Source organism: Microcaecilia unicolor, chromosome 2 (genome assembly GCF_901765095.1).
Source record: "Microcaecilia unicolor chromosome 2, aMicUni1.1, whole genome shotgun sequence".
NCBI classification, from domain to species: Eukaryota; Metazoa; Chordata; class Amphibia; order Gymnophiona; family Siphonopidae; genus Microcaecilia; species Microcaecilia unicolor.
Window position 1 is genome coordinate 61,213,005 of NC_044032.1, and position 72,089 is coordinate 61,285,093.

The 72,089-nt window shown below is 42.4% G+C and overlaps 1 protein-coding gene across 1 annotated transcript; it reads right to left on the reverse strand.

Annotated features, from left to right (window-relative positions):
• Window positions 1-12,708: 12,708 nt before the first annotated feature.
• Window positions 12,709-53,238, reverse strand: ST8SIA3 (ST8 alpha-N-acetyl-neuraminide alpha-2,8-sialyltransferase 3). Its single transcript, XM_030192079.1, has 5 exons — window positions 53,200-53,238; window positions 52,459-52,624; window positions 17,434-17,556; window positions 14,902-15,459; window positions 12,709-13,493 (listed from the first exon to the last, which is right to left on the reverse strand). The coding sequence occupies exons 2-5, from the start codon at window positions 52,620-52,622 to the stop codon at window positions 13,211-13,213; spliced, it is 1,128 nt and encodes a 375-aa protein (XP_030047939.1). The 5' UTR covers window positions 52,623-52,624; window positions 53,200-53,238; the 3' UTR covers window positions 12,709-13,210.
• Between the last annotated feature and the right edge of the window lie 18,851 nt (window positions 53,239-72,089).

The window sequence follows — 72,089 nt, forward strand, 5'->3', positions numbered from 1 at the left end:
GCCATGTCTCTGTGATTGCAACAACATCTAAGTCTGCCTCCAACATCAGGGCTTGAAGGTCATGAACTTTATTGCTTAGACTGCGAGCATTTGTGTTCATCGCTTTCCATCTACATTTCAGTGGAATTTTTATCTTCTGTTTAGTTTCTTGTTTAGTCTCACTTCCTGCTGTGTTGGTAAGAAGTGATTTGCTAAGATTGTTGTTTTCATTGCTTTCTTTTCTACTGTCTCATCTTGTCTTTAGCTTTAGCTGGGGGTGACCACTTGGTGAACTGCCTCCATATGCCACCCCCGCCTTCTAGTTTAAATGCCTAGAAACATATTGTCTGAATTTCTCCCCAAGGAATTTTTTCCTGCCACAGTGAGATGCAGCCCATCGTTACAATATAGTCTTTTGTTTTTCCATGTATTGCCCCATCCTCCTATGTACCTAAATTCTTCTTGGTGACACCAGGCTTTGAGCCAGCTATTGTAATTTTCAGTACTTTGCAATCTTTTCTCTCCCTTTCCATAGGTAGGTAGTACTTCAGAGAAAGCTATTGTTTGTATCAAAGGTTTTAACCCCTCTTCCAGCTCCTGAAAAGCTCTCTGCGCGGCAAGTGGGGCAGTGGCGTAGCCAAGGGTGGGCTTGGGTGGGCCCAGCCCCACCCACTTTGGGCTCAGGCCCACCCAGTAGCAGCACACCTATGATGTGGCTGACAGAGATCCCCAAGCCCCACCAGCCGAAAATTCCCAACAACTGTACCTCCTGCATACCTTGTAAATAGCAGATCTTTGTCTGCAGCAAGCAGCAACTGATACATACTGCTCGCACTGGCCCCACAGCCTTCCCTCTGACGTATTCCCACCTATGCGGAAACAGGAAGTTGCATCAGAGGGAAAGCTGTGGGGTCAACATGAGCGGTGTGTATTAGTTGCTGCTTGCTGCCGGTGAAAATCTGCTATTTATGCGAGGGAGGGGGGATGTTTGAGAGACCATATGGCATGCAAGCGAGAGAGGGAGAGACCAAATCACTTGTGGGACAAGGCGGAGTTCTTCTGCCCACCCATCTTGGGCCCAGGCCCACCCAAAGTTGGGTGTCTGGCTACGCCCCTGAAGTGGGGTATTACTGGACAAGTCCTTTTTCTCTGTCCTTTTTCTCTTGAAATAAGAGAGAAATGAAGGGTTCGCTCAGCTGGAAAATCAGCAGAAATTAAAGATATTGTGTTTTTAATTTTTCAAAATTGCCAGCTGTAGCTCTTCTTATTGCTTTCAAAAGATATCTTCCTGAAATTTTTAAAATACCAGAACAATTGTACCCATCAGTGTCTAGAATATATTACTTGCTACCTTATATGAAGTAAACTTCTGAATAATTAATAGCAGAGGGGTCCAAGGTACCTTTTGATAATTTGAATTTAACTCAGATGATAGAAGATGAAACTTTGGATTTCCAGGCAGCCACCTTGATTGTGGATTTTGTTCTGCAACCAGATCAAGATTGGATTTTGAAGAAGTTTTTTCACCATAGGCAAGAACTATTTCTGAATCATAAAGTTAGATTATTTCCAGATATCTCTAGAGAAATTCACCATAGGCATTAATCTTTTTTGAACCTTCATCCACATGCTTTGCAGTTAGGGGGGTAGATTATTTTCTTTGAACCTTCTCATCTTGTGATCTTCTTGGATTCTAAGCAGCTCACCCCCCCCCCCCCCCCCCCCCATTGTTGGCACCAATAACATCTACCCCATAATGTATATATTGAATTCTTGCTATTTTTTCTAGTTAAGATTATTTCATTGAATTGTGCCTTGCTTTATTTTTCTCCCTTTTTTCCTGAATTGTATAACACAAGGATTAAAATAGATTTCTTAGTTATATTAATTTCCTTCTTATTTTATGTAGTCCTCACCATGTGATATTGTTTCTTTTCTGGTCAAGAGTTTTCTTGTAAATCTTTTTACTTGCTTAAAAAAATAAAATAAAATAAATTAAGAATAGAATTCATAAGAGTTAGGCTACAAACTATACCCATTACACATTAACCCCCCATATGTAGTAAGCCACACTAGGAGCTGCCATGTGGCAATGTTAACACAGGCCATTCAGAATGAATGGGATGTGTTGGCATTAGCACACAGCAGCCACTAGTGCAGCTTAGTAAACAGGGGGAGGGGGGGGGGGGGGGTAAATTGATTCCATATTTAACATGTAGTTTTTTCCAAAAACTTTCTGAATCGTCTAACCTATTTTTTCATTTCTATATGAAGTTTGCCTATTGTCACTCAGGAATAATCATTTAATTCTGAGGAGAGAACCTTAAACCTACTGTCTGCAATCTAGCATTTTAAGAAGTTCTAACGGAGAAGAGAGGCTGCATCGCATGACTAGTTTTAATACAAGGCTCCAAAGGGCCCTTTTTCAACGGTGTGTAAGGGTCTATGCCAGGGGCATAGCCAGACAGCAGAGTTTGGGTGGGCCTAGGCAAGAAGTGGGTGGGCACCAAATGTTCTCTCCCCCACCCCCACACCAAAAAAATATCTCAGCCAGTGGGAAAATGCTTCTCTCCAGTCTCCACCTTGGTAGTCTGCAGCAGGCATGCGGTGAAAACTGAGCATGCGAAGGTGCCAGTATTGTGGAGAGCAGCATTTTCATTACCATGTGCTACTGTTGGATGGGCCTGAGCCCTAAGTGGGTGGGCCCCGGCCCACCCAGGCCCACCTGTGGCTACGCCACTGTCTATGCGCATGCAGCGTACATCAAATCGGAATAACCACCTGGCTAGCATGTGCGCCTGGTGGTAATTCCGAGTTTGGCATGCACCAAAAACCTACGGTAGAAAATTATTTTCTATCGCGGGGGCATTCCCGGTGGTAATCGGCAGTTGGCACGTACTGGTTACCAGGCAGGTAACATGTGAGCCCTTACCGCTGAGTCAATGGATGGAATTAAGGACTCAGGCCATAAATAGACGCGTGCTGGTTTTAATTTTGCCGCACATCCATTTCCTGGCCAAAAAAACCCCTTTTCGCCAGATGCGGTGGAGAAATGGTCCAACACGCGTCCAAAATATGCACCCACATTACCGCAGGCCAGTTTTTGGTGTGACTTTGTAAAAGGGCCCCCAAATCTGGTATAAGCAAGAAACCTTTTAAAATGTGAGTGGTTGGTCAATAGATGGAAAAACATGAGGCTATACTGTAATGATGGTCTACATCTTTCTGTGGCAGGAAGAAGGATCCTATGTGAAAGAATTCAAGCAATATGTGAATATTCATTTAAACTAGAGGAAGAGGGTAGCAGAGGGAAGAAAGGTACAGGATGTCACTCCTGGCAAAAGCATTACAGTATAAAAAAAGTAAAACGGGATATCTTAACTCTCTCATCAACAAAAAAGGGAAGAGGGGACCAGAATAAAAACTATTTAAAAGTCCAAGCAAGTCATCCAGAAAGTGCTCAAAGGTTATGAGCACAAAAGCTCTAGGCAACAATATTCCTCACCTGGAAGCTCTGATAGTGGAAATGGACATTGTGGCTATTATAAGATCATAGTTCAATGAGTCTAATGAATGGGATATCTGCATACCTGGCTATAATCTAATTGGGTGGAATAGGGAAAGCAGAAAATGAGCATAAGTGGCTGTCTATATAAAAAGCAGTATTAAAGTGTCTGAAATGCATGGGATGTGGGGAAAATAGGAGGTACTCTGGATCATCTTTGTTCAAGTAAATGGTGGCAGAACCTACTAGGGGAGCCTCAATACTGGATCTAGTATTCATGAATGGAGAACGTGTGTCTAATTTCTGGGTGCATGCCCACCTGAGTGGCAGTGATAATAAGATGTGTTGCAGTATTTTACTGTTAACTAGGTTATTAGTAACTAGGTCTCATTTATTTCAAAAAATGGGATCTATGCTAAAATAGCATGCAGTAGTAGTATAGTAGCATGTCTTAAGGGCAGACCATATGGATAACTACCCCTCTAAAGGTTGTATTTCACAAATCCTTAAAGATGGGTGAAGTTCCATTGGATTAGAGAAGGGCTGATGTGCCTCTTTATAAAAGCAGTAGGTAACAGAGAAGAAGTGAAGAATTACAGGAAAGCCTTACCTTGATAGTGGAAAAATTATGGAGACAATGCTAAAGGAAAGGATAGTGAAATTTCTAGAATCAAATGGGTTAAAAGATCTGAGACAATCTGATTATACCAAAGGAAGATCGTGCCAAGCAAATCTGATTGATTTTGCTGACTAGGAGGGGCATAATCGAAAGGGACACCCAAGTTTTGCTGAGGACATCCTCGCAAAACATCCCGATGGAGGGGCGGGGAAACCTGTATTATCGAAACAAGATGGGCGTCCATCTTTCATTTTGATAATATGGTTGGGGATACCCAAATCTTGAAATTTAGGTCGTCCTTAGAGATGGTCATCTCTAGACTTGGACGTTTCTGATTTTTGGCGATAATGGAAACCAAGGACGCCCATCTCAGAAACAACCAAATGCAAACCCTTTGGTCATGGGAGGACCCAGCATTCCTAGTGCACTGGTCCCCCTGACATGCCAGGACACCAGCCGGGCACTGTAGGGGACACTGCAGTGGACTTCATAAATTGCTCCCAGGTACATAGCTCCCTTACCTTGTGTGCTGAGCCCCCCAACCCCTCCCCAAAACCCACTACCCACAACTGTACAAAACTACCATAGCCCTTACAGGTGAATGGGGGCACGTAGATGTGAGTACAGTGGGTTTCTGGTGGGTGTTGGAGGGCTCACATTTACCACCACAAGTGTAACAGATAGGGGGGATGGGCTTGGGTCCGCCTGCCTGAAGTGCACTGCACCTACTAAAACTGCTCAAGGGATCTGTTGTGATGGACCTGAGTATGACATTTGAGGCTGGCACAAAATATTTTTAAAGATGTTTTTTGAGGATGGGAGGGGGTTAGTGACCACTGGGGGAGTAAGGGGAGGTTATCCCCAATTCTCTCCGGTGGTCATCTGGTCAGTTGGGGCACCTTTATGTGCCTTGGTCATAAGAAAAACAGGACCAAGTAAAGTTGTCCAAGTGCTCGTCAGGGACACCCTTTTTTTCCATTATGGGTCGAGGACATCCATGTGTTAGGCATGCCCAAGTCCCGCCTTCGTTATGCCTCCAAGACGCCCCCGTGAACTTTGGTCATCCCTGTGACAGAAAGCAGTTGGGGACGTCCAAAATCGGCTTTCGATTATACCGATTTGGGCGACCCTGTGAGAAGGATGACCATCTTCTGATTTGTGTCGAAAGATGGGCGTCCTTCTCTTTCGAAAATGAGCCTGTAGGTGACCAGAGAACTAGATCCAGGCTATTGACAGGATGTGGTCTACTTATATTTTAGGAAAGCCTTTGACACAGTTTCTCATAGGAGGCTTATAAGTAAACTGAGTGCCCTGGGAATGGCTCCCAAGATGATGATCAGGATCAGAAATTGGATAACTGACAGATACAGAGTGATTGTACATGGAGTTCACCTAGAAAAGGGAAAAGGTGTGTGGTGATGTGCCTTAGAGATCGGTCCTGTGACCAGTTCTGTTCAATATCTTTGTGAGCAATATTGCTGAAGGGTAGGAGGAAAATTTGCCCTTTCACAAATGACACAAAGATTTGTAACCAAGTAGACATTCCAGAGGGAGCAGACAACATGAGAAATGATCAACAAAAATTAGAACCATAGGCGAAGAGGATCCAAGATAGCTACAGTTGCATGTTGGTGAATGCCATGAACTTCTTACCTCTTGGAAACATCTTCCTTTTTTGAAATGGGGAAGTAAAAGGGTGCCCAGTCAGCTAAGATTTCTAAGCCTGCTGGCCTGATTGACACTTTTGTTGTTCAGAGGAGTGCTGAATTTTCTGGAAGAGAAGAGTTCACTTGGAGTGACAGCCATGGGATGGAGCGTGTTTTGCCCCCCTAGGTCCAAAACACCTAAGTCCAGATAGTAGGCTGCCCACTCTATGACCTAGAGTGGCAAGTTCTATGACTCAAGGGTTGCAGCCTCTGGTGCTTGAGAAAGCGGAAGAGGCTGTTCAGCTGAAGTTTGAGCAGTAGTGAGGATTCGCTGTTGCAGAGTCTGCTGTAGTAGAGCAGTCTAAAGCAGAGAGTTTGAATTCCCCCTGAGCCACTTCTGGTGAAGATTTAGCTTTGGAAGTAGGGGCAAATGATGTAGCCTATAACTTTCCATTTTCTCTCCTTAATTAACTGACAAATATGAATTTAGATGCTCTATGACACTCAGTCTCTGATTTGACTAAAACTCTGTTGCCAGTGGTTAAGGATATAGCACTGAGGGTCAGAGTTTTAGAAGAAAGTTCTGCCATACAGGAACTAAAGATGATACAAGTTGAATCTCTGATCTCAAAAGTAGAAAGTTATGAACAATTAGTTGGACAGATTCAATTTACTTAAATGTCTCTGCAATAAGGTCTAAATTGGAAGTGATGGAAAGCATAATTAGAACTGTGAACTTAGGGTTCTTAAATTTTCCATGGGATATAGAAATGACACCAAGCACAATGTTTAAGAAATACTGTTCTGAAGTTTACAAATATAATTCAAAACAAATATTGCTATTATTTGGGTTTATTATCTGCCTTTGAAGAAGCACCAGCCTGGACCTGAATGTGGTACAATTACTGTGGATTCATTGGAAGGCAGTGCAGGTTTTTTTTTTTTTTTGCAACATTGGTGGTGACTTTGACAACTAATACTGACAGAGACTGGTTATTTCACCAATATTTTTACCATAGAAGAAAATATTTTTAGGAGTGAAAATTTCCTAATGTATTGAAATTCAAAAAAGGAGATGGCAATTTTTTGGCTGCTTCATCCTGTGGTAGTTCAGCTGGGAGCTACTTTTTTTTCTCAAATTTCCTTGCAAGTGTATTATTCAGTTCCAGTCTAGTAAATACATTTTTGGGAACCTATTCATTTGACTGTGTTTTTGGCTTTTAGAAGAATCTTGGAAGTACTTATCTCTTAAGGTGTATAGAAGTGGTCTTAGTGATATGCATAAGGATATAAGCATTGCTGAATTGGTCAAACTGAAGGTCCATCAAGCCCAGTATCTTGTTTCCAACAGTAGCTAATCCAGGTCACAAGTACCTGGCAAGATCCCAAAGGACAGAAAACAGTAGCAAGATTAGTACTTTCATTGTGTGCATCATAATCCTTGAATTTTTGGAAAGCATAAACAAGTGATTCATGTCTACCCGTTCCACTCCACTCATTATTTTATAGACCTCTATCTTATCTCCTCTGAGCCACCTCTTCTCCAAGCTGAAGAGCCCTAGCCTCTTTAGCCTTTCATCATAGGGAAGTCATCCATCCACTTGATCATGTTCATTGCCAATCTCTGTACCTTTTCTAATTCTGCTATATCTTTTTTGAAATGTGGCTTTCAGCTGGCTGCTTTAACCATTCTTGCACATGGATTGTCTGTGTGGCTATTTTATAATATGGATATTCCTCTGCTGTCACACAGACATCTATGTCCCTCATTTTGCCCCGTGCATAATTTGGATGTTTCAGTTTGTACAATGGACGTTCATGCTGGATGCTTCCAGCACATGGATGACCATTTCACATATATTTTACAACAGGCTGTATCTTTTTCTAAAATACAGGTAAGATGGACATCCTGACATACTGTTTGAAATGTCCATATTCTGAGCTGGACAGCCTTTCTAAAATGTCCCTCTACATTACTGTGTTTAATTTAGAAATTATTTTACAGGCTTTGCATACTGAAGAAGTGTTGAGTGACACAGGTACTACTTTTTTCTAGTATGTGTAACTGTATTGACATATTCATTTCTAATGCATAAGTTGCATTATACTCTCTTGACATTGCTATCAAATGCTCGTGGCATTATAATGAGTTAGTATTATGTACATTGTGGGTTGTGATTTAATAAATAGAGTTCCAAAAAGTGTTAGAACAGTGTCTGTAACATTTCTAAATGATTTGAAGCTTTCAAGGTACTTCAACCACTCGTTTATTTGCATTTCTTGGGGCCAAAGGACAAAAATGTCCAGAAACATGAATATAGCTGTTTCTGAGCTGGGTCAAAACCAATGTGCTCACATCCTGACTGAAATATATCTTTTAGCTGTTCAGTTCCTTACATTTTAAAAGTTTTATTTTATATAGGGTGTCTAGGTTGGAAATGTAAAGAGTAACTTTATAACAGAGAACCTGGTATAAGAGGACAAGTAGGCATCTACTTAGACACTATTATATAAATATATGTGGGCACCTAATATAGGAACATAGTAGATGATGGCAGATAAAACCTGCCCAACAGTCATACTCATTATTATCAATTCATGATTAAACTAACAATGAGTGTAGTATAAACACTTGATCCTGACTTTCTTTGCCATTTCTGGGACATAGAGCACAGAAGTCTGCCCAGCACTATCCTTACATTCCCAAATACTGGAGTTGCAATCTAAGCCCACTCCAGCTTATCCCAATCTGTCTTGTCATATATGGGTCACAGACCATAGAAGCCCACCCAGCACTGTCCTCATGTTCCAACTACTGGAGTTGACATCAAAGCTCTGTCCAGCCTATCCTAGAATTGTCTTGCCGTATACGCGACACAGACCATAGAGGTCTGCATGGCACTAGCCTTAGCTTTTACTGCTGGAGTCACCTTCCAAGCATCTCTCGACACATCAACACACATACAGTCATTTAAGTTTTGTATTTTACACCGTCCATTTTCTGATTAGGGATCCTCTGTGTTCATCCCATGCCTTTTTGAGTTCTGTCACCATTTTTGCCTCCACTATCTCCCTCAGGAGGGCATTCCAAACATCGATTACCCTCTCTGTGAAAAAGAATTTCCTGACATTATTTCTACGTCTACCAGTGTAAGTGGCAAAAATTGCACCTAACTTTCAGCCATGGACAGTTACACCTGCTCTTGAGCAGGTGTAAATGTGATTATTCACAAATGCGTGCATATTAGTGTATCTTATAATCTATGGGTGTACTTGCAAACTATGCCCACGCTCCACCCAAACTCCATCCCTGTACATACCTACTAGCAAAGTATGTCCCAACATGTCATAGTATGTGCTTTTACACTGGGTGGTATTTTATAAGACATATGACCAAATACACATGAAAATGGCTTTTTGAAATTACTCAGGGAAAGTCCAAGTTGAGATTTTCACAATTTCAGGGCTATTTTTCAAAAGACCTGCTAAATGTGGAGTCTTTTGTAAAATACATACAGGCCCACAGGAAATGCGCGTGTATTTTCCTACATGTGCAATGGGAGCAAGTATTTTGTGAAAGTATATGTTCACAAAAAGAACAGAATCACTCAACACTTTGTACATGTAAGCGCTGATTTTCACCACTTGCATGTGTAAGTATCAGAACTGAAAATCCTAACAACCAAATAAAGGAGTCAATCTCCTAAAGACAATTTTTTTTTTTTTTAGATTTTAAAGGTCATTTAAAATGCCAGAGCGCTAAGCCCAATTGCCCTTTAAATCACTTCTCTAAAGCCCTGGCAGAAACAAGCATTTTGCATGGAGGAAGTGCAAAAGCAAACAAGGAAATGTAAAAATATATCTCTATTCCTGTACAAGATACATGTACAATTTTTGGACCACCCAAAGAACACCCAGAACACACTCCCTCTCAATCTGTGCAGCCTGTGGCAATTGCACAGATGAACAGCAACATGTGTATGCCATCTGTATTAATGTTGCTGTTTTCATCTGTAATTGCCACACCAAGCTTCCAAAACGACCTCCTGAACAAAATGCATTATGCTACAGTATGGAAGGGCTGGGTTTAGGAATGGCGCTGAGTTCAGTAATGTTATAAAGGTGATACTATACCAGGGTTTCTCCAAACAGTCCTGGAAGCATGTCTAAAGAGTCTGGTTTTCATTATATCCACAAGGTGATGAATGAGATATATTTGCATACACTAGATACCTTATCTATCTCATGCATATTCATTATGAGTATTCTGAAAACCAGACTGGTTAGGTGTGTCTCCAGTAGTGGGTTAGGAAAACTGTCAGGTGAAGTTTTTTTTAATCCTTTTTTCATATTTCCTGCTTCTTGCAGAGGAACAATTCTACAACATTGGAGAGAAAAAAACTCAGGGGGTCTTTTACAAAAATGTGCTAGCATTTTTAGTGCACTCTAAAAATTAGCATGCGCTAACCATATAGAGGGGCATAATCGAACGGCGCCGGCCATCTACATGGGCGGCCATCTATATGGCCGGCGCCACAAACAGTGGTCCTGAACCGTATTATCGGAAAAGATGGCTGGCCATCTTTCATTTCGATGATAATATGGTTGAGGCCAGCCAAATTTCAGAGATGGCTGGGTTTGAGATGGCCGGCATCGGTTTTCGCCGATAATGGAAACTGAGGCCGGCCATCTCAAACCCGGCCAAATCCAAGGCATTTGGTCATGGGAGGGGCCACATTTGTATTGCACTGGTCCCCCTGACATGCCAGGACACCAACCGGGCACCCTAGGGGGCACTGCAGTGGACTTCAAAAATTGCTCCCAGGTACATAACTCCCTTACCTTGGTTGCTGAGCCCCCCAAATCCCCCCCCAAAACCCACTCCCCACAACTGTACACCACTACCATAGCCCTTAGGGCTGAAGGAGGCACCTACATGTGGATACCAAGGGCGTAGCCAGACCTCGCCAGGAGGGGGGGCCAGAGCCCGAGGTGGGGGGGCACTGTTTAGCCACCCCCCTCGAGCCGCCGCCGCCATCACATCGGACCCCCCCCGCCGGCCTGCCCATGATCCCCTTCAACCCCCCTCCCACCACCAACTCTCCCCCGCCGTCGCTGCCTCCCCGTCGCCGCAAATGATACCTTTTTTGAAGAGAGACTTCCTTCCGTGCTCGAGTAGCGCCTTTCTTCAACGAAGTTCGGGCGATCAGCTGTTTCAACGCCGGCAACGTCGCCGGCGTTGAAACAGCTGATCGCCCGAACTTCGTTGAAGAAAGGCGCTACTCGAGCGCGGAAGGAAGTCTCTCTTCAAAAAAGGTATCATTTGCGGCGACGGGGCGGGCAGCGATGGCGGGGGAGAGTTGGTGGCGGGAGGGGGGTTGAAGGGGATCGTGGGGCAGGGGGCCAGGGCCAAATCTATGGGGGCCCGGGCCCCCTCAGGCCCCACGTAGCTACACCACTGGTGGATACAGTGGGTTTGGGGGGGGGGGGTTGGAGGGCTCAACACTTAACACCACAAGTGTAACAGGTAGGGAGGGATGGACCTGGGTCTGCCTGGCTGAAGTGCACTGCACCCACTAAAACTGCTCCAGGGACCTGCATACTACTGTCATGGAGCTGGGCATGACATTTTGAGGCTGGCAAAAAAATGTTTTTAATGTTTTTTTTAGGGTGGGAGGGGGTTGGTGACCACTGGGGGAGTACAGGGAGGTCATTCCCGATTCCCTCCGGTGGTCATCTGGTCAGTTTGGACACTTTTGTGAAGCTTGGTCCTGAAAATAAATGGACCAAGTAAAGTCGGCCAAATGCTCGTCAGGGCCAGCTTTCTTTTTTCCATTATTGGCTGAGGGCGGCCATGTGTTAACAACGCCCCCGTCCTGCCTTTGGTATGCCTCTGACACGCCCCCTTGAAGTTTGGCCGGCTCCGCGACGGACTGCAGTTGAGGCTGGCCAAAATCGGCTTTCGATTATGCCAATTTCGCCGGACTTGAGAGATGGCCGTCCGTCTCCCGATTTGTGTCGGAAGATGGCCGGCCTTCTCTTTCGAAAATAAGCAGGATAGATGCCCATAATATTCCTATGGGCATTTACAGGGTTAGCAAGCACTAATTTTTTAGGGCCTCTTTAACCAAGCTGTGGCAAAAGGTGGCCTGTGCTGGCATCTGTGCATGTTTTTGATGTGAGCCGAGGCCCCCTTTTACTGCAGCGGGTAAAAGATAGGTATTTCTTTTCTTCAGAAAATGGCCATGCAGCAAGTGAAACACTTGTCACATGTCCATTTCCAGGGAAGGGAGCCCTTACTGTCACCCACTGAGGAGGTGGCAAGGGCTCCCACGCTAACCCAGCGGTAAACAAGCAGAATGCGGCACTTCCCGATTAAAACCAGGTACACACTGGATATGACGGTGTGCTGGGGGTGGAAACTGCTGCTGGGCTGCTGCGGTAGCCTGGCGGTACTTCCTTTCTAGCGAGCAGTAAGCCTGTGTTGGGCTTGCCACTGCTTTGTAAAAGGGTCCCAAAGAATTTGCTAATTGTTAGTGCACACTAAAAATGCTAGCGCACCTTTGTAAAAGGGACCCTCAGTAAAGTTTAACATGTAAAATCATGTGAACCTGGTATCTGAGAGTATCATAGGAAATACATTTATAAAAGTGGCATGACTTGTACCTCAGTGTGGCTAAAAATCCTGTCTAGAAGTACTGAAAGCTCCCTTGTTCTGTGTCCTGGCAAAGACAGGTCAGGGTGAGGAACAACTAAAGAATCATCTACTCAGGAGGACTAAGACTTGTTTGCCACAGAAATAGAAGCCAAATAAATTGGTGCTTTGCTAGACATATTAATTTAAAACATCAATGAAAACAAAACAATTCATATAACATATGCAGAAGCTAAGCCATTCACAATACTTTAAAAGACATTGTTGTTCTAGAACAACAGATAAGGTATGAAAATGTGCAAATCAGGCTTACTGAATGTGCTGCTCTTGAGGCCCTTGCATATAATGGTAATGGCATTGCTTTGCAGCTTTTTTTTATATTAACCCTGGGGATGTAGATAAAGGTCAACAGTAGCATTACTACAAGTTGGGTACCAAGCAAAAATGTTCTTTCCACCATTGGTCTCATTGCTAACCAATACAAAACATTAAAATATGATTTTTTGAGATTCATTTAGTGCTAAACCCTCTAAGAAAATACTGTGCTTCAAAATTCATACTTGGTAGCAAATCTACAGATAAATTTCTGTCAAACATTTTTAAATATCTTTACAGGTTTTTCTTCAGAGTGAACAATGATAGTGAGAGAGAAATACTCCTGCCCAGCCATTTCTTTCTAAGAACCTCGCCAACAGTGATGCAGGCCATAAAAATACTTATACTGTCATAGGCCAAAAACGATATATTCAACTTTGAGAACTGCTGGGCACTTTTAACAATCATTTGGCACTTTAAGGTTTTTGTTTTTATGCACAGGGGGATAATGCCAACTTGGTTAGTCCTTCACCATGCATTTTATAGAGCAGTTTAAATTCTGCGGGGAGCTGATGAGATTCCTGCCACTTGGTAGTGAACTTTGTTCCTTTTTTGTCATAATAGTGATAGGGAAGGTCTTTCCCTGTGTTGGGATCCCATCCGAATGGCCAAAATCCATACAAGTGTATCTCTTCACATATCGCAGAAGCAATGGTGTACATGAGAATACCTGTGCTGAGTCGTTTGGGAGAGAGATGTTTCTTTTTCCAGTACCTGAAAAATAAAATCAGACATACCAATGTTGATGCAGGCAAAGGACATTGCTACTAAACACTAGAATGGAGGAGTGGCCTAGTGGTTAGAGTGGTGGACTTTGGTCCTGGGGAACTGGGTTTGATTCCCACTGCAGGCACAGGCAGCTCCTTGTGACTCTGGGCAAGTCATTTAACCCTCCATTGCCCCAGGTACAAATAAGTACCTGTATATAATATGCAAGCCGCATTGAACCTGCTATGAGTGGGAAAGTGCGGGGTACAAATGTAACAAAAAAAATGTTGCTATTCCATTAGCAACATTCCATATAGAAGCCTGCCCAGCTATGCAGGCTTCTGTTTCTGTGAGTCTGATGTCCTGCACATACGTGCAGGACGTCAGACTCACAGAAACAGAAGCCTGCGCATTGCTGATCTGCACTTCTACATGGAATGTTGCTACTATTGGAGATTCTACACAGAATGTTGCTAGTGGAGGAGTGGCCTAGTGGTTAGAGTGGTGGACTTTGGTCCTGGGGAACTGGGTTTGTTTCCTACTGCAGGCACAGGCAGCTTCTTGTGACTGTGGGCAAGTCACTTAACCCTCCATTGCCCCAGATACAAATAAGTACCTGTATATAATATGTAAGCCACATTGAGCCTGCCATGAGTGGGAAAGTGCGGGGTACAAATGTAATTAAAATAAACACTACACAAAAAATGGCAAAAATTCCCCACAAATAATATTGCAAAAACTGCAACCCCCAAAGTGGAAAACAATCCACTAAAAAATATCTTAATCACAATGAATAATAACAAGCCGCTTGGCAGGAGGAAAAGACCTCAGAAATCTATGGCCCAACATAACTACTTTTAGCGACAAGTCAATCACAGGTCAGAAAAACCTCCTTGTCACCAGCTCTACAAATTTTAATCTTGCTGGATAATCTAAAATCTTCATTTGAAATCATTGAAACAGTTTAGTATATTGATTGTTCAAAAAATAATTGTTTTTGCTGCTTTCACTTGAAGTTTACTTAACTCATGAATGGAGTGTTGAAGTGTTTAAAAAGTTTTAAAATCCCCCCGCCCACACACAATTTTTTGATCAATCAATATACTAAACTGTAAGAGCCCTTACCATCAGCCATTGATCTCACGGTAAGGGCTCATGTGCTACCTGTGCGGTAACCATGCAGTGTGGACCAATGTGGCTGCTCTGCCGAATACCATCAGGAACACCCCCCAAACTTGGATTTACCACCGGGCGCTCATGATACCCCAGCAGTAGTGCTGATTTGGCACGCAATACCTGCATGTTAGCTCTCCCATAGCTTTGTAAAAGTGCCCCTTACTGCCTTTGTATAATACATGTAAGGACATATCAAGGCATTTTCTTTTCTTGGCAAAAATGCAATAAAGGCACACACCTGTTAACATGTTGCATTATGTTGCCAGGCCATGCCAACTGCACTTTTAACTGCCCTCGATGTTCAACAAAAAAGTCAACCAATGTCCTGGTAACAGTAGCTGAAGTGTGGAAAAAGAAAGCTGGGATCCAAAGAATGGATCCATCGAGCTTTTTCAAACTTAGAAAGAAGTTGTTGCGATCTTGGATGGTCAGTAGGTTATTGTAATACTTTTCCAGGATGCTTGGATTGAAGGTGGTGAGGTTGGTTTTCCTTCCAACATCCTTCTGGAAAGCCTCAGTGGGAGCAAAGTTGCAACGAAAAACAAAATCAGATTTATCTATTTCTTGTCCACACTGGCTCCCCATGAGGATCCCACTGTTTCCAACCACTGAACAAATGTTATAGTGTTTGTGCAAGATTGGTGATACATCTGGAAGCAGGGATCGAAAGTTATTGCTAATAGAAAAAACATATTTATGACTGGAATAATCATAGTGCATCAGTTGCCCTATTCGAACACTGGTCTTCGTCAAAGAAAAGTTTTTTATAACATCAACATTCTGAAGAAGTTCTTGTCTGCAGAAAAATAAAACAGAAATCTTTCATTAAGATTAATTATCTAACTAGAAAAACATTTCATCATTTATTTTCATTTATGCTCATGCATGCTGTAGTTTCTTTTAACCAGTAGATTCTGATACAGTGTTTTCTACCCAAAGTACCATCAGCCACAAAATAGTCAGTACTGTCTGATGTGCACGTCCAGACCAATACATAGCATCTGTTCTCAGCATTTTGTAGCAACAGGAGACACCACCAGCAGCACTCAACTGTGTGAGATCTCCTTCGTGAGCACATGTGCAATTATGCATGCCTTTGTTTCCTAGCTAAAGCATGAACCTCACAGTGTGGGAATAAGTGGACAGTATGCAATGTACAAGGCCAGCTGGGTCTGGTTTTTTATTTTTGGTATTTAGTTCACACCTAGCAGGGTCCCCAACACTTGGTTTGAATATTATGTATCGATAGCTGATTGCTGAAGATGTTTATATTATATTAAAGGTTTTTTGCTACATGACCACGAGTATGGTGTGAAATAACATTGGGATTCCGTTAATTAAGTAGGATGAGCTTCCATCATATGAAGATTTTTGTTATTTTTTATTTTTGTCATATATTTTGGGTTTTTGAAGATGTTTTGACTGTTGAGACATATTTAATTTTGATTTGGATCATTTTCCTATACAGGATTCTTTAAGTTTTGTTCTTTTTTTATACCTCTTCAATTTTTGATAGCTCCTATTTAGGAGGCGGCAAGTGCTCCCATGTTAACTCAGCATTAGCCAGTTAGTAAACATGCTAACTGGATAATGCTTCCCTGCCCATTCTTTACCTATGACATCCTCCCTCTAAAACAATATTTTAATAAATAGTTAATGCACGCCACATGCTAACAGACAAAATATGCTTTTAGTGGTAGCCTGTTTTTCATCTGCTAAGCACATGTCAGGACTTAACACCCTTTAGTAAAAGGTCCTCTAAGTTAAGACAGCTATTTTTCTGTTCTAGTTTATCCAGATAGCTATCTTGGTACCAGCACTGATTATCGGTGATACTGGATACCTAAAGGCTCCATTTTGACTCTGTTCCTGGGCTGCACCAGCATTATCCAGATAGAGCTGGAGAGGTCTATAAAGATTTTCAGTGAAAATCAATGGATGGCACTGGTGAGTGTCACTTATCCAAGTAAGAGCTACTCCTACCCAAATAAGTGTCACTGAATATCAACCCCCACATTTCTTAAGGTAGGTGTACCATGAACTTGAAAGGGTTGGACAACATTGTTATCAATTTTTTAAAATATATAATATGATATTCACAATGCTTGAAAATCTTAAAATTCTATCATGTTTGCCTTAGTATTGAATTATGTGAACCTAGGAAATATCAGATGTATAGCATGCTTAAAGACAGCAATTTTCAAAATAATCAACTGTTAAATACAATGCAGTTGAACTTAAGTATCTAGTATCTACTTTATCAAATCTGTTTTAAATAACATGCAGAACTGAAGTTCTTAGACTAAACATACATCTAGTTCCTTATTATTAAAGCTGGATTTTACTGGAGGATTTAAGAAAATACTCTTTCACAGAAAGTGTGGTGGATGCGTGGAATGGCCTCCTAGTGGAACTCACGGAGACAAGAATTCTGTTAGAATTTAAGAAAGTGTGGGACAGGCACATGGGATCTCTTAGGAAAAGGAGGAGTTAGGTGTTACTGAGGATGGGCAGACTGGCTGGGCCATTTGGCCCTTATCTGCCATCATTGTTTCTATGTTTCTATTAATAAATTATGAAATATGAGCATTTAGGGTACTCTAAAGCTGTATAATTGTTCCCCTCAGATTGGTGTGAAAAGGGATAGAATCTCCAGCAGTATCTGTATTCAAAGATAAGAACAACATTAAATACTTCTATCAAAGATGATGATAAAGTCTACAACATTTCTACTTTGGTAAGAGCACATTTTCTATTTTTAATAGCTCACCTTTGCTGTGAGAAAACTGTTCTGTTACATATCCATTTGTCAGGCTTATCCTGTAGTCCGTGTGTGACGGAATTTGTAACTGGTACAAAAGATGGATCTAAAAACTTTAGTGCAAATTGTGACCTGAAAATCAGCATATAGAAAAATAAATATATGTTCATTTTACAGTGTTTATTCTTTATCCTACAGTAAAGGAGAGAATGCAAAAGTACTGAGAAAAAAATATGTTTCCACCTTACAAAACTGATTGATGTTGAATTCAAACATTTTTCCCATAATAGATAAAAATGTGATTTATAGAGGAAATTCCCTAATATCCCATACAATTTCACACAATAAATGTAAACATAATTTGAAATTGATGGTAGTGAGTAGAGTCTAGTAAATCAGCACCTTGGACAGAGTTCTCTAGAAGGCTAGCAGAGCAGTACTTTCTTCACCAGGAAACAGCTACCAGCTGAGACTAGCGTCAGCCATCTTCCCTTCTCTGATGACAGGTAAATATACATCATTTCCCCACTGCATCTCTCACCTGCCCAAACAGTCTTAGGAGCCCAATGCCTTCTTTTGTTTATCACCAACACAGACATACATTTTATTTTAAGGAGTGGAGTTAGAAATGGAAGGCACTAATTTACAGGGAGCAATAATTAATTAGATTGTAAGCTCTGTCGAGGAGGGACTGTCTCTTCATGTTCAAGTGTACAGCGCTGAGTACGTCTAGTAGCGCTATAGAAATTATAAGTAGTAGTAGTAATATCTCCACATTGGTTAGTTTTGCACATACCATTACATTTCTAAGCTATGATATGTGGAGTATGATTGCAGACTCTCAAATTTATTTCTAATACATGTCATAGTACTTGCATTGTACCAAATGGAGCTTACTTCTGGAGTTCATAAGATGTAACACAGATAGGCAACCTATCAAGATGTGCTTGAAAATTCCTCTTAATCAAGCCTGTGCCTCCCAACACAATGGGTAATATCTCTATATTACTCTTCCAATCTGAAATTTGCATCAGTTGCTTTTTGCAGCTTTTCCTGTGGCAATATTCCTCTTTCCTCCAGTTTTTGGTGAACTATCTTGGTATACCTTCTTTATTATAATATATGGTTTGTAGCGTAACTGTAGCAGTACATTATCTCCTCTTTATCTGCTGGAGTCCACTTAAATGTAGTTAATCCTCTTAAACTTCCCATTATGTTCTGTGGTTTCTCTCCTGCTGTAGTGGGTCCATGAACAAATCCACCATTAACTTTATCTTCAGCAGGAGTGTTATCTTCATCTGCAGCATCTGCATTATTACTACCCCCAAATCTAGCCCTAGTGCATAAGCTATGGGTGAGCAACTTTTTATCCTAGGTGACATGCAGTCAGTATGCATTCTGTCTATTCTTTCCAAACATACCTTGATTGCAGTGTCCCCTCACAGAGATTTAGCATAGTTATTGTACAATGGAGTTATCATGTGAAGATATTCAGCCAGATTTGAGGAGAAAACTGTATTCTCTCCCCCTTAGAGATACACAGTATCCAACTACATTTTATGTTTTGCTCCCTTTTGACCCTATGTTGTATTTCGTAGCCTAGTGGTTAGTGCAGTGGACTTTGATCCTGGGGAACTGAGTTTGTTTCCCACTGCAGCTCCTTGTGATTCTGGGCAAGTCACCTAACCCTCCATTGCCCCTGGTACAAAATAAGTACCTGAATATATGTAAACCACATTGAATGTAGTTGCAAAAACCTCAGAAAGGCGGTATATCAAGTCCCAGTTCCCTTTCCCTTTATGGTTAATTCTGTGCATTTTCATTATACAGTAAAATACAACACACCTTACCTACTGAAATGTGCATTTCAATTCTACGTACTAGTAAGCACAATTAAACACTGAAGACCTAGAATTCATTATCACTGCACTTCCCATCCATCATAAAAAAATCCATCACAATTAAACACTGAAGACCCAGAATTCATTATCACTGCACTTCCAATCCATTTGCAATTTGGATAAAGTATATGTCCCACTGAAACAACCAGGTTTAATTTCAAGGTACAATCGTGAACAATTAAGTAGGAAGTATTGTCATCGATGCTTGGTGGCTCAAGGAGTCATTGCATTATCATGGTGCTTTAGGGGCCCTTTTACTAAGCAGCATAGTTGCCTATCAGGCTTATTTTTGAAAGAGAAGGGCGCCCATCTTTCAAAACAATTTGGGAGATGGGTGTCCTCCTAGGGTCACTCAAATCGGCATAATCTAAAGCCAATTTTGGACATCCTCAACTGCTTTCCATCACGGGGACGACCAAAGTTCACGGGGCGTGTCGGAAGCATAGCAAAGGCGGGACTGGGGCGTGCCTAACACATGGGCGTCCTCGACCGATAATGGAAAAAAGAAGGGCATCCCTGACGAGCACTTGGCCGACTTTACTTGCTCCATTTTTTCTTACGGCCAAGCCTCAAAAAGTTGCCCGAACTGACCAGATGACTACTGGAGCGAATCTGGGATGACCTCCCGTTACTCCCCTAGTGGTCACCAACCCCCTCCCACCCTAAAAAAAACTTTTTAAATATTTTTTTGCCAGCCTCAAATGCCATATCCAGCTCCATCACAGCAGTATGCAGGTCCCTGGAGCAGTTTTAGTGGGTGCAGTGCACTTCAGGCAGGCGGACCCAGGCCCATCCCCCCTACCTGTTACACTTGTGATGGTAAATGTGAGCCCTTCAAAACCCACCAGAAACCCACTGTACCCACATGTAGGTGCCCCCCCTTCACCCCTTACGGCTATGGTAGTGGTGTACAGTTGTGGGGAGTGGGTTTTGGGGGTTTGGAGGGCTCAGCACACAAGGTAAGGGAGCTATGCACCTGGGAGCAGTTTGTGAAGTCCACTGCAGTGCCCCCTAGGGTGCCCGGTTGGTGTCCTGGCATGTGAGGGGGACCAGTGCACAACGAATGCTGGCTCCTCCCATGACCAAATGGCTTGGATTTGGTCGTTTCTGAGATGGGCGTCCTCGGCTTCCATTATCGCCGAAAATCAGGGATGACCATTTCTAAGGATGACCTAAATTTCCAGATTTGGGCGTCCCTGACCATATTATCGAAACGAAAGATGGTCGCCCATCTTGTTTCGATAATATGGGTTTCCCCGCCCCTTTTCCGGGACATCCTGCGAGGACGTCCTCAGGAAAACCTGGGTGCCCCTTTCGATTATGCCCCTCCACTTGTGTTCTACATATGTCAATTTTGAACAACCTAAGCAGTAATTTCATTTTTTACGCACATCCACTAAGCACACCTGAAACTTTCCGCCAGTGGCGCTAACCGGGTGGTAATCAGCATTATATGCATGTAGACCATTAGTGACCAGTTAACATATGAGACCTTACCGCTAGGTCAATGGGTGGTGGTAAGGTCTCAGGCCCAAAATGGATGCGCACCAATTTTTATTTTGTCGCATGTCCAGTTTCAGCCAAAAAAGGCCTTTTTTGCAAGTGCACTGAAATATGGACCTGCGCATATCCAGTATATGTGTCTACACCAGCGCAGGACATTTTTCAGCACACCTTAGTAAAAGGGTCCCTTAGTGCCTAGCTTAAACTTTACAGTACTTAACAACCATATTTCTATATATCTGAATATAAAAGTTAAGGAGGCTGATTTGAGAAGCCACACACTAAAATATTTTTAGCATTTAGAGGCAGCAAATGTTTCAACATACACACCAAAAGGACTTAGGGGGGTCTTTTACTAAGGTGCGAAAGCGTTTTTAGCTCACAGTAGAAATCAGCATGCACTAAACACTGAGATACCCATAGGAATATCTTGAGATTTAGTTCTTTCAAAAAAAATTATTAATAAATTTGATATTTTTAAATGACAGTGTAGTTTCAGGCGATGGAGAGTAGATGATTGAGGACCTTGAGGTTGGAAGGCTTGGAATGAGATGTGCCATAAAAGGCCCCACAACCTATTTTAGGTCTGTGTGATTACATAATACTCTGATACTCTCCAAGCCTGGGTCATTGATATGGTTTATGGAGTGAGGTGAATGTGCATTTTTCCGTTACCCATATTAATAATCTAGATTTGCCTGGTCAATGGCAGGTGTAAGTGGGCACGCCTACACGCACCAGTCAATGTGTGCATCTTATTGTATTCTATAAGATGCGCACATTGATGCCTGACACAACTATGTCCTCCCATGCTCCTCCCCTGTGTATTCCCCAGAATGGTGCTTAGGGCAAGTGCGTACAAAAATGGCACTTATTCTGCAAAATACATGTGTAAATACAGGAGCACCTTATATAGAAGTGTCCTGATGGCTACCCCCAAACTCTTTATGATGGTGATATGCAGAGTGCATGATCACTAAAAGGTCCATGTTAAAGGGAGCGTGATCCTTTTATTAAGCACATGTTCTGCATATCACAGTCTGCCACAGTAACTAATTCAAGGCACAAAATCAGTTATTACTATGGAGTAAAACTAAAAGCCTCTTCAGGGCCACATACCTACCTCCCCCAAACCTGATCTATGAATAAAGTTCTCCAGGAGGTCTCCAACTCCACTTTAACATCAACTCATAAACCCTTTCAGGGGCACCTTCTATCCCCCCCCCCCCCCCCCCCCCCAATGAACACTCTTTTGAAGATACTAATCTAATCAAGGAGTAAAGTGTCTCTCAATCCAGTCCTGGAGTATTCTCAGGACAGCCTGGTTTTCTGTATATTTATAATGAATATGTTTGAGAGGTATGTATTGCAGAACACAGTAGGAAAAATGATTTTTAGACTTAGTAGGCATGATAGAGTTACTCCTATATTGACACAGATGCACTGGTTACCAGTTTGGACAGAAATAGGGGCCCTTTTAGTAAGCCGTGCTAAAAAGTGGCCTGCGCTATTTTTAGCATGTGGGTTTCCATCACGCTGAAACCACTTTTAGGGGTATGTTTACTAAGGTGCATTAGCATTTTTAATGCGCCTGTAAATTTAAGGCATGTTAGACACTAACATGCCTATACATTTCTATGGGCGTGTTAGCATTTAACACGCGTACACCATTTACGCATGTTAAAAACTCTAACGCGCCAATAGTGCCACTTAGCAGACCGAGAAGTGAAGGAACACATCAGCACGTACATAAACAGATAAGTGCTGATGACAATTGTTTGAGCACCAAAAGTATGGTAGCTAAAGTCGTAACGGTTATTTAATACCATCTATTTTGATCTGCATGGGAGTAGACAGAAGCTTCACAGAGAAACTCACTAGTCCTGCCGATGCAAAAAGACATTTGCATGATATAAATATTGAAAAAGACATTTAAAAAGCAGAAAAAAACTGAAAATAGCGGTAGGAGGGGGTCAGTCGATGATTAGACACGTCACGGAACAGGGGCCAACCTACATTGGTGATTAAAAGTACCCCGGTGACTGTATGAGACTTTCCTTTCATATGCGATCAGCATAGAGTACTACTACTACTACTACTATTTAGCATTTCTATAGCGCTACAGGCATACGCAGCGCTGCACAAGTAGAGCTTTGGACTAGGAAAACAGCAGACACTCCTATGCTCACCTCTACTAGTTGTGTATTGTATGTTTAAAATGTTGCAGTAGAGTATTGCCACAGTTTATTGACAGTGGCTTAGTAAACACAGGCATTAGCATGGCTGTAAAATGGCCACATGCTAATTTCCCAATTATAGCCTGGCCATTAGCACAGGAGCCCTTAATGCCACCTATTTTGTAGGCGGTAGGGTCACCCACACTAATCCTATACTAATCGGTCTGCGCGTGTCAATGCCCATGTGCTAGTGCTTACTACAGCTTAGTAAAAGGACCCCATAATGTTTAAAGTGGCCTGCTTAATTTTTAAAAATTTACAGGGCCAGGCCCCTGAATATTTGATTCATTCTACAGCTACTCCTGATGTTCATAAAACATTGTGATTAAATGCTCTTTGTTTATATAGGTCCCTGTATACTAAGGTGCGCTAGCAATTTTAGTGCATGCTAATGCTAGAGACACCCATATATTCTTATGGGTGTCTCTAGCATTAGCGCACACTAGTTTCTAGCATGCGTTAAAAACACTAGTGTGCCTATAGCGGGGCTTAGTAAACAGAGCCCATAGTTCTTCTTCTGTAAGAGGTGTCCATTTTGCTTTTGGGCTACAAACATTTGAAATAATCTTCCATTACAATCTTTTGATTTTTTTCTTTTTATAAACAGGTAAAATTGTTCTTATTTTATAAATTTTTAGGGCAAAAATAGAGTTGCACTATATTTGCAAAATATTTTGGCAATTATCTTACTTTTAACATATTTGTAGTGTTTTTACTTAGTTGCACTAAAATGTGGCCTGCGCTATGACTAGCAGGTGGGTTTCCCATACACTGAGGCCACTTTTAACACAGCTGTAAAAAGGCTGCATTTTCAATTTCCTCAATTAATGGCCAAGCGCTAATTTCTCAATTAGCACCTGACCATTATCATTGGAGCTCTTACCAATACCTATTTTCTAAGTGGTAACTATACGCTAGTCAACATATGGTGATATAGCTGCACTAACCGATTAGTGCTGGGCACACCTATTCTCTGCCCCTAAACACACCCCCCAACGCTAAAAAATAAAAAGCATTTTTTAGCACATGGGAAGTGTGTGCAGATCTGAAAACTAACACAGGATGCCTGAGCGTGCCCCTCGGTAGTGGATTTTAACCTGCGGTAACCACGAGTTAGTGCTTTCTGAAGCTCAGTAAAAGGGCCCCTGCATTTGTTACTTCCCAGTAAATTCTCTAATTCTATGTTGGAATCCACTTTGGATCAGTTCAGGGAGAGAGCAGAGTATAAATGCACAAGATTAAGACCAACTACATGCATATCCTCTAGCCATTGGGGATATCCAGAAAACCAGGCTGGCTAGAGAGTACTCCAAAACTGGCCTAGAGAAATGCTGTTCTGAGGTAAACATCTGACCAGTGAGTCCACTGCTTCAGAGACATTACCCCTCACCACAACTTGATACATCCTACTTTGGGGTTGAATATTTTTATTTATTTATTTGGATTTTGCTCACACCTTTCAGGTGAGTTACATTCAGGTATACTGGGTATTTCTCTGTCCCTGGAGAGCTCACAATCTAATTTTGTACCTGAGGCAATAGAGGGTTAAGTGACTTGCCCAAGATCACAAGTAGAAGCAGTGGGATTTGGACTGGCCACCTCTGGATATCAAGACCAGTGGTCTAACCACTAGACCACTCCTCCACTCCATTTGTTACTTGTTATTTGTTCAAGGAGTACAGTCTATGACTGTAATATAATATAATTAATATAATGAAACAATAATAGGTAACATCATTCAGAGGTGGGATCTCCCCATCCTCTGAGCTGTTGTCCTTCTGGAATGTGAGGATGAGGGTCTTGGACTGACCCTGAAAGGGCTCTGAACGTTTGCTGGGAATATAAACTATGAACTACTATCTGAATAGACCTGGTCACTAATTCAATGGTTCCAAAACCTATCCTGGGTACTCCCCAGCCAATCAGGTTTTCTGGATATCCACAATGAACATTCATGAGAGAGAGATTTGCATGACTAGCTAGGTGTGTCCAGAGGACTAGGCTGAGAACCCCTACTGTAATGTATACTGATAAACAAAAGCACTTACTGAACCTGTATTTTTTTTTTGTTACATTTGTACCCTGTGTTTTCCCACTCATAGCAGGTTTGTTGTGGCTTACATATTATATACAGGTGCTTATTTGTACCTGGGACAATTGAGGGTTAGGTGACTTGCCCAGAGTCACAAGGAGCTGCCTGTGGTGGGAATTGAGCCCAGTTCCCCAGAACCAAGGGCCACCACACTGGGCCACCACACTAACCACTGGGCCACTCCTCCACCTCCCTCTCCTCCCCCCCAGACTGGCAAAGATGTTATCCTGTTTTAGGAAAACATAAGGGCTCATTTCAAAGCACTTAAACTTACAAATTTCCATAGGTTACTACAGGGCTCATTTTCAAAAGAGAAAAACATCCAAAAAGTGTCATAAAATACCATTTGGATGGATTTCTTATCAAAACGTCCAAACTGGTATTTTAGAAACCTGTTTTGCAGATACCTATCTATGCATTTCATGTGCAGTGCACCCAAATCACAAGGGGGCATGTTGGTGGTGTTTCAAAAGCAGGATTAGGGTGGACTTAGGGTGTGCCTAACCCTTAGATGTTTACAGCCATAATGGAGCAACAGCAAAATGTCTAGGGTGAAAACCAACTTTTTGGTCTAGACCTGTTTTTCTAATGAATAAGACACAAAAAGGTACCCTAAATGACTAGATGACAACTGGCGGGATTCAGGGATGAACCCCCCCCCCCCTTATTCCCCCAGTGGTCACTGATCCACTCCCATCCCCCCAAAATGTGAATAAAATTAGAACTCACCAGCCTCTATGACAGCCTCAGATGTTATAGCCAGGTCCATTAAAGCAGCATGCAGGTCCCTGGAGTAGTGTAGTAGTGGGTGCAGTGCACTATAAACAGATGGAGCCATGCCCATACCTCCCCCCTACCTGTTACACTTGTGGTGGAAATTGTGAGCCTTCCAAAACTCACCAGAAACTCACTGTACCCACAATATAGGTGCCCTCTTCACATATAAGGGCTATGGTAGTGGTATACAGTTGGGGGTAGCAGACAAGATAAGGGAGCAATGGTGAGATGCGTACCTGGGAGCATTTATATGAGCTCCACAGCCATGCCCTCTAGGATGCCTCACTGCTCTGCTGGGACGTCTGTGGAACTAGTCTGCTAAAATTGTTGGCCCCTCCTACATGCTAATGGCTTGATTTTCTCTGTTTTTCACTTGTGCGTGTTTTTTTTCAAAAATGACCGAAAGATAAATGCACAGCGCACAAAACCTTGTTATAAATGGTATTAAAAAAAAAAAAAAGATAGACATTTTGCTTTCTCAAAAATTGCTATTTAGATTTGGGACATTTAGCACAAAACATCCAAAGTCTGACTTAGACGTCATATCAAAAATGCCCCTCCACATAACTTTGTAAGTCTACGAGCCCTTTTACTAAGGTGCGCCGAAAAATGGGCTGCGCTAGTGTAGGCATGTGTTTTGGACGCACATAGATCCATTTTTCAGTGTGCCTATAAAAAAAAGCCTTTTTTCAATTTTTGCCAAAAATGGACGTGCAGCAAATTAAAAATTTGAGTCCATCCAATTTGGGTTTGAGACCTTACTGCCAGCCATTGACTTAGCAGTAATGTCTCACGCGGTAACCGTGCGGTAATTGTCTATGCACGTAGAATAACGAGTGCCTCCCGGTTTCTGCCATGTACCAGAAAATAAAAATTATTTTCTGACGGGCATAGCGGATGCACGTAAAAATTGAAATTATAACAAGGGCCACACAGTAGCTGGGCGGTAACTCCAAACTGACGCATGTTGGACGCACATACGCACCTACATGGCTTAGTAAAAGGGCCCCTAAGTGCTTTGAAAATAGCATCATAGTGGATCAAGGAGAAAGAAATCAATGCAGTGCATAATATAACTAAACCCAGGATGCTAGTGATTGAAACAGAAGAGGTCCATTGGGTAAGTAGAGCTGAAATAGCAGGGCACTGGAGGGGGAGTGGCTGGAGGGTAAAAGGGGAGAGCTAGAGGAGAACTTCAGAGAGAAAGGAAGGTGAAGCAGGGCACAGAATTAAAGCTAAAATGGAGGATTGAATGGCAGCTGATTGCAGAAGTGCTGCTATGTGTTTGTTCAGAAATAATCCCTCATTCTTTGCAGGCTTTCAGACCAAGTTGCCATCTCTTTAATAGAGCATCTGATTAAAGAAACTTGAAATAGTGTCAGACTTGGAAAGGGCAACAGAACCATTCCAAAGGCAAACCCCTAACCACCCAAAAAAATTCCCCCTAATGCAAAAACAAGAATATCTATTTCTGAAACTGGTACTGAATTCTGCAGGAGGACCCAGAAAACAACTTGGCTGAGAGTACCACAAACAGGGCAGATTGCAGCTGGTAGGGATAATTATGTGTATGGGGGAGGGGAGATTATTAAGCTGCATTAAGGCCTTGAGTCGCATTGATTGCCCCTAAACATGACTTAAAGGGCTCTAATAAGTACATAAGTAATGCCACACTGGGAAAAGACCAAGGGTCCATCGAGCCCAGCATCCTGTCAACGACAGCGGCCAATCCAGGCCAAGGGCACCTGGCAAGCTTCCCAAACGTGCAAACATTCTATAAATGTTATTCCTGGAATTGTCGATTTTTCCAAAGTCCATTTAGTAGTGGTTTATGGACTTGTCCTCTAGGAAACCGTCTAACCCCTTTTTAAACTTTGCTAAGCTAACCGCCTTCATCATGTTCTCCAGCAACGAATTCCAGAGTTTAATTATGCGTTGGGTGAAGAAACCTTTTCTCCAATTTGTTCTAAATTTACTACACTGTAGTTTCAGCGCATGTCCCCTAGTCCTAGTATTTTTGGAAAGCGTGAACAGACGCTTCACATCCACCTGTTCCACTCCACTCATTATTTTATATACCTCTATTATGTCTTCCCTCAGCCGTCTCTTCTCCAAGCTGAAAAGCCCTAGCCTCCTTAGTCTTTCTTCATAGGGAAGTCATCCCATCCCCGCTATCATTTTAGTCGCCCTTCTCTGCACCTTTTCCAATTCTACTATATCTTTCTTGAGATGCGGCGACCAGATTTGAACACAATACTCAAGGTGCGGTCGCACCATGGAGCGATACAACGGCATTATAACATCCTCACACCTGTTTTCCATACCTTTCCTAATAATACCCAACATTTTATTCACTTTCCTAGCCACAGCAGCACACTGAGCAGAAGGTTTCACTGTATTATCGACGACGACACCCAGATCCCTTTCTTGGTTCATAACTCCTAACGTGGAACCTTGCATGACGTAGCTATAATTTGGGTTCTTTTTTTCCACGTGCATCACCTTGCACTTGCTCACATTAAACGACATCTGCCATTTAGCCGCCCAGTCTCCCAGTCTCGTAAGGTCCTTCTGTAATTTTTCACAATCTTGTCACGAGTTAACTACTTTGAATAACTTTGTGTCATCAGCAAATTTAATTACCTCGCTAGTTACTCCCATCTCTAAATCATTTATAAATATATTAAAAAGCAGCGGTCCTAGCACAGACTGCTGAGGAGCCCCACTAACTACCCTTCTCCATTGTGAATACTGCCCATTTAACCCCACTCTCTGTTTCCTATCCTTCAACCAGTTTTTAATCCACAATAGGACATTTCCTCCTATCCCATGACCCTCCAATTTCTTCTGTAGCCTTTCATGAGGTACCTTGTCAAACGCCTTTTGAAAATCCAGATACACAATATCAACCGGCTCCCCTTTGTCCACATGTTTGTTTACTCCTTCAAAGAATTGAAGTAAATTGGTCAGGCAAGATTTCCCCACACAAAAGCCGTGCTGACTTGGTCTCAGTAATCTATGTCCTCGGATGTGCTCTGTAATTTTGTTTTTGATAATAGCCTCTACCATTTTTCCAGGCACCGACATCAGACTCACCGGCCTACAATTTCCCGGCTCTCCCCTGGAACCTTTTTAAAAAATTGGCGTTACATTGGCCACCCTGCAATCTTCCGGTATAACGCTCGATTTTAAGGATAAATTGCATATCACTAACAGTAGCTCCGCAAGCTCATTTTTCAGTTCTATCAGTACTCTAGGATGAATACCATCCAGTCCAGGACATTTGCTACTCTTCAGTTTGCTGAACTGCCCCATTACGTCCTCCAGGTTTACTGTGAAGTCAGTAAGTTTCTCCGACTCATCCGCAGCTTAGATCTCAAGTGCATAGTAATGAAATGCAAAACATGCATATGCATGTAAAGCAACTCATTATTATGTAAAAACCATAATGCAAATTGCAGTGAACACTGGGTGTTATGGCCATGAAATCACAGTAAGATAACTTTAGCCAAAAGATGAAGTTATTTTACTGTGCAGAAGGCATCGAGCCTCAAAGCTGTGGCCCAATATCCCCCATGCTGATGCTTAAAGAGACTATGGTGCTAATCCACACACCAGATGACAGTTAGGCATACAAAACCAGGTGTTCTAAACATCATAGAAACAAAACAGGAGACAACTTGCTGCAGTATCCATGCAGACAAAACAAACAGCATCAGTGATCCATGGAAGGACGAGATAGCAAAAGTTCACTCAAATGTAACTTTAATGGAAACTAGACCCGTCCCAACCTGACCATAAGTACATAAGTAATGCCACACTGGGAAAAGACCAAAGGTCCATCGAGCCCAGCATCCTGTCCACGACAGTGGCCAATCCAGGCCAAGGTTTGGAAAACTTTTGTCAGGGAGGCAGGAAGATTTGATCTAATTATTCTTCAGCACAGGAATTGCAGTATATATTGGATACTTATGCATTTACCAGAGAATATATTTGGAAACCAGTGTGACCCCTGATGAAGGTTATCTGAAAATTGGCCAGGTTGGGTCTAGCTTCCATTAAAATTATATCTGAGTGAACTTTTGCTGTGTTGTCCTTCCTTGGATCACTACTGCTGTTTGTTTTGTCTGCTTGGATACTGCAGCAGGTTGTCTCCTGTTTTGTTTCTACAGTGTTTAGAACACCTGGTTTTGCATGCCTAACTGTCATCAGTTGGGAGCCAGCATTTAAACCAGTATTTGGCAAGCACAAGCACTCACACCCAAAGTTAGGTTGCAAAATGTACACTGAGATAGTATCCTATAAAGGACACTCTGCACAGAGTTCCCATTACAGAATATTAGCTTACCAAAGATCATCCCAGCGCCTACCTTTGGACGCCAATAATTGAATCTAGCCCTTTGTTTGCAGTAAATAGCTTTTTTCACTGTTTTTCTGCAGGAATTCACAAATTTTCATGTTCTATTTTAGCACAGTTTTTGCAATCCTCCACCCCTCCCCCCCAAAAAACCTAGAATTTTATTCAGATTTAACTGTTTTACCTGAAAATGGTGTTATGAACTAGAGTTTGTGTGTATTATTTTAATACACACTGATAGCTGCTTAGTGTGAATTTGCATTGCAGCAGTTCATTAACTATTCATTGCAACAAAATGTTGCGTGGATAAACTATGCATGAAATGTTACCATCGAGGCAGGAGAAAAGTCTCACAAGTGTATTTAGTACTTAAATGAGGAAAAAAGTGAGTGCTATCACAAATAATGAACATTGGGTTTTTTTTTTTGTACCCTGTGCTTTCCGACTCATGGCAGGCTCAATGTGGCTTACATGGGGCAATGGAGGGTTAAGTGACTTGCCCAGAGTCACAAGGAGCTGCCTGTGCCTGAAGTGGGAATTGAACTCAGTTCCTCACAGCAGCGTAGCCAGACCTGCCATTTTGGGCGGGCCCCGCATTAACCTGGGTGGGCTGTTCCCAACCCCACCCCTACACAGTAATTTTAAAATATTCCCTCCCTCCCCCCCCCCCCCCCGGCATTTTCTTCTGTCTCCCTCGGCCTACCTTGGCAGCGCTTTCTCCCTTCGCCATCCCCTCCCTCTCTTCTGACGGCTCTCCCCGTCCGCGTGGTCTGTTTATTTTTAGTCCTTGAAGCACCGTTCTCCCTCCAGGACCGCACCGGCGATTCCTTTTGCCAGCGTGCGTCGTCGGGGACGGGGCCTCTCAGGCGCGTCCTGAGGTGAGATGCGCCTAAGGAGAAGCCCCGCCCCCGACCATGCATGCTGGCAGAAGGCTATCAGAATCGCCGGTGCGGTCCTGGAGGGAGAACGGCGCTTCAAGGACTAAAATTAAACAGACCACGTGGATGGGGAGAGCCAGCAGAAGAGGCAGGAAAAGATGGCTTGGGTTGGGGCTTGTTAGGGTGGGCGCTGGGCGGGCCTGAAGGAAAAGTGGCTACGCCCCTGGTTCCTCAGTACCATAGTCCACCACCCTAACCACTAGGCCACTCCTCATTCTCCATGTTAGTAAGCAAAATGCAATTTGGAAAGTTTTTCTCTGTTTACTACTTTTCCCTCAAGGATTTCAAAGCAGAAGTGTGAGGGACAGTCTTCACAGAACAGCTAAACATCTAAGTCAATCGAAAGCAGAATAGTCCCACAATTCAGCCCAAGTAGTTTCACACTTCAACCCCAAATTCCTCAAACAGGATGTAAATTAAGCTTCTTATAGCTATGTGGGAGCATTATCCAATTATGCATAATTATGGAGTTTAGGTGATTGAATCAGAAGTTTGGAAAATTTATTGTCCCAGAGCAATACAATACCTTCATAATTGCAGTCTATTTTTTGGCAGCAGAAAATGTTGGCTTTTACTGAGAGCATCTCTGGTTATGAGTAGCAGCTTGGGCTATTTTTGGACTGCCTTTGGGTGCAACTTGGGCTGGGAAATTTCTTCCCATTTGGAAGCACTGTCCTTGTGAAAAAAAGCAGGTAGCATGGAATAAACTGCACCAGTAGACATCAGACCAGGCTGCTGAATCCCTGCCCTTCCCTCTCCCCTCATCCCAGCACCCCTTCCCCTTTGAGTGTGTATATGGTCTGTGAAGTGCAGCTGATTCAAGAACTCCTGCCTGTATGTAGACCACAAAGCAAAAAGATGTGAAAAGCAGAGTTTTGACCATTCGCCCACTTCCGTTTTCCTGAAACAAAAAAATACAGTTTACACTTTAAATCTGAAAGCCCCCTCCCCCTCATTTGTTCTTTACAGCACAGACAAGTTTCACACTGCTTTCTCTCTTTTTGCATATTTAAATGGGTTTTAAAAGAATGTGAGAAGCACTGACATTTTATCTGTTCCAGAATGGAAACTTTGAATTGCAGGCCATCAGTAGCTCCAATCTGCCCACAAAAGGACAACACGCGATAACACAAGACAAAATATTAACAGCTCTTGGTACTTTAAACATGTGAGCCAGCTATTTTCCATCTATCAAAGGGCCAGAAGGAGGAAGCAACCTCTGCTACTCAAGAGAGGTAGAAAGTTCAGTCTTTTTCTCAAGAGTCTCAATGCAGAAGTTGAGGGACAAAATCATAAAGCGTCATCATTGATCAGAACGGATGGGGTATACCTGAAACAGAAACGGATGACTCTTTTCTGCACCAGGAAATGAATTGGATGAATTGCTTTGTGGGTAAAAGCTGTTCAACACCCAAGAAGTCAGCATGACAAAATCCTCACTGGATGATTTACCGTGGTGGCAAAAGCTGTTCAACTCCAATGAAGTCAATGTTTCTTGAACAGAAGGCTTAGATGGTGGTCAGACCAATAATGCCATGACTTTGACAGATGCTGTTACATACAACGCAGAAGGGGTGGCATTTTCACTTTATTAAATGTAAGCTTACACACTTTTTTTTTACATGGAAGCTTGACATCATTCATGTTTTATTCATTTGTTAATCATTCTGGTTTTGGCGCCATTTAACCTTCATTCACAGCAGGGGGTGTGAGTCTTAATACAAGTGAAAGTGTATTTTTTATAGTGTTTGCTTGACATTGAAAAGCTGTGAAAGCCTTTTTTTTCACCAGCTATTTATTTAATCAGGTATGCCTTTTTGTTCAGCAATCTGTTTTTGAAATACATTGGTTTTCTCATCTATTGTATTTTGGTTTATGTAGTTATATTCAGATATTTAATGCGTTTAAGGTCCCATGCATATGCATCCTAGTTTTGTGTATCCCTCATTTATTTATTTATTTATTTATTTATTTGTTGCATGTGTATCCCACATTTTCCCACCTATTTGCAGGCTCAATGTGGCTTACATTGTACCGTAAAGGCGTTCGCCAATTCCGGTAAAAACAAATACACAGTGATGTTGAGGTAGAATGAAGTTCGTGTGGGACAGACTCATAGGGAATCGTAGAGGGGACGGGTTGTGCTGTATCCATTACGTGCTTTGATTTTGTAGTGTTGCAGGGTTCAGATGTTTAAGTTGGATTGGGAGGGTATGCCTTTATGAACAGTGAGTTTTTAATGATTTCTGGAAGTTTAGGTGGTTACACGTTGTTTTCACGGCTTTTGGTAATCCGTTCCATAGTTGTGTACTTATGTAGGAAAAGCTGGATGCATAAGTTGATTTGTATTTGAGTCCTTTGCAGCTTGGGTAGTGGAGGTTTAGGTATGTTTGTGTTGACCTGGTTGTGTTTCTGATTGGCAGGTCTATAAGGTCTATCATGTATCCCGGGGCCATTCCGTAGATAATTTTATGAACCAGGGTGCAGATTTTGAAAGCGTTACATTCTTTGATAGGTAACCAGTGCAGTTTCTCTCGGAGGGGTATGGCGCTTTCGAATCACGTTTTTCCAAATATGAGTCTGGCTGCTGTGTTTTGGGTGGTCTGAAGTTTCTTTATGAGTTCTTTACATTCTGCATAAATTCCATTGCAATAATCTAAGTGGCTTAGTACCATTGACTGTATCAGGTTGCGAAATGTTTCCCTCTAGAAGAATGGTTTCACGCGTTTGAGTTTCCACATAGAGAGGAACATTTTCTTTGTTGAAGATTTCACTTGGCTCTCTAGTGTTAGGTTACAGTCGATTGTAACGCTGAGGATTTTCAGGCTATCTGAGATGGGGAGGGTGTAGTCTGGGGTGCTTATTGTTGTGGGGTTGTTTATGTTGTATTGGGATAAGAGGGTGAGACAGTGTGTTTTTTATCATGTAGATAAAGAAAGAGAGTCTATGCCATTTGATTTTATTTTGTATAGCAAATATTATTATTATTATCATTGTTTTTATTTATGCTTAACCTTGTGGTTTTTAACCTTGTATTTGAATTTTTTATTGTTTTTTTTGCATTATTATTCTCAGCTGTAGCATCCAGTATTAATAAGGTTTACATTGGTTATTTATGTATTTTAGACCCCTGAGGCAGGCAATCTTTCTGCTAAAACATGACCATGTCATGCCAACAGCATTTTATTGTTTCTGCTGATAGGAATAGAGATCGCTGGTTCCAGAAAATGTTTCTGTCTCCTCACTGTGGGCCTCTTTTACAAAGCCATGCTACCGATTCCCAGTGCGGCAAATGAGAGGAAGCCCATTCAATTCCTATGGGCTTCCTCTCATTTGCCTTGTGGGAATTGGTAGTGCGGCTTTGTAAAAGAAGCCCTTTGTTATCTTTTATTTTCATTGTGAGGTTTTTATCCTCTCTACTGTTCATTTGTTCTTCCATCCAAGGGACCAACGATGACCTTCAAACCCAGGTATAATGTGCTGAGTTTCCCAGAAGACCATCTGAAGACTTTTACAAAATCCGCCACTTCTGGAAGAAGATGATATGTCTCAGGACAACCTGATAGATAGATGGACAGAATTTACTATGCTAAAGAAAAATATAGTGCATAATGAAATATACTATCCACCAGATTCTAACTATCATGCCTAGCAATCTGCGCTGAAATCCAAGCGTACTTTATAACAACACGTAAATTAATTGGCTTAACAAGCCAATTAGCATTTTTAACAGTACTTAACAAGCAATAATGAGCACTAATTGGCAATAATTAGAATTTACTCACACAACTCATTAAGAGTACACTCAGCACCTTAATTCTAATGCATGGAGCCAAAAAGGGGCATGGTTATGGGCAAGGAAATGGGTGTTTCATGGGCATTCCAAAATTTACGCGCACTGTTATAGAATATGGCCCTCTGCACCTAAATCTACGTACCAGTATTTACACCACATCTTCCTTGGTTTAAATGGATGCATGTGATTCTAGGCATTGGGATATCAACTAAGCATATTCTATATACTGCACCTGAATCTAGGCACCATTTATAGAATACGCTTAGGCGGAAATTTATTCCACACAGATTTTTCAGGTGCCATATCTAGCCCTATATGACCATTGTAGATTGTTGTCAAGCTAAGTTTATCCCAAAGGGTCTTAGGATTAATAAGGATCCAAAAATGTTTTTCGATAACCAAGAGTTTTTAGGCCAATGGTGTGTGATTCGTAATAAATATTAACTCGATTTAATGATTTTAATTGCTGTAACATCAAAAAGTGTGAAATAATTAAAACTGAACTTGATGTAAAACTGAATGATTTGAAACAATGTGACATGAATTTTGCCATATTTCTCAGGAACATAATTAAAAAACTGATGATTTTAGGAAACATTTGAGGAAAATGAAAAGGAAGAAGTTTAAGAGAGATAAGGATGACTATAATAAAAGGAATGTGTACAGATGGGCAAAAGCTAAACCAGTTAATAATTTTAAGTCCTATAAAAGATATCAGAATAGAATAGGGAATGTCTTGTAGCTTCTCCGCAGGTAATTGATAAGAATTCCACCATCACCCCCTCTCCAACAGGAGAAGTTAAAACTAGGGGCAATGAGATAGAAGAAGGAAGAAAGAAAAGAATTCAAAATGACTCTGAGGATGTTTTTTCCACCCCTCTGAGTAGCCCCACACTAACTCCTATCCTTGGTCCAGCTAAAAGAATTTTTTTAAAAGAAAAGATATCGGAACAGAATGAACCAAGAAGGCACTTATACAGCACCAACTCCTACAACCAGAGAGGGAGGTTTTCAATGAGAGGCAGGGAGATAAGCAGAGGGTACTATCCCAGGAGCATGTGGAGATAGAGATTCCTATATTTAATCTATCTAAATATGCATGAAGTGAAACAGAGATAGAAGTTTTTTTTAAGACTGATCTTATATACCCACTGATAAATATGATCACTTCAAAATGTGTATTGATGTGTATAAATTTATTAGGAAATTGCAAATTACACATTTTTTTCAAGATAAACCCAACACTGTTGACTTCTCAATCATTAAAGGAGAATCCAAATGGATTCATCCAGGAGAAATGGGTCCACTAATATATGCCTTCAACAAGTGCGTACTACAAGATATCAAAAACTTGGAGATCATGATGAAACAAAGATTTTTCAATATGAAAAAAGAAGAGATTACAGCCATTAATGCACTTGCTCACAATCACAACATAGTCATCAAGGGGTGGAATCATGGTGATGTATTGTACATCTTATGTTAAGGAGATCGAGAGACAGATATTGGATAAAGAATATAATTTATCACTGGAAGAAGATCCCACAGATGCTTTGACAAAGGAAATCAAAGAAGTGGTTGACTTCACTTTAAAGGCTGGATATATCGTACAGAAAGAAAGCACATATTTATTAGTTGAACATCCTGTGGCAGCCACCATTTATATACTTCCGAAGATCCACAAGTTTACCACTGATCCTCTGGGAAGACTGATCATTTCAGCAAATGGTTCCCTTTTGGAGCCCCTTTCCATCTTTGTGGACTTTTTCCTCATACCATTTGTTCCCAAGATTAAATCATGAAGAGACAGTCCCTGCTCAACAGAGCTTACAATCTAATTAGGACAAACAGGACAAACAAGAGATAAGGGAATATTAAAGTGAGGATGATAAAATAAGGGTTCTGAACAAGTGAATAAGGGTTAGGAGTTAAAAGCAGCATCAAAAAGGTGGGCTTTTAGCTTAGATTTGAAGACAGCCAGAGATGGAGCTTGACGTAACAGCTCAGGAAGTCTATTCCAGGCATATGGTGCAGCAAGATAAAAGGAACAGAGTCTGGAGTTAGCAGTGGAGGAGAAGGATGCAGATAAGAGAGATTTACCCAGTGAACGGAGTTCCCAGGGAGGAATGTAGGGAGAGATGAGAGTGGAGAGGTACTGAGGAGCTGCAAAGTGAATGCACTTATAGGTCAATAAGAGGAGTTTGAACTGTATGCGGAAATGGGATAGGAAGCCAGTGAAGTGACTTGAGGAGAGGGCTAATATGAGCATAACAACTCTGGCGGAATATTAGTCGTGCAGCAGAATTTTGAACAGATTCAAGAGGAGAGAGATGGCTAAGTGGGAGACCTGTGAGAAGCAAGTTGCAATAGTCTAAGTGAGAGGTGATAAGAGCGTGGATGAGGGTTCTGGTAGTGTGCTCAGAAAGGAAAGGGCGAATTTTGCTGATATTAAAAAGAAAGAAACGACAGGTTTTAGCAGTCTGTTGAATATGTGCAGAGAAGGAGAGGGAGGAGTCGAAGATGACCCCAAGGTTACGAGCTGATGAGACAGGAAGGATGAGAGTGTTATCCCAGAAATAGAGAATGGGGGGAGGAGGAGAGGTTGGTTTAGGGGGAAAGATAAGAAGCTCAGTCATGTTTAGTTTCAGATGACGCTGAGACATCCAGGCAGCAATGTCAGACAGGCAGGCTGATACTTTGGCCTGGATTTTGGCTGAGATTTCTGGTGTGGAGAGGTAGATCTGGGAGTCATCAGCATAAAGATGATACTGAAAACCATGGGATGAGATCAGAGTACCAAGGGAAGAAGTATAGATGGAGAAGAGAAGAGGTCCCAGGACAGATCCCTGAGGTACACCAACTGACAGTGGGATAGAAGTAGAAGAGGATCCACTAGAGTATACACTAAAGGTACGCAGGAAAGAACAGAGCCCTGAAATCCAAGTGAGGACAGCGTATCAAGGAGTAGGCTGTGATCAACAGTGTCAAAAGCAGCAGATAGATCGAGAAGGATGAGGATAGAATAGAGACCTTTGGATCTGGCTAGGAACAGATCATTGCAGACTTTAGCAAGCGCTGTTTCAGTTGAATGAAGGGAGCGAAAGCCAGATTGAAGTGGATCAAGAATAGCTTGAGATGAAAGAAAGTCAAGGCAACGGCAGTGAATGGCACGTTCAAGTATCTTGCATAGGAAAGGGAGGAGGGAGATGGGGCGATAGTTAGAAGGACAGGTAGGGTCCAATGAAGGTTTTTTAAGGAGTGGTGTGACTACGGCATGTTTGAAGGCATCAGGAACAGTCGCAGTGGACAATGAAAGATTGAGGATATGACAGATAAATGGGACGACAGTAGGAGAGATAGTGTTAAGTAGATGGGTGGGAATAGGATCAGAGGAACAGGTAGTTAGTTTTGAGGAGGAAAGAAGATGTGTAGTTCCCTCTTCAGTGATTTCAGAAAAGGAAGAAAAGGAGGCAGGGGTTGGAGGGTTGAGAGAATGGACTAAGGGAAGGAGAGGTGGAGGTGACCTGGTTGAGAATTCAAGTTTAATCTTGTGAACCTTATCATGAAAGAAATCAGACAGAGTCTGGGGGGAAAGTGAAGAAGGGGGTTGGAGGTGAAGGCACTTTGAGGAGAGAGTTCAGTGTGGCAAAGAGACGATGAGGGTTTGAGCCAAGAGAATTAGTCAACTGGATGTAATAGTCCTGTTTGGCAAGTAAAAGAGCAGACTGGAAGGAGGTCAGCAAGAATTTGAAATGTATGAAGTCAGCATGGGCACAGGATTTCAGTCAAAGGTGTTTCCATTAGCTTACTCACCACTGAGGTCAGACTGACAGGTCTGTAATTCCAAACCTCCTCCTTACTTCCACTCTTGTGCAAAGGAACCACATCCGCCCTTCTCCAGTCCACCGGGACCACTCCAGTTTCTAAAGAAGCATTGAAAAGGTCCGTCAGCTGAGCCAACAGAACTTCTCCAAGTTCCTTAAACACCCTCGGATGTATCCCAACTGGCTCCATTGCTCTGTCTACTTTTAGGTTGGCAAGCTCCTCACGAACACAGTCCTCCATAAACGGGTCTTGGTCTACCATACATCCATCCCCTTTAGCCTTTGTTTTCTGCAGCCCTACCTCCTGTCTTTCATTCGTGAACACAGAGCTAAAATAATTGTTAAGCAGTTCAGCTTTATCCTTATTATCTTCCACATATTTCTTTCCCTCAGCTTTGAGCCTCACAATGCTATTATGGCACTTCCTCTTGTCACTTACATATCTGAAAAAGGTCTTATCCTCCAATTTTACTGTATTAGCTATCTTTTCCTCCATTTGCCGCTTCTCTTTCCTGATAGCTTTTCCAGCTTATCTTCGCTTATTTAGGTATTCTCTCTTATCATCTTTCTGAGTTGTCTTATAACGTGCGAAGGCTAGCCTCCTTACCCTTATCTTTTCAGCTACTACATTTGAGTACCAGAGAGGCCTTTATTTCCTCTTACTTTTATGTAATTTTATAACATAAAGGTTAGTTGCCTTTAATATAGCTCCTTTCAGTCTTGTCCATTACTGTTCTACCTCCTTCAGCTATTCCCATCCCGCTAACTGTTCCTTGAGAAATTCCCCCATCTTGGCAAAGTTAGTTCCTTTGAAATCCAGGACCTTCAATCTAGAATGAGCCCTCTTATTGAACCATACCATACAATGATCACCAGATGCCAAATGGTCTGCCACCTTGACATAAGAAATGTACTCTCCATTCTGAGTGGAGAAGTGGCCTAGTGGTTAGGGTGGTGGACTTTGGTCCTGAGGAACTGAGTTCAATTCCCACTTCAGGCACAGGCAGCTCCTTGTGATTCTGGGCAAGTCACTTAACCCTCCATTGCCCCATGTAAGCCACATTGAGCCTGCCATGAGTGGGAAAGCACTGGGTACAAATGTAACAAAAATAAAAAAATAAGTACCAGGTCCAGAATAGCTCCATCCCATGTCAGTTCCATTACCCACTGCCAGAACAATTCTTCCTGTAGGAAATCTAAGATCTCTTTGCTTCTAGACAACCCCACAGCCAGGACACCCGAATCAACATCTGGCATATTGAAGTCATGTATCAGTAGTACTTTCCCCTTTCCTAGCTATCAATTAAGTCCCTGTCCAGTTCCTCCGACTGTGAGGGTGGTCTGTATATCACTCCGATATAGATACATTTTCCTTTCCCTCTTTCCAGTTTAACTCACAGCGCTTCTTCCATATCCCACATGTCCTGCAGTTCTGTCACTTGGATATCATTCTTAGCATATAATGCCACACCTCCACCCTTTTTTCCTACTCTGTCCTTCCTGAGTAGATTATAGCCAGGTATAGCAACACCCAGTCATGGTTCTCTGTGAACCACATCTCCGTGACTGCCACTAAATCCAAGTCTGCTTCCATCATTGTAGCCTCAAGATCTAGAAGTTTGTTTCCCATACTACAGGCATTGGTATACAAGGCTCTCCAGATTTTACTGTTTTTATTCTCTTCTATAGAGGCACTAGGTGAACTGGAATAAAGTGTTTTATGAATGAGACAAAGAATTTTGAACCAGGATCGGAATTTTATTGGAAGCCAGTAAAGAGATGATAGGAGAGGAGATACAGAATCAAACCTTCAAGAAAGCAGGTGGCCACATTCTGTAAGGTCTGTAATAGGTGACATTGAGAAGCAAAGAGTCCTGCATAGACCACATTGGAGTAGTCAAGATGGGATATGAAAAAAGCTTGGATTAAGATCAGGAAAGCCAAGAATTTAGAGATACATACGGAGAGAGAAGAATCCACACTGAAGAACAGCAGACACCTGAGGACAAAAAGAAAGAGCAGAATCAAAGATAACACTCAGGTACTTAAAAGATTTAACAGTAGGAATTGGGGAATCAAATGGAACATGGACCATGGAAGGGGTAGAAACTGGGCCAGAAATTTAACAGGTGACAGTCTTAAAAGGTATTCAATACAAGGCAATTGTCGGAGAGCCAAAGAGAAACAGTGGCTAAACAAGACTGAAGAAGGTTAAGATCAGGCTGAAAAGGAGTGGTAGGAAAGAGCAGGAGGATATCATCAGCATAAATGAAGATTTTTATATTGAAATTCTGAATCAGTGTGGCAAAAGGTCTAAGGAAAATATTGAAAGGAGGGGCGAAAGTATAAAACCCTGAGGGACACCACAGAAGAGGGTGATATCACCAGATGAAGACATAGGCATAGAGACTGAAAAAGAGCACACAGAAAGAAAAGAGGCAAACCATGAGAGAACAGTACCCAAAAGTCCAATAGAGACAAGACAAGACATAAGAAGGGAGTGATCCACAAGATCAAAAACAGAGGAAAGTTCCAAGGAAACAAGAAGAGTGATGTTACCTGCATCAAGAGTAGAATGAAGTTCACTCAAAAGTGCTACTATCATGGTTTCAGTACTATGACTAGTACAAAAGACTGTTTGGTTTGGGAGAAGAATGGACAAGTCGTTAATCCTGGTGGTAAGTTGATTGAAAACAACACGTCCAATGATTTTAGATAAAATCCAAACCTTTAATTCCTTGGGATGCCCTTGTTAGAGGTAGAATGAACACCATCTGTCTGTACTACCAGGTTAAACAGGGTGAGAAAATACACTTATGATTTTACCAGCCTGTACCCTTTTGTAAAAAAAATTAAAGAATATCTGGCAGGTCACCCATTAATCATTTATGAAAATTTTGGCCCCCTTCTCTGATTATTTTGGGCTTATAAAAAAGTCAAGGCGTACCCTCCATCTGGGCTTTATTCCCTGTGTTTCCTGTCAGAATGCATGGAAGCTCATGTTTCGTTGTGTTGCACATGTGCTAATACAGGCCAGCAGGAGAAATGTGCTCACAGTGACAGTGAGACAGCCCTAGTGGGAACTTGGTGTACCATGGAAATGGAAATTGCTATCACTAAAGGGTACATGGCTGATGAAATCTATGAGGTCTGGCATTTTGAACAAGCACCTACTCATCTCTGCAGAATACATAAACATGCACCTGTGTCAAAAGCAGGAAGCATTGGAGTTTCTACAATGATGAACTGATGCTGAACAACAAAACAGATACACAGATGATTTGTCAGAAAGAAGGTGTGCTTTTACATGCTGATCAGGTTAATGTGAACCCTGCAAGATGACAAATTGCAAAACTGTTCTTAAACTCATTGTGGGAAAAGTTTGGTCAAAGAACAAATCTACCTAAATTGAGCACTGTGAAAGACCCCAATGAGCTGTACATGTACCTGTTTTCCACTGATTATGCCATGTCATCATGCGATCCTATAGACTAGAGGTTTTCAACCCAGTCCTCAGGACACACCCAGCCAGTCTGAGTTTTCAGGATCTCCCCACTGAATTCAATTGGGATATTCTGAAACCCCTGACTGGCTTGGTGTGCCCTGAAGACTGGGTGGAAAACACTGTTTTAGACAATGGCACAGCATGCATCACCGCTTTACAACAGTGTTGTCTTTACCACGACACAGACGCTGTGATTTTTATGATCAAGGAGGGTGAGTGGAATCTACCCTTGGGAAATTATTTAGGTGAATTAATGGGTGAGATCCCTAAGGGTAAACATATCACAGAGTTTGCCTCAGTCAGTCCCAAAATATATGACGACAAATCATCCAATGGGAGACCCACCTGAAGATAAAAGGATTCACACTTAACAGTGATAACTGTGAGAAGATACAGTTTTGTAGTCTAATTGAGCTAGTTTTGGATTACAATCCACATGTGCCACTGGCTGAACAGAAAAACATAATTATTCAGCAAAAAGGGATTGTCAAGAACAAAGGCCATTGGCTCATAGAGAGCTACATTCTTAAAATAATTCAAAGAGCTGTCTGTGACAAAAGAGTTTTGACCCATGATTTTAACACTCTGCCATATGGCTGATAACATAATATAACATAACATTTATTCTTATAGCCCACAATACCTCGCAGTTCGATGCGGGTTACAAAAGGAAAAGAGACCGAACAATTCAGGAAATACAATATTATACAAATAGCAAAATGTACCTATAACAATCAATTCTTATTAAAACTCCGAAACAAAATATGTCTTTAACAAACGCCTAAAATGAATGTAACTTGATGCTTGCGTTAATAAAGGAGAAATATCTTTTCCCAATTTAGCAGCTTGATAAGCTAATAAAGAATCAATCATTTTCTTCTGAAATTTACCCTTTAAAAATGGGAAGGAAAACAAATACATTTACCCTTTAAAGATGGGAAGGAAAACAAATATTTTAAACAAACATTGCACTCTGGATTTGACAGAACAAAACAATTTACCAAATATTTTATTTATTTATTGCATTTGTACCCCACATTTTCCCACCTATTTGCAGGCTCAATGTGGCTTACAGAGGTCTGTTATGGTATTGCCATTCCAGGGTGTCAGATACAATTCTTGATGCAAAGAGATTGAGGATGGAAAGAAGTACTAAGAAAGTAGATATACATAAAAAGAAGACTTTCGGATTGGGATGGATTGGTGAGGTGGTATAGTTAAGCTATGGGTCCTCTTTGTAGGCTTTATTGAAGAAATACATCTTCAGGGATTTACGAAAGTTAGCTATTTCGTCGATTGTTTTCAGATCAGCTGGTAGTGCGTTCCACAACTGCGTACTCATGTAGGAGAAGGAGGATGCATGTATAAGCTTGTATTTTAGACCTTTGCAGCTGGGGAAGTGTAGGTTAAGAAATTTTCGGGTTCATCTTTTGGCATTTCTGGGAGGCAGGTCCACGAGGTTTAGCATGTAGGTCGGGGCGTCTCCGTGGATGATTTTGTGTACGATCGTACAGATCTTAAACGTGGTTCATTCCTTAAGTGGGAGCCAGTGAAGTTTCTCTCTTAAGGGTTTTGCGCTTTCAAATTTTGGTTTTCCAAATATGAGTCTGGCGGCGGTATTTTGGGCTGTTTGGAGTTTCTTGATGGTCTGTTCTTTGCAGCTAGCATACAGTGTGTTGCAGTAATCCAGATGACTTAGTACCATTGATTGTACCAGGATACGAAAGATGGATCTTGGGAAGATAGGTTTTACTCTTTTGAGTTTCCACATGGAGTGGAACATCTTTTTCGTAGAGTTCTTCACGTGGGTTTCGAGTGTGAGGTTTCGATCAATGGTAACTCCAAGAATTTTCAAATTGTTTGAGACAGGACGAGAAAAGTTTGGAGTGGTTATAGTGGTGAAGTTGCTTATATTATGCTGTGAGGTGAGTACAAGGCATTGTGTTTTTTCTGCATTCAGTTTTAATTGGAATGCATCCACCCAAGAGTGCATGATGTGGAGGCTTTGGTTAATCTCGTTGGTGATTTTGTTTAGATCATGTTTAAATGGGATATAGATCGTGACATCATCTACATATATGTAGGAGTTAAGATTTTGATTAGCTAGTAATTTGGCTAAGGGTATCATCATCAGATTGAAGAGGGTGGGTGAGAGGGGGGATCCTTGGGGTACTCCACATTCGGGTGACCATGGGGCTGATGGAGCTAATCCATACAATATTTTATACATCATACAGGTCAATTTAAAATTAACCCAGGCTGCCAGTGGTAATCAATGAACTTTTGAATAATAAAATGTTAAATGATCAGAACGTTTCAGAGAATAAATCAATCTCAATGCACTATTTTGAATCATCTGCAGTTTTTGCATTAATACTTGGGAACATCCCAAATAAATAATGTTACAATAATCTAGGGAGCTTAATAATAGAGCCTGGACCACCAACCGAAATGGTTGACTTCAAAATATTTACGAATATATCGCAATTTACGCATCAGAAAAAAAGCTTTCTGGATAACCTTATTAACTTGAAGCTCCAAGGTACCTGCTGAATAAAAAAACACTACTAGAATCTTCACAGAAGGGGAGAAAACATACTTTCATTTATTAATTATAATTAATTATAATGTGAGATTCCTTGGGCTCATTGGAGCCTGTAATCAACAACTGATCTGTTAGACCGAGCAACCCTTGTATAAAGAATTGTTTTGTAACTATTTTGTCATTTTAGAAAGAAAAAATGTTGGTTTGCTTACCTGTAACTCTTTTTCCGGTCAATAAAAAATGTTCAGTAGAGATGAAATGCAGAAACTGTCATACTTCCTACTTCCCTTCCTGTATGGGTGGAGTGGAGTTGCTGCTGGGGTCCTTATGGTAACTGGTCTTTGGCAAGAAGGTGGGGGGGTTGGCTTGCCTGGACATGTCTTGAATGAGCTGTGTGAGGGTAGAAGGAGGGGCAGCTATTCAAAGTTTTCATTCTGAAACAGATGCAATGCTAGTGCTTGTCTCGTTCTTTTAAAAACCTTTTATAAATCCAAAAAGAGAGAAAGCAGAATGAAATCTGTCTGTGACATAATGAACAAATGAGGGGCTTTTGGACTTAAAGTGCAAAATGTATTTTTTTTTGTTTCATGAAAAAGGAGGTGGGGGAAATGGGAAAAACTCTGCTTTTTACATCTTTTTGCTTTGTGATCTGCATACCAGCAGGAGTTCCTGAATCAACTGTATTTCACAGACTGTACCACACTGAAAGGAGCAAGGGTGCTGGGATAAGGGGAGAGGGAAGGGCAGGGCTTGGGCAGGCTGGTCTGATGATGGCTAGTGCAGTTTATTCCATGCTGCCTACTTTTTTCACAAGGAGAGGGGATGTGGGGGGGATTATGGGGAGAGGGAAGAGGGAGGTCTGTGGGCTATGCTTCTGATGAGGAGGTGGTCACTGAGAAATATAGTCAGATGCGCGATTGGTTAAACAAAAGCTTTTTCAGACAAGGCATGTCCTTTTGCTTCTGAGAGATAATGAACCATGAGGTTCTCAAATGGCTAGGGGGCTGAAAGCACTGCTTAAAAAAGCCTTTTAAAGACAGTTACACAAACTTTTGCTGGTTCAAGTACGGCTGTTCTGCTTTTTCTCACAAAGAGGGAGCTGGGGATTTTAGCTGTAATGGACATCTTCCTGCAAAAACAGGGTGCTGAAGAAAAAAAAACAAACAGGGAGTGAATGGATTTTTTTAAAAACAGTTTAAGGCCTCGGAAAAACAAACGGCAGAGAGGAAAGCTTGAAACATTCACTACTCACCACCATCTTGAAAAATGGGCATGGTCTGGGCAGAGAGAGTTATGATGTCTTTCCATTATGTGCTAAAAGGGGTGGGGCTTGGGGCAAGGCTGTGCAAACAGAGGTGGGGTTTGGGGGCAGGATTATACAAAAAGGCCATGGTTTGAGGAGGAATTATTCAAGGGGGTAGAGCTTATACGGGGCTGTGATGTCATGTCAAAAGGGGTGGGGTGGGGTAGAGGTAGGGTGAGGGCAGGGTTTGGGTGGAGAGTGGGTATGACTTGAGTGGATCCTCAATTCTGATTGGCTAACAACCTAGAACTGGGTGTGGCATCTATCAAAATCAATTTGACAAAATGTATGTAACATACTACTCACACACTAATCATAAAGCATTAGCTGAATAATGCAGAAATGCCCCCTCTCCACCCATCAGTACATCAATGTCCCAATGCTAAGAATATTATAAGAATATTATAATGCACATTATCCCCCAGATTCTAGATATGGCACCTAAAATTGTGTGTGCAAATTTGGGTGTGCGCTCAATTTGAACATGCAATTTGAGTAACGAGTCAACTAGCAATAATTGGGTGCTAACAAGCAATTATTGGTTAATTGGCTCTAATCAGGATTTGCATGTGCATCTTGCTATGCTCTATTCTGTAAAGGTGTGCAGGAACTGAAAAGGGGGTATAGCCATGGAAGGGACATGGGCGGGTCAGGGGTGTTCACTACCGATGCACACAGTATTACAGAATTCGAATGATCTGCGCCTAATTTACATTTCAAGATTTACACAGGTTTCCGTTGGTGTACATCTTCGTACCCAAAGATGGGCATGGGTCCTGGTGCTACGCACTATTCTATAAAAGGTGCCCAACTCGAAGCGTCATTTATAGAATAGCACTCAGCGTGCATTTTTTTCAGTGCCCAAATTTGGGTGCCATTTACTGAATCTAGTCCTATTTATACTCTCAGTGGTGACTCGTTTCATAAAAGAATACTCTCAGTATCTCATGACTCGCCTCACTCGTCATTGGGCTATTATAGTTTTGCTATTTGTAACTTCCTCATCATATAAAAATTCCTTACTGTATTTATTTTTTAATTGTATTTTTAAGAATATGTAAGAAATATGACATCTTTTATTTTTCTATCAACTGTCAAGGGACCAGCAACTGACATGGTCCATATTTCATGGTCACTGCCTTGGGGAGTTGGTCCCCTTTTACTTGCTGCCACCATCCTTCACTCACCTTATGGGTAAGGGTAATGGGATTTGATATACTGCCTTTCTGTAGTACAATCAAAGTGGTTAACATTTTTATTATACACAGGTACTTTCTCTATCCCTAGTGGGCTCACAATCTAAGTTTTTCTACCTGGTGAAATGAAGGGTTAAGTGACTTGCCCAGAGTCACAAGAAGTTACAGTGGGAATTAAACCCAGTTCTTCAGGTTCTCCACCCACTGCGCTAACCATTAGGCTACTCCTCCACTCCAATTATTCTTTTCAAGACATATTAGCTGAGTATTGAGGGCAATGAAGAAACTCGACAGAGACCATATTCAGCATTCACAGCATGTTTTTTGTAACCTTGTGCGTATGCCAAATGTAATGAGTGCAACTGATTGCATTATTATTGCTCTTTCTCCACCGTCACATAGAGAAAAGACATATCACAATAGGAAGCATTTCTATCTTCCAAATGTTCACATATGAAGATGCAGAATATTGTTTCCAAGTTTGCCAGATGCTCTGATGACTCCTACATCCTCTCCCAGTCAACACATGGATGAAATTTCACAGAAGGGAAGTACAGTGAAGGGTGGCTGCTAGGTAAGCTGGAAATTGTACAGCTTTCAATTTCCAAGCTCTGTATGGCAGGCATTTATCATAGTAACATATTACTCACCTTCGCACTGCATCTCAGGTTTAGACAAAATTCCACATAAAAAAAGGATTATAACAAAGAATGGTATGCACAGGAAGCTGAGTTAATGTACAGCAAGCTCTATATAGTAATCACATATCGTTAACATAATGATATTCACTGTATGCAGTGCTGCATTGTTTATAAAAACAAGTTCTATATAACTATTTAGGGTATTAATGTTACATTATTCTTCATTTTTTTGCTAGGAGAGGCAGGATATGGCTGTTAACACCCCTAGTTGCACCACAGACAGAGACCATAATGAGGCACACACCATCACCAGGGTGGTCAGTGACAGGGCCGCCGAGAGACTGGGCCGGGCCCGGAGCAAAGCCGCCCCCAGGGCCCTGCCCCCCCCCCCCCCCCCCGAGGTCATCATCATAGCCACCCCACTCCGTCCACCACCGGGCCGGGCCCCCCTGAATTAAAATCATAGCGCCTCACCTCGACCGCCGCCAGACTCATATTTGGAAAACCAAAATTTGAAAGCGCAAAACCCTTAAGAGAGAAACTCCACTGGCTCCCACAAGGAACGAACCACGTTTAAGATCTGCAGACTGCCGCTGCTGCGCTTCTTTCACACGGAGTGAGGTCGAGGTGAGGTGCTAAGATTTTAATTCAGGGGGGCCCAGCCTGGTGGTGGACAGAGGGGTCAGGTGGAAGGGACTACAGCGCTGGGCCCCCCTTAGAGGCCCGGGCCCGGGGAATTTTGTCCCCCCTGCCCCCCCCCCCTCTCGGCAGCCCTGGTCAGTGAAGGGATATTTAGGGCTCTGAAAAACCATTTCAGATGCCTGGACTTATCTGGCTGTACATTACACTATAACACTCATTTTCAAAGCAGATGAACATCTCAAAATGGCCAAAAAAAAAATGTCCATCTGCCAAAGAACATCCAAATCACGATTTTTGAAAGGCAGAATTTGGATGTCCTACACTGAAGTTTGTCCAAACAGTGAGGGTGTGGGCATGATTAGGGTAGGACAAGGGAAGGCCTAAATTTAGGATATCCAACAGCTATAACTCAACGGGAAGAAACATCCAAGTCAAAAAAAACAAGGGTGTCCTAGGTTACACCTGTTTCAATCACGTCCAGGGTATAAAAAGGTACCCTGATTGAGTAGCAGATCACTGGAGGGATTAAGGCATAACCTCTCCTTAATCCCCCAGTGCTTACTGTCCCTCTCCCTCATTCCTGAAAGTGACACTGGAAAGGGAAACTAAGCTCCCTGACAACATCAGGTATTATGAACATTCTGAACATAGCAGCAAACAGGTCTGAAGGGTAGCCTAGTGGTTAGCGCAGTGGACTGTAAATCAAGAGACCCAGGTTACAATTCCATTTCAAGTCTCTTTTTTTTTAACTTTTAAACTGTGAGTCCTCCAAAAACAGAGATATATCTACTGTACCTAAATATTAAAGATACCTGCAAGCTAGAGGGCTATTGAGGTGATATACATTCAGGAATAGTAGGTATTTCCCTGTCTCATTTAAAATAACAGAGTTGCAGTGGAATATGAACCTGGGTGCCCTGGATTAAAATCCACTGCACTGACCACTAGGCTGCCCCGTTGCTCTGTGAGGACATCTGTACAAATGTTGCCAGACAGATGTCTTTGTCCCTGTGTTCTTTGGCATTCATAATTTGAACTCTATTTTGTAAAATGGCTGATCATTTTGGACGTTCTCACATATTTTCAAATAGGAAACCCCAACATTTTTCCTGTTTGAATTAGAAAATGGCTGTGAGATATGGATGGGTTTTTTTTTTTGGACATTATGAGCTGACGTCCCAGTTCTGACTTGGACATTCTTTTGAAAATGCCCCTCCATGTGACTAAGAAAGTAGCTAACCCATTTATGCTCCACAATATTGCTCTACAGTTTGGCATGCTGAATGATATGGATCCTAACCTGGAGCCTGAACCCATGTGCCCACCCCTATCAAAACTGATGACCCATCTAGGGCTTCTCACTAAAATCCCATAAACTTAATCTATGAATAAACTTCCCAAGAGTGCCCAAGGACCACATTATCACCCCTTGGATCCATGAATAAGTCATTTCAGTGGCACCTTCTCCCCTAAAAATGAACAAAACCCTTTGACAGCATTCTCCTAATCAATGAATTAAGTTCTTCTGGAGACCCAATTTGGTTTTCAGGATATGCACAATGAACATGTATGAGAGATTTCTATGCACTCTCACCATTGTATGCAAATCTGTGTGGAGAGGTGCATTGCTGCAAATATCCTGAAACACAGACTGATTAGAGTATCCTCCAGAATCAGCTTGCGAAACAACATCTGGCACATACCACTGACTAATGGTAAGTCCCTCAAGCACATGTTCACCAGCCTCTAAACAACTTTGTGCTCCAGGATCGGCTTGAGAAACAGTATCTGGGATATAGCATTGGCCAATGATAAGTCCCTTAAGGGCATGTTCGCCAACCTCTATACTACTACTACTACTATTTAGCATTTCTATAGCGCTACAAGGCGTACGCAGCGCTGACGGTTAGTTACAGTATTCTGTAAATTAAGTGTGTAAATTTCCCCACCTATACCCCCCACACACACCCCTCCCCTGTGAATGCCCCCTTACATTTACACACAAACCCCCAGATTCTATATAACACTTATAGAGATTGGCGACAATATCAGTGTAGATTCTATAACTGCATATGTAACTTAACAAGTCAATCGGCATTTTTAATAGCACTTAACAAGCAATAATGAGCACTAACTGGCACTGATTAGAATTTAGATGCACAAATTGCTAAGTGTATTCTATGACGATGTGCGCCAAATGTTTAATGTGTGCATGCAAACGTGGTTATGGGTATTTCGTGGGCATTCTGAAATTTACACGCCTAGTTACAGAATATGGCCCAGTGTGCCTAACTCTACACGCTGGTATTTACACCACATTTTCAAAGGTGCAAATGGATGTACATAGATTTAGGCACTGTAATATCAACTAAGCATATTCTATACTCGACACCTAAATCTAGGCAATGATTACAGAATACGCTTAGTCGGCACTGATTTCAGCGCCGATTTTTTAGGTGCCATATATAAAATCTCCCCCTAAGATGGAAATTCTATAAATGGGTTGAAAATTTGGCGCCAATAAAAATCAGTGCTCAATGCTATTCTATAAAGAGGACTCCGAGATGAGTGCTCTTTATAGAATAGCGTTGAGTGCCAAATTCTGCACTCAACTTTGGGCATAAGGACTGATGCCAGCTGAAACCTGGTGTAAATCCTGATGCAGAAGTTGGGCGTAGATCCTCGCTATTCTGTAACACTACGCACATCTTTTCTGAATGCTCCTGACCCGCCCATGCCCCTCCCTTGTTCACGCCCTTTTTGAGTTGTGCATGATCCATTTTAGGCACCCATTGTTACAGAATAGTGTGCAAATCATAGTTAGTGCCAATTAAATATTTGTTAATTCCAATCATTAAATCATTAGAGCCCACTAATTATGTTGCATTTAGACTCTGGGATCCACGCCCAAATTCGGGCAACCTTTACAGAATCCAAGGGAACTTTATTTGAGTGTGTAAATAAAGACTAGCAATTAGGCACACCGTTGTCATTTATGTGCATAAGTGGATGGCATTATTCTATAAATTTAAGCAAGCAAATGGTGCTTAAATTTAGGTGACCTATTATGGAATTAGGGAGATATAGCATGCACCTTCTTCATGCTAATTTTTAGATTGGAAGAACATGACTTTTCACCTGTGCTAATGCTTTACTGAATTAGCAGACAACATGGAGTTTGGTTAGCTGCCCCAACAGACGTGATGGATAATGAACAGAAAATAGGTAGATAGAGATAAATAATTTGACTTATCTCTGCAATAAAAAGATTCTGCTGGACTACAGGGAGAAAGAATGGTCGGGATAGCAAAGGGATACATGATTCCAATACACAGCACATTTATCTCTGCTGTGCTAGGCCAGTCAGGACTGAACATGATATAACAGGCTGGGCTCAGAGAGGGTCTATCAGATAGTGTTGAGCTGAGCTGTTGGAACAGGCTTCGAGCCCTGCAATAATTCTGGGGAAACACCATACCTATGAAGTCATCTCACACATAAAATGTTTTTTTAATAATTTATTTACCAGAAATCCACCAGCCACCATAGGACTATGCCTGCTACCCCACTACAATACTAAAGACAGCAAAAAGATTTCATCTGTGACTCAGCTAAATGAGGAGAGGAAAAGATCTTGCTTTCCGATATACTTCTTTTTAACGACCATATAAAAATATAGATGACTATCATATACCACATTTTTTTATTTACCACCTCTACAAAACAAAAAAAAAAGAAAAAACACTGCAATATATAACAATAAGTAGAAGCACTTACCGAAAGCCGGCATGGAACTTGTACATTCTAGGCCCCCCTGGCCCGGCAAAGATGTTATCCTTTTTCAGGGACACATAGCTGATCAAGGATAAAATAAGCAAAGCAACGCTTAGCATAACCAAACCCAAGATGCTGGCAATGCGGACCATTTTGCAAATTCTCATCCCTGGGAAGAATAAAAGTGAGTGAAACAAACGAAAAAGGTCCATTTCGGTGCATACAGCTGAAACTGCAGGCAGAAAGTTGGGGGGGGGGGGAGGAACAGATGTAGAGGGTGGGAGGGTGGAAGGGGTAAAGAGGTGAAATCCCCGATCGAGGAAGAAAGAATTAAAGATAAAATGGAGGGTTGAATGGTAGTGCTGAAATGGCAGCTGATTGCACTAGTGCAGCAGCATCTTTGATCAGATGCTCTCTCATTCTCCACAGGCTTTCAGACCGAGCCGCCATCTCTTTAATGAAGGCTCTTGGATTAGTGTCGGAGCTTGGGAGGGGCAACAGAAGAATTCCAGAAGCGAAATGCAATGCAAATGTAACACAAAGAAAACAAACAAACAAAACGCAAAGGTGAAGCTGGTGTTGAACTGTGCTGGAGCACCAGACGCAGCATCCAGCATCAGCAAACAAAGCAGAAGAGAGCAGCAGTGCACAAACAGGTTAGATCGGAGCTGGCAGGGACACTTAAGCAGCAGCTTCTGTCCCTGCAGCAGAAAGCAAGGACGAGAAATAGCCAAGTTTAAATACCTGATCTTCTGAAGGGCTACCACCCCCTCCCTCTCCCACCCCTGTGCACAACAACGGATAAACTCTCTCACACGGTGCAGATGCTGCACCCCCACCCCTAGGATGGGGAGAGGCGTATGGTGCTTCCCGAGGGTCAAAAACAAAGACAAAACTAGAAGAGGGCTAAATAAGTAGCCAATTGTCTCCCTGGAAATAGGGTTGCCATAAGACATGGAGGTTGTTCTTCAATGCATTCTAGCAAATATCACAGACTTACCAACCAAACCAACTATCCTGCACTGAGGAAGAATTCTTACGTGCTATGTATGTTGGCAGATTCAAGCCAATTGTTGCTTATGAAAAATACACAAGCAGCTGCAGATCATATCAAATAAAAACTCTGGTGTACTAACTGGCACTGTTTTCTGTGCAATAATTAGCCTTTTTTTCACACACTATTCTTCTGGACGGATTTACATGCAAATAAAGCCCATTAAAATTTGCTACAGAGTTTTTGCAAAACCCCCCACAACCCTATAGCAGGTTGAGTTGTGTCTCTCCCTCCCTCCACCCCCGAAAAATGTGTTGCGAAGCAGTTTTACTACTGTGCTAATTGTTAATGAGCTGCTTTGTGTGATTTAAATCACATCCATTTTAATAAGATATTGCATGAATCAACTATGCCTTAAATTTTACCATCTGTGAAGGAGAAAATGTCACAAATGTGCTCAGCGCTAAAATGAGAAAAAGTGAGTGTTACCTTAAGTAATGTACGTTATTCCACATTATTTGCAAAGTTTTTCTCTGTTTAGTACCCTCAAGTATTTCAAAACATAAGGACAATGGATATGTTCCAAAGAATAGTTAAATATCCAAGCCTGTTAAAAACAATGTTATTCCATAATTTAGCTTAAATGGTTTATGCTTCCTCCCCAAATTTCTGGAAAAGACAAAATGTAAATTATTCCTGGCTGGGCCCATTCAAGACAGTTCTGGCAGGGCTCGAGCAAGGGGAAGGGGTGAGATGTGCCACGGGTGTGACATGCATGAAGGGTGCGCTGTGAGTGGCCAGTTTAAAGCAGGCTCCCTCGGCGGGCCCAGAGGGGGGGCTGCTATTGGTGGATGGCGGCGTGGGGGGCGGGGATAAGGGGGAGAGTAAAAGAGAGCTCCTCCGAGGATACGGGCATTGTCCTGTTCCTCGGAGGCGGTTTGTGGAGGCGAGCTGTGCAGCTTTTCAAGAGCAATCAAGGCTGTAAGACATAGGAGAACTTCCAGACTCACAGCTGTGGTGGCTCGAAGGCACGGTTCCTCCCTTCACAGAGTTGTGCTCAAAACTTTGGGGGATCAAGGCCTGCACCATGGTGTTGGGAGCAGGTGAGGTGGCAGAGGAGGATCAGGGCGTAGAGCTTTCATTTTGCACCAGTGACTCCATAGGCGGCAGCCCAGCACATGTGAGTACAGGGGGAGGCACAGATCCAAGAAGGCCGCCCAGACAGCTATTGCTGCGGATGCAGCTTTAGGAAGGGGAAAGAAGCGGCAAAAGAAAACGCATCATGTGGGCGTAGGTTCACGGGGGGGGGGGGGGGCGCACAGATGATGGGAGATGTGGTGCAGGATGTGGGGTGGGGTTGGCAGGGGTGGCCTCTTTTCCCCAGGCAGTGGATCATAGGGGAGGAGGGGAGAGTGAGAGGATTCCCAGTGGCCGGCTCGAGGAGTGGGTTGGGGGGGGGTCTGGTGAGCGAGCAGGCTGTTGGGGCGAGCAGGGTGGCACGTGATGCTCCAAGGGCCTCAGCAGAGTTTTTCAAGGGGGTGCTGGGGAGGGAGTCCCATGAGGAGTGGGCAGTGCCACATCTGGGTGGGGTCCGCAGCAGGGGGGGGGGCTGGCCTCCTTTTGGGCTGCCTTCGTGGACGGCACCGGTGGCCCCCCCCCCCCCCCAGGCTGCTCCCTGGATAGGCGGGCAGGCTGCAGAGACCCGAGATGGGGGGTTATGGCAGGAGGTGGGGGGTTATGGCAGGAGGTGGGGGGTTATGGCAGGAGGAGAGGCTCTCGCCCGGGAGGTGGGGTGGGGCAAAAGGTGGGCTGGTCCTGCCGCTTCCCCTGTTTTATACTCACAGGAACGGAACAACATGGACGCCGCTGGAAGGGGTGCAGCAAGTCGGGAGGAGCGAGAGGCAGAGCGCCCTTCAACGTCCACGGCGGGAGGAGCCAGCAACCGGATGATGGCAGGTCAGGATACAACGCGGCAGGATGGAACGAGAGCATATGGCCCGGCGGCAGCTTTGGGAATGGTGGTGCATTGATATATTCTATTTGTTGGGGGGCAGGAATAAGCGGAAGCGGTCGAAGCACCATAAAAGCAGACCGAAGGACCAAGGGAGCGCAAGGTCGCAAAGACAGTGGTCAATTGGATGCGATCCTTTTTGCGCCTGACCAGCGTCTGGGGGCAGAGGGACATGAGGTCGGTGAACGCGGGCATTCCCAAAGACTACTGCTCAGTGCAGTACACCTCGTTTGATTGTGCGGTGTGAATCGTGTGACAGTGCGGAGTCGGAGCGCAGTTGGCAAAGTCGATATCGAGGCGGCCTTCAGGTTGCTGCCGGTCTACCTGTCCGCCTTTCCGCTGCTCGGTTTTTATTTTGAAGGGGCCTTTTATTTCGACCGATGTCTACCGATGGGCTGTTCGGTGTCATGTGCTTACTTCGAGCGTTTCAGCTCCTTCGTGCATTGGGTGATGGTGCAGAGGGCGGGGTTGGACACTATAGTGCATTATTTGGATGATTTCCTGTTCATCGGGGCCCATGATAGTGGAGACTGCAGTAGGTTGTTGGGAACCTTCTTACAGGTGGAAGCGGATTTTGGCATGCCGTTGACCACGGACAAGATGGAGGGCCCCATTTCAGTCCTGACTTTTTTGGGCATCGAGATAGACATGGTGCGCATGGTGACGCAGCTGCTGCAAGAGAAGGTGGCGCAGCTGGAGGACATCATGGGGTGTTGTAGGGTAGGAAGGCTACATGGGGGCCATCCAGTCCTTATTGGGGAGTCTCAATTTTGCTTGTAGAGTCATCCCGATGGGACGCGCCTTTTCTCGGCGGTTAGCAATGGCAACATCCGGGGTAGTGCAGCCTCACCATCATGTCCTCCTATCCAGGGGGGTGCATAGTGACCTCCGGATGTGGTTGGAATTCCTGTCGGCATTTAATGGTGCGCTGGCACTACAGAGTGCAGAGGTGTCCACAAAGAATATCACCTTCTTGGAACTGTTTCCGTTTGTGGTAGCCTGCGAGTTGTGGCCGGGGCGGCTGCGGGATAGGAATATATTGGTGTGATGCGACAATCAAGGGGTGGTGGAGGTGGTGAACAAGCAGGCGGCGCGTTGCTTGACAGTGAACTCCTTGATTCGGGAATTGGTGCTGCGCTGTTTGTGACTGAATGTACACCTCAGGGCTAGACACGTCCCAGAGCTGGATAATTGTGTAGCGGATGCGCTGTTTCACTTTCAATTTCAGGCGTTCAGGGCCCTAGCACCGGAAGCGGACTTGGAAGGGCAGCAGATGCCAGAGCAGCTTTGCCGACTTGGAGACCGGAGGTGTGGAAGATGCTGAGGGCCTCGGTAGCACCTACAACGTGGTCTGCCTATGTGAGCGGCTATGGCCGGGTGTCTAGCTTTCTTCAGCGTGTATAATTATGGTACAGCCAGAGACCCCCCCCACCGGAATGGTGGTGGGCCCAGTCATAGAGCTCAGGCCATTACAGACCTTGGCTGAGTCAGAAATCTGATGGCTGACATAACTGGGAGCTTACTGGAAAAGTATGGCCTAGTTTGTAGCCCGGATTGAGGCCTAAAAGTTAGGTCAATAGATATGGAAACAAAATGGAGGATTTCAGCACAAAATGGAAGCCCGTATCTGTTACAAAGTGGAATTTTCTCTAATGTAAGTTAGAAAAACAAGTTGAGAAATGAGTGAGTCATAGCAGGTGCAGAGAAAATAGGGAACTAGCTGTCCAAGAGAGGAGGGAGACTTTCCTGTGAGCAGGGTCTTGCTTAAGATTTGTGATCAAGCGAGCTAAAGACAAAACCATGTTAGCAAGATAGAAGCTACTCATTAGCATGAGCCAATCAGTGACAACCATGACATTAGCATAGATCCAATCAGGTATATCTACTGTCATATTATCCATATCCTGAGGGCACCTATAAAAATCAGGGTATTTCCTGGTTTAAGTTAGAGAGAAAAGGGTTGCCACTCTCTCTCCAAGGGAAACCAATGTGTCCAACAGAATTGACAAATTACCTAATTGCTTTCCCTTGTAAAACCTCTAATTGGTAAAAGAAATTATAAAAGATTAGCAAATAATTAACCCCTGTTTGCAATTTATTATATTCCTATAATTAATTGATTGTACGTGCCTTTTGTCAATCACTGATTTGACTTGTACCTTGGCAAATAAACTCCTCATTCCAAATTATGATTTGTGAGCTTCACTTAATGATGAAAGACTGTAAGTATAAATGCTTTTGCTGTATCAGGCTATCGTTCGCTGCATTGTATAACCTGTAGCCTAAATCCAGTTTGTCATAAGGCTGGTATCTATTCCTTGCCAGTGCTGAGAGGCGGACTAATGCGGGTCCCTTAGACCTAACGTCTCTCTCAGTGGCAATTCCTCTTAGAACTTCACAACTCCCTGATTACCCCAGTGCTGGTGCTATTTGGAGATGGAGTCAGATTAAGGTCACTTTAGCCTTCTTGGGGGGGCTCGGGACCCCTCAATTCCCAACATTGGTGACCCAGCGTTAGATTTAAACACGCCACCCGAATTTTTGTCAAAGTGGGGGTTGATTATAGCTCTTGACTAAAATTCTGTTGTTTTATCTTCCAATTGATTGCTGTCCCTCATAGAGATCCGGGCTCATTTCCTCTGTGCTGTACTTAAACCTCTGAGAGGTACTTAACCTCTACCTTTCATGCTCTCTGATTCTGTTTAAATCTTACAATTCTTTGCCAGCTTTCTAGCTGTACGTTGCCATTTCCTGCTTCACATTTAAAACTGCGTAGTAAGTCTTGCTTCCTTATCTTTCTGTTACTGCCAGGCTCTATGGGCACTCTTTCCCCCCCCCTTTTCCTTCCTGTCATACAGCTTTATACTTGATAAACCACACTTATTTCTATGCCTGCCTGCTTTGGAAACCCCCGTCTGAAACTTTCATGATATTATAAATCTCCACTTGAGAAGTCCCGGTCTGTATTCTGTCTCTGTTCCCCGTAGCCACTTTAGCTGCACTTCCGGGTTTAATTTTCGCTGCATAGCATAATTTTTGGCTGAATTTATAAACTGCTGTTTTATTTTTGCTTTCTAAAACTGTTTCTGAGACTTTCAGAATTAAGATGCTTTGTTTGGCAATCTAATCTGTTGCCCGGTTTCGTTAAAACTCAGAGACAGGTTTTTTTTGTTGTTTCTATGCTACAAGAGACAGCCTGATAGATCTTATCGTGTTCCACAATGTGGTTATACAGTTTTAAAAGTTTGCTTCTTTTTCCTTAATAGAGGAGTTCTCAATACTAAATCTTATCTCTATTTCTCCTGCGTAGTTTTTTTGATACTTCCTGAGAGCACTCCCTCTGTGGCTGCATATGTAAATTTTCCTCTCCCTCCACTCTCTATACCCCCTCCCCTCCTGTTGGAGACTGTAAGTTTCTCTGTTTTCAGTACTAACTTTACTTTTAAAGATTATTTTTACAAAGCTGCCTCCAACATTCACTTATTGAACTTTCCCGTACTGCCAGTTATGTTTCTTTTTTGTCTAAACATTATTTAGGTATATTAAACTTGCTGCGACATTTTTTCACTTCCCTTTTCTCTGTAGAAACTGTTTCTAAGCTGCTCATTATTGCTTGGCAACAGTTTCCGCTGCTTGTTTCCTGTTTCACTGTTCTATTGGCAGTCTGTCAGCCTGATTTCAATTTCTCCCTTACATTCTATTTTTCAAGTGGGTAGAGCCCATGGTCGGGATTGCATGAACAATTTGATGATTGCTTTTAACATTTAACACTTAGCTGGTGATTGTTTTAGCAGTTTTTTCAGCAGGTGCCTAGCCGTCCTTCATATTAACACTTTCTTCTCTTACTTACTCTCCTCCAGCACTGCCCCTGGTTGCTCTGTCTCGCAACTCTCACTCTATCCCCTTGCTATTCCTTAATTCAGCTTAAATAAGACTTGCTCACCATGCTGTTACAGGGCTTTTAAAATTTATTTTGTGTATATCTCATGGACTGCTTATTGATTGGTATGTTAAATCCATTTCTCTGATCTATCTGCCAGCGTTAAGTTTAGCTCAGCCTTATACTAAGCTGCTTGCTTAATGGTCTGCAATGCCTGTCCATCAATGTTTAAGTCCCACCCACTTCTCCTTTTAGTGCATGTCACGTATCTTTTAGACTTTTATGCTTGCACTGCGGTGCTCAAGTTTTGTCGTTTACTCTGTGCTCATAGCTGCACAACCTTTTTTTCTTTCTCCACTTTATCTTCAAATAAAAAGGCTTTCCTGTTGTACTACAGGTATAACTGAATGAATGAATTTATTTGTACTGTTTGCCCTTGCATTGCGGGCTTTCTTATTGTTACTGTTCCGCTCTAATGCTTTTGAGTTTCCTTCTCCTGGTTTGTTGAGTGGAAAGTATATTGTCTAGTGAATGATGAACATGGAATTTTTCACATTTTTTGTTCTGGCTAATGTGTTCCAGCTAATGGCTCTTTTATGGTTGTACCTTTTCAGATGAGCTTACATTGGTTTTGTTTTACATTAAAATATTTATTTCTTTTTTTATTTCTTTCTATTTTTACCACCTCTAAAGTAGGTTTCAGGGGCTCTTCCCTGGGATATGCTATACTTTTATTATTTTCTTAGGTACCAGTGTCACGCTATAACCATTGGCTTTGATATCGATGCCTGGGGCTTACACCCATCGGAGGATCAGAGACCCTTCGATGGATGATGGTATCTCAATTATTAGATTTTGAGCAGAAATTCCATTCCATTTTCGGAGTGGCCTGCCTTTACGATTTGGGTTTATTGCCCACATTGAAGTTACTTGTGCAGATGACCGCTGAAGCAATAAAGAGACGTCTAACGCTTTGAGTTGCGATTGTGTACAGGTTGACTAGGGCCTTATAATTTTTTTTTTCCTTCTAGACGAATATTTAAGCATCTATTGGGGGTTAGTGACAAATTGGCGAGGGTATTCCCAATTTCCTAACCGGCGAAAACCAATTAGATCGCTGCCCTTTCATTTTAGCGAACTTATTTTCGCCGTTCGCTAAAATCTTTTATGAGTTTTTGCTTCCCCCGCTTTTTGGGGTTTTATTACGGCGAGTGTAATCCCATACCATGGCGAGTGTGATCCCATGCTGAAAATCGTGGCGAGTGTTATCCCATACCATGGCGAGCGTTATCCCATACCAAATTCAAGGCGAGTGTAGTCCCATGGGCAATTTCTATTGAAGCATACTCTGGAGGGCAGTATTGGTAGAGTAGAATATATACGATAGCTGACACTAGGTATTTATTCCTTTATTCACCTACTCTTTGGGTACATCCCTTTTAATGTCACTAGCGGTCAAAGCGTGGAGCGTGGAGCTTTCCGCCAATTAGTTATTTTTATTTTGGGTCCCTATGTTGGAGTACATTAGCAGATGCGTGAGTATGAATGTGTTATGTCTCTGCATGTTCTACTATCAGGATAATCATCGCATGTTTTTGTAAACTGTTAGCACATTATCATTTCTAGGTCTCCTTGTTATCCCTGAAGCTGCCTTTTGAACCACTAACCTTGTACTAGGTTCTAGGTCTGGTCAATATATATATTATTACTCTAGTTCATTTTTCTATAGCATGTTACAGGTCTGGAGCTTATTTGTAGACCACTTGCTCACTAGGTCCCGTTATTATACATATTGGGTGATGTTGTTCACTACCCATTATATCATATCTTCCTCTCTGCACCCAACACCAGATACTGGTGATCTGACATCTATTCAGATCTCTGGTGAGGACTTTCTGAAACAAACCTTTCTATTTTGCGGTTGACCTCCCTACGCCACCGAGAGTTCGGAAGGGCGTAGTGATCCCGCCAACTGTCCTCTTTCTCAATTGATTTTTTGCGCTGGAGAGTACATTGCATGAATCGTGAGTATATTTTCATGTATTGTATGTGTTACTATTGAGCTTGCCGTTGTATACTTTCATGGCCTGTTGGATTAGCTCTAATTTAAATGTTTTATTTTACCAAATTTAGGATTAAGATTTTGTCCTTAATGCACAGGGACACCTCTGTATGTGGGACAATAACTGTGTATGTGTATGAGTGTGGTTTTCCTTTTCTATTCTGTTTGTTTGCTGTGACTTGTGATAGGCTACTGGAATATTTATTTTTATATTTTTTGTTTTGAAACCCTAAACAATTCCTTAACCGTGCACAATTCCAATGATTGGTTTTAAACTACATTTAGAAATATCTTGCTTCCTCTTCTGAACTTCAAGTTTTCTACTTATCACGATTAGGTTACAGTTTTAATTTTATGTCTATATGTTGCTGTGTGTCCTGTGATAAATGGCATAAACTAAACCAGCTAAGGAATCATTAAGGAATCATTTCTTTAGTTTTAAATTAGTGCTTTAAGGTTACTCTGCGAGATTGCCTATCAACTGCAGTGGTAGTGAATCTCAAAGGAGTGTTTTTTTTCCAGGATTGTACTGTATATTATTTCATTTAAGCAATGTTTGTTTAATTTGTGACATGATATTAAATAGATTGTTGTTATTTACTTCCGGTAAATTGCTTTCACTAGAAATGCAAGCACTTTTTAGTTCTAGTAGCTATAAATAGATTAAGGGTTTTCGATAATTTATCTTTGTTAGCTCCGGTAATCACATCCGGATTCTAAATCTGGATAAGACAGATATACCGGACATGATACTTATTCAGGTATCATATGACAGACTTTTTAGTAAAAGAGATCCACTTACAGTTTTAATTTTATAGGTGTGCGTCCGTGTATGCGTTCTTTGAAAATTGCTTAATTATTCCAGATATCTCTCTATATAAAACGCACCTCCAACGTTCTGAAGCCTCTGTTAGCCAACATTCTAAGTGAAGGGGGTGAGATCGCATTGTGTCTGCCCCGCCCACGCGTCAAACGTGATGACGTCGAGGGCGGAGCAATGACACTCAACCAATCGCAACGCTCGGCAGCGAAGCGTCAGGGAAGGAGGCGGTGCTCTCGACGTCTAGCCTTCCCTTCGCTGTGTTCCGCCTTCTTCTGACGTCAAGGATGACGTCAAAAGAAGGCGGAACACAGCGAAGGGAAACCTAGACATCGGGAGCACCGCCTCCTTCCCTGACGCTTCGCTGCCGGAACCGCCATGGAGGTAAATTTAAAAACAAGAAAAAAAAAACCCATGTTGGGGGGAGAGAAGAGGGTGGCCACTAAAGTACAACAATGGGAGCGGGAGGGCAAGGGAGGAACGACAGCATGGATGCGAAGGGGGGGGGGGAGAAGAGGGCGGCCCAGGCTGGAACATGGGAGAGAGAGGAGCATGGGTGCAAGGGGGGGGTCATGGAAGAGAGACAGGGGACTTGCTGGCAAATGGATGAATGGAGGCGGCAGGGGACAGAGGAGCATGGATGGGCATGGATTGGGAGGGCAGGGCTCAGGGAGAGAGGGCAATTGCTGGAAAGGGATAAATGGAGGGGGCATGGGACAGAGGAGCATGGATGGGCATGGATTGGGAGGGCAGGACTCAGAGAGAGAGGGAAATTGCTGGATAGGGATGAATAGAGGGGACAGATGGCCATGGATGGATATGGATTGCAGGGCAGGCCTCAGGGAGAGAGGGCAATTGCTGGATAGGGAAAAATGGAGGGGCCAGGTGACAGATGAGCATGGATGGGCATGGATTGGAAGGGCAGGACTCAGGGAGAGGGGAATTGCTGGATAGGGATGAATGGAGGGGACAGATGGGCATGGATGGATATGGATTGCAGGGCAGGCCTCAGGCAGAGAGGGAAAATGCTGGATAGGAAAAAATGGAGGGGCCAGGTGACAGATGAGCATGGATGGGCATGGATTGGAAGGGCAGGACTCAGGGAGAGGGGAATTGCTGGATAGGGATGAATGGAGGGCACAGATGGGCATGGATGCATATGGATTGCAAAGCAGGCCTCAGGCAGACAGGGGAATTGTGGATAGGGATGAATGGAGGAGCCAGGTGACAGAGGTGCATGGATTGGAAGGGCAGGACTCAGGGAGAGGGGAATTGCTGGATAGGGATGAATGGAGAGGACAGATGGGCATGGATGGATATGGATTGCAGGGCAGGCCTCAGGCAGAGAGGGAAAAAGCTGGATAGGAAAAAATGGAGGGGCCAGGTGACAGATGAGCATGGATGGGCATGGATTGGAAGGGCAGGACTCAGGGAGAGGGGAATTGCTGGATAGGGATGAATGGAGGGCACAGATGGGCATGGATGCATATGGATTGCAAAGCAGGCCTCAGGCAGACAGGGGAATTGTGGATAGGGATGAATGGAGGAGCCAGGTGACAGAGGTGCATGGATTGGAAGGGCAGGACTCAGGGAGAGGGGAATTGCTGGATAGGGATGAATGGAGGGGACAGATGGCCATGGATGGATATGGATTGCAGGCCAGGCCTGAGGCAGAGAGGGGAAGTGCTGGATAGGGAAAAATAGAGGGGCCAGGTGACAGATGAGCATGGATGGGCATGGATTGGAAGGGCAGGACTCAGGGAGAGGGGAATTGCTGGATAGGGATGAATGGAGGGGACAGATGGGCATGGATGGATATGGATTGCAGGGCAGGCCTCAGGCAGAGAGGGAAAAAGCTGGATAGGAAAAAATGGAGGGGCCAGGTGACAGATGAGCATGGATGGGCATGGATTGGAAGGGCAGGACTCAGGGAGAGGGGAATTGCTGGATAGGGATGAATGGAGGGCACAGATGGGCATGGATGCATATGGATTGCAAAGCAGGCCTCAGGCAGACAGGGGAATTGTGGATAGGGATGAATGGAGGAGCCAGGTGACAGAGGTGCATGGATTGGAAGGGCAGGACTCAGGGAGAGGGGAATTGCTGGATAGGGATGAATGGAGGGGACAGATGGCCATGGATGGATATGGATTGCAGGCCAGGCCTGAGGCAGAGAGGGGAAATGCTGGATAGGGAAAAATGGAGGGGCCAGGTGACAGATGAGCATGGATGGGCATGGATTGGAAGGGCAGGACTCAGGGAGAGGGGAATTGCTGGATAGGGATGAATGGAGGGGACAGATGGGCATGGATGGATATGGATTGCAGGGCAGGCCTCAGGCAGAGAGGGAAAATGCTGGATAGGAAAAAATGGAGGGGCCAGGTGACAGATGAGCATGGATGGGCATGGATTGGAAGGGCAGGACTCAGGGAGAGGGGAATTGCTGGATAGGGATGAATGGAGGGCACAGATGGGCATGGATGCATATGGATTGCAGGGCAGGCCTCAGGCAGACAGGGGAATTGTGGATAGGGATGAATGGAGGAGCCAGGTGACAAAGGTGCATGGATTGGAAGGGCAGGACTCAGGGAGAGGGGAATTGCTGGATAGGGATGAATGGAGGGGACAGATGGCCATGGATGGATATGGATTGCAGGCCAGGCCTCAGGCAGAGAGGGGAAATGCTGGATAGGGAAAAATGGAGGGGCCAGGTGACAAAGGAGCATGGATGGGCATGGATTGGAAGGGCAGGACTCAGGGAGAGGGGAATTGCTGGATAGGGATGAATGGAGGGGACAGGTGGCCATGGATGCATATGGATTGCAGGGCAGGCCTCAGGGAGACAGCGGAATTGCTGGATAGGGATGAATGGAGGGGCCAGGTGACAGAGGAGCATGGATTGGACTCACACTTTCACTCTGACTCTCAAACACTCACTCTCACATACACTCTCCCAAACATACACACTCCGAGGAAAACCTTGCTAGCGCCCGTTTCATTTGTGTCAGAAACGGGCCTTTTTTACTAGTTTACTATAAAAGGTTCTATATTATGTGCCATCTAAAACAGTGTTTATTTGTGACGTTGTTTAAAATAACTAGTGCTGATGTTCACTTCCTGGCTCTTTATTGGGGATGTGTTCCGTAAGAATGAATTAACTGTTTTAATTTCCCTTTCACGTCTTATCTACTACTTTCAAACTTCCTTCCCTGCCTCTTAAAGATTTATAGTTTTAAGATATATTATTGTATAGAGTTCCAGCATTTGTGGTTCTCAAACCCCAAATGGCGCAGTTAAATTTCATTTCCGGATTCCATAATACTACAGTGCCTGCCTTATTATCTATGCAAAAGGGTTTAGAGATTAACCCTTGCATAACATAACTAACTGGTAAATCAGAACTAAAGAAATTCAGGTTGCTATTATTTCAGAGCTATGTTCAGATAAGACTAGCTACAATTGCCAATTTCCTTTTTATTGAAAACCGTACCTCTGGTAGCAGATAAAGTAATAACCTTCTTTTCCTCCTTTTCCTCTCCTGAAGTATTAATTCTATGAAGACTAATTACATCAGCATGAAGTTTTAATACGAAAACTTGAACTTACAGTTTTTATTTTGATGTATAGTCCTATTTTCAGTCACCATAATGTCCAATGCTTGCAGTGAGCAGTAAACTCAAATTAGACACAGGAAGCACCTTTATTTCGTGATTTCCTTAAGACCGAATGACAGAGATTAACCCTTGTAGTTCTTATTTTCTCTAAAGTTCATCTTTACAAATGCTTTGAACTCAGTATATGATTCAGGAATTCATTACGTGTTTCATATTTTTAATAACTAGATGGGTTATTCTATGATTCTGTGTTATCCTTGCTACTCTTTGTTTAGAATTCAATTTATAATGTAGGCTTACAAGCTGTTCAAACAACAATATAAATCGATGGAGAGAAACAGTCAAAGATCAACTGACAATTCAACTGAACGTATTTAAGATTCATAATTTATGAGTGCGAGAGGTGACGCCTCACGAAGCCCCCGGCTACACAATTGAAAGCTCGCAGGGGCTGGGCTGCTTCATCATCGGTAGTCACCTCAACAAACTTTTCTTTTACTACTTTTCTTTTACTTGGAAATCGATTAAAAGATAACACTTAGCTTAAATTCAACTGATCTCCCAAGACGCTGAATAAGACCATGACCAACGGTGGCCAGCGTTTCGTTGCCTGCCTCAGGGTCACATGGTCTGCGTCAATCTGTAAAGGAGAAAAAATAGTCAAAGCACCCAACCAAACAGTACGGTACTTATTCGATCTTATAACAATTCTTTTAAGAACCTTAACTCTAAGAAACTTCAGCTTCAGCGGGCCAGTAAAAGAAGAAATGGCCTCTGCAACTTAAATGCTGGATGACGTCAGACGCCAGAGTATGACCTGACCAATCAGCTTGCAGACAATCTAAACATCAACTGAACACAACTCGTAATCTCTTTTATTAAAGGGTCCCATCCCCTATATCTAAAAGAAATGGCCCCATTCAATTTTACCGTTGAGACCCACTGGAACCAGTGAGTTCAAACGGTGTATCCACTTCTGTTCACACTGGAATAGAATTCGTTTTCTATTAACTCTAATTCTTACTGGGGAGGTCTCTATCTGTTGTAAAACAAAACATTTGAATTCAGAAAAAGAATGTTGCATTAATGCACAATGATGAGCAAGTGGAGTGACAGCTTTGTTAGTATTAAACACACTACGATGTTCAATTAGACGAACGTATAGTGTACGTGAGGTCTGCCCTACATATAGCTTGTTACATGGGCAAACCAGACAATACACTACAAAGTCCGATTTACAGTTGGTATTTACTTTCAAGACAAACTCGCGTAAAGTGACCGGGTGTGTAAACACCTCTATTTCTAACATAATGTCACACATGCAACAGCCCCCACAGCTTTTATGTCCTCCAAAAGTGGAAGTTTGAAGCCTCTGCATAGGCAGCAGGGAAGGACATAAAAGTTCTTTTAAGTTCTGAGATCTACTATATGCAAAACGTATCTTCTGATTTTTAAATGTTGGTAAAGTCTGTAATATACTCCAATGTTCTCTGAGTATTTTGGCTATCTTATAGGCATCATTGCTGTACCGTAAAACACAAGTAATCGAGCCATCCTCTTCATAAGATGTTCCAATGTTTCCCTTAGGTTGTAATAATAGCTCACGATGATTATATTTGGCCCTACGGTATGCATGTTTAACAATCTTCTTGGGGTATCCCCTATCATACAATCGTTTACTTAAAGTTCTTGCCTGCTCACGAAAATCTGCCAATTCAGAACACAACCTACGATATCGCAGCATCTGAGAAAAAGGTAAACTGTTCTTTAAACATCTGGGGTGACAACTCCCATACTGCAAAAGACTGTTGACATCCGTCTCTTTTCGATATACTGTAGTCCCAAAAGAAGATACCCCCTTCTTAACTTGAACATCCAGGTAACTGATCTCTTGAACTTCATGATGACTCGTAAATTTGATAGTGGGATGGCATTGGTTCAAAAATTTCAAAAAGTGCTCCAAAGCCTGTAAATCGGCCTCCCAAACAAAGAATATATCATCTATGAATCTGCACCACAATTTAATGTGGTGCCAATGAGGACAGGTGTAAACAAACTTCTCCTCAAAAAGTGACATGAAGAGATTGGCTACCGAGGGCGCTAGGGTAGCCCCCATGGCTACCCCCGAGATCTGTTGAAAAATCTTATGATCAAATTGAAAATAGTTTTTCTTCAAAGCCAAAGACGCTAATTTTAGGATAAATGAAGAGAGCGCTGCTCCATGTCTTTCAAGCAATGAGACTTCAATTACTTCCAGAGCCTCATCCTGAGGAATGGAAGTATATAATGCAACCACATCTATGGTTACCAACAAAAAATTGTCCAATGAAGTATCCCATGTATTTAAAATAGACATGAAATGTATAGAATCTCTGATATACGATCTCCCCAGAGGAACCAATGGACGCAAAAAAGTGTCGATGTAAACGGAAAGGGGTTCAAGTAAAGATCCTCTTCCCGAAACTATCGGACGTCCTGGTGGATTCTGTAGGGTTTTATGCACTTTCGGTAACGTGTAGAATACTGGAACACTAGGAGTACTGGTGTTGAGAAACTGAAACTCTTTTTGAGTTATCAGACTCGCCGCATAGGCTGCCCCTGTCAACTGAAAGATCTCGGGGGTAGCCCTCGGTAGCCAATCTCTTCATGTCACTTTTTGAGGAGAAGTTTGTTTACACCTGTCCTCATTGGCACCACATTAAATTGTGGTGCAGATTCATAGATGATATATTCTTTGTTTGGGAGGCCGATTTACAGGCTTTGGAGCACTTTTTGAAATTTTTGAACCAATGCCATCCCACTATCAAATTTACGAGTCATCATGAAGTTCAAGAGATCAGTTACCTGGATGTTCAAGTTAAGAAGGGGGTATCTTCTTTTGGGACTACAGTATATCGAAAAGAGACGGATGTCAACAGTCTTTTGCAGTATGGGAGTTGTCACCCCAGATGTTTAAAGAACAGTTTACCTTTTTCTCAGATGCTGCGATATCGTAGGTTGTGTTCTGAATTGGCAGATTTTCGTGAGCAGGCAAGAACTTTAAGTAAACGATTGTATGATAGGGGATACCCCAAGAAGATTGTTAAACATGCATACCGTAGGGCCAAATATAATCATCGTGAGCTATTATTACAACCTAAGGGAAACATTGGAACATCTTATGAAGAGGATGGCTCGATTACTTGTGTTTTACGGTACAGCAATGATGCCTATAAGATAGCCAAAATACTCAGAGAACATTGGAGTATATTACAGACTTTACCAACATTTAAAAATCAGAAGATACGTTTTGCATATAGTAGATCTCAGAACTTAAAAGAACTTTTATGTCCTTCCCTGCTGCCTATGCAGAGGCTTCAAACTTCCACTTTTGGAGGACATAAAAGCTGTGGGGGCTGTTGCATGTGTGACATTATGTTAGAAATAGAGGTGTTTACACACCCGGTCACTTTACGCGAGTTTGTCTTGAAAGTAAATACCAACTGTAAATCGGACTTTGTAGTGTATTGTCTGGTTTGCCCATGTAACAAGCTATATGTAGGGCAGACCTCACGTACACTATACGTTCGTCTAATTGAACATCGTAGTGTGTTTAATACTAACAAAGCTGTCACTCCACTTGCTCATCATTGTGCATTAATGCAACATTCTTTTTCTGAATTCAAATGTTTTGTTTTACAACAGATAGAGACCTCCCCAGTAAGAATTAGAGTTAATAGAAAACGAATTCTATTCCAGTGTGAACAGAAGTGGATACACCGTTTGAACTCACTGGTTCCAGTGGGTCTCAACGGTAAAATTGAATGGGGCCATTTCTTTTAGATATAGGGGATGGGACCCTTTAATAAAAGAGATTACGAGTTGTGTTCAGTTGATGTTTAGATTGTCTGCAAGCTGATTGGTCAGGTCATACTCTGGCGTCTGTCGTCATCCAGCATTTAAGTTGCAGAGGCCATTTCTTCTTTTACTGGCCCGCTGAAGCTGAAGTTTCTTAGAGTTAAGGTTCTTAAAAGAATTGTTATAAGATCGAATAAGTACCGTACTGTTTGGTTGGGTGCTTTGACTATTTTTTCTCCTTTACAGATTGACGCAGACCATGTGACCCTGAGGCAGGCAACGAAACGCTGGCCACCGTTGGTCATGGTCTTATTCAGCGTCTTGGGAGATCAGTTGAATTTAAGCTAAGTGTTATCTTTTAATCGATTTCCAAGTAAAAGAAAAGTAGTAAAAGAAAAGTTTGTTGAGGTGACTACCGATGATGAAGCAGCCCAGCCCCTGCGAGCTTTCAATTGTGTAGCCGGGGGCTTCGTGAGGCGTCACCTCTCGCACTCATAAATTATGAATCTTAAATACGTTCAGTTGAATTGTCAGTTGATCTTTGACTGTTTCTCTCCATCGATTTATATTGTTGTTTGAACAGAAGTATTTGGAGGGATTTACCTTCATATTTTGTCTTAATTGTTGGCTTACAAGCTGTTCCATTTATCATACTGGTCTATATGAACATATCCTAATGGTCAATTGTGTGCATTTATTGCATTAATCAAAATTGTTATTTTATTCTTGAATTTTGGATTTTACTAAAATGTTTTAAGAAATGTTCCTACTTGTCTCCTGCTTATAAAGCGGCTCCTCCTCTGTATTTAAAATATACTCTAAATTGTAAATTGATTCCTGGGAATATATAAGCTTATTTTTAGCTATCCCTCTAAATGTGAATCTTGATATGCTGTCATAATTTAGGGCCCAAATTGTGAAAGCATAGAAAGGATCAGTTTCGAATTTAATATAATTTTCATTTTCCAAATTGGTTCTGAACTATTACAGAGGACTATAGGTTATTGTCCTTCTCATTTGACCTATTTAAACCTTGTAAAGGTCACGTGAGGAGGCCTCATAGAAATATATAGTTTTTACATTTCTGATATTGGCTTTTCTCTATCTCTCTAAATATCATATTAAAGGCTGTTGTATTTTCCTGGAGCAGACTCTGACCACAATGTTTCCTCAGACTCTGTTGACTTCCTGTGCCAACAAGATCTAATCTACAGGAGAAAAAAAAATTGTTTTCTACTTGTAACTTGTGATTTTATGTATTGAGACTATGCTCCACCTATTGGTGCCCCAAGGAACTAACAATGTATTCTTTGACTTTTCTTTCTAATGATCCTGTGCTAAGATTTAACTACTAGGCATTACTCGTATCTCATCTCTATTTATTAAGTCCTGTAGGTTGAGTGAAGACTACAAATCCAATTCCTGATCCACCGCCTCTATTCCAGTTTGGTACTTCTGCTGCCACTGACCTCTGGCAAGAAAAAGAAGCACCACCTCCTCCAATGAGAATTTTCTTTTGTCCAAATGATGTCATTAATTTAGACCTTCTTGGTTATGCTCTTAAATATTCTGCTGTATTAAATATTTTTGCAGGCTCATCTTTTCCAGAACCTACATGGCACTTTACGTATGGGCTCTCTATTACAACAGACAGCGACCGTGATTCCACAAGATACTTCCATCACCTGGACTAGTTATGAGTTTTAAATTTCTGCACATTAGTCTTCTGCTTTGACTATGACTATTTCCTAAGCTACCCTTTTTTCTGAATTATCTAACTTATAAGTCCTGCTGGCCTCCTGCAGCTGAGGGCCCAACCCTTGGTGAATGTTAGTCATCGCAGGTGAAGATTCCATACCTATTGGCGATAGATTTCAATGCATTGCCCGTGCCTTTTGACTATTTTTGTGCACCATATTCCTGACCCTCCATACCTCAATAACTTGAACAATCAACATCATCTCTAAATTTTAATTTTTATTGTTTTTTTGATACCCTTTTCTTTTGTTCCATATACTTAACTATTGTTATTTGATCATCTCTTAGTAGCACTTACCAATCTGTCTTGCACATTATGCAAGCCAGAAGTGGGGATACATTCTGCAAATCCCAATTCCTAGTATTAAGACTGTCACTTCTACTGATTCCTTGCCCAAGTTGCTGTGAAAATCCAGCCCTGTTAGATCTTCCAGAACTCCGTCCAGATTCTTCTGCACTTCCACCGCCTCAACCATGATCGATGAAAGAGAATGCAGAACTGATACTTAATTTGAGAATTACTGTTGCTGTTTATGGACATTATAGATTCATATTTTGTTTTATTTTCAGTTTAGCAGTAATCCTGTCTATATATTGAAAAGGTTTTATTTTTATTTTCCTATTATTTCCTTTATTGTTCTAATTGTTTTTCTAAGAG

Excerpts from the sequence above, each read along its gene's own strand:
- ST8SIA3 (XM_030192079.1), bottom strand. The coding sequence starts at position 52,622 with ATGAGAATTTGCAAAATGGTCCGCATTGCCAGCATCTTGGGTTTGGTT. Across the intron at positions 15,460-17,433 it reads ACAGTTTTCTCACAGCAAAG|ACAAGAACTTCTTCAGAATG; the intron begins GTGAGCTATTAA and ends ATTTTTCTGCAG. Across the intron at positions 13,494-14,901 it reads ATAATGCAACATGTTAACAG|GTACTGGAAAAAGAAACATC; the intron begins GTGTGTGCCTTT and ends TTTATTTTTCAG.